At 37.5% G+C, this 72,089-nt stretch overlaps 2 long non-coding RNA genes and 1 pseudogene across 2 annotated transcripts; 2 read left to right on the top strand and 1 right to left on the bottom strand.

Annotated features, from left to right (window-relative positions):
* The first annotated feature begins 16,044 nt into the window (after positions 1–16,044).
* On the top strand, positions 16,045–69,077 carry LOC148784636 (secreted RxLR effector protein 161 pseudogene; annotated as a pseudogene).
* LOC148784638 (uncharacterized) lies at positions 25,795–26,896 on the bottom strand. Its single transcript, XR_016063345.1, has 2 exons — positions 26,849–26,896; positions 25,795–26,080 (listed from the first exon to the last, which is right to left on the bottom strand). It is a non-coding gene; the product is annotated as an uncharacterized LOC148784638 (long non-coding RNA).
* LOC148784637 (uncharacterized) lies at positions 34,809–35,778 on the top strand. Its single transcript, XR_016063361.1, has 3 exons — positions 34,809–34,999; positions 35,146–35,202; positions 35,372–35,778. It is a non-coding gene; the product is annotated as an uncharacterized LOC148784637 (long non-coding RNA).
* Positions 69,078–72,089: the final 3,012 nt, after the last annotated feature.

Here is a 72,089-nt window from a genome sequence, read left to right as displayed (position 1 = left end):
CAAATTAATCCAATTAATTTATCCTTGGGCTTATCCATCCAATGGATCCCTCTCATATATAAGTAATCCAATTGCTTATGAAATTAATTCTCAATTAATCCTCGTCCCTTCTTGGTGATTATTGTGTGACTCTTTAGGTTCACCTTTCAGTTACAGTTGGGCTAGTGTCCAAAACTATTATTAATTAAATTCAATTTAATTCTTGATCAACCTTTGATCTGGAAAGCCTATCAGCATGGGCGGCCGTCTAGCAACGGTCCATGTCACTAGACACTAGGCGAATTTTCATTGAAATTTTAGGTTTCGGAGTCCATACGGGTATGGAACTTCCGTCTATCGTCCCACGGCCTTAGTCTAGGGCATGAAATTGGACGTCGATTTTTATCTTGGACTAGGCATCTATGCTTAATACTTGAGATCTCGTTACACCAAATTGCTTGATATAGGAACCTCTTCTTCCTATTTGATCAATGACTATGGCCACAACTTTATACAGCGTAGACGCATCTCCAAGTGCATAGTAGATACCATTGTCGTTTTGACAAGGACGGATCATCTTCTCGGTACTCACCATCCTCACTAGATACTGTGACTGCACTAGACAAGGCTTATGATAATCATATCTAAGACACAATCACCTCTCGGACAAATCTAAGATATAGTCATCGCATGCCCGTGACTGTTGTGATTCCTCAAGTTTGAGGACTATTCCCGTACTATCAGAGCCACGGACTCAAGTCATACTGACCAAACCTCCAAGACTTTCATATGACGAACCCCGTGAGTTAGTTCAGTCAATTGGACACCTAGTTAATCGATCCATTAAAATTACATAAACGTCCCACGTCTATCGCTGATGAAGCACGATACTCATTAAATGAATGCAACTCTAAATGCAAGTCTCTATAGGGCACTTCGATGCCCATTCTCGTGGTCCTCAACTTGAAATTTTTCAGACCCGACCCTAAACAGTTGGTTTCATAACCGCCATCCAATGTGTAGTCCAACTATTGCACGGTTGTTCAAGGTGGTTTGTGGGCATCTGTTGTGGCGTCCAAGCAGTGCTTGACGTAATTTGGAAAGCTTTGGTCACCCATTCCAATAAGCCGTTCCCCAGACGACATATGAGATATGTCACGACAAACGTACATCCTTCAAGTACTTGAGAGTGTGGAGTAGCCCCGCATATGTCAAGAGGCTAGTGGGAAACAAACTACAATTAAGATCTAGTCTCTGTAGGTTATCAAAAAGAAACTGTGGGGTATTACTTTTATGACCCATCAAAACAAAAGGGTTTTTTCTCGAGGAACGCAATATTCTTGAAAAAGGATTTTCCCGCAGATTGTCGACATGAAGAGGAACTGCTTGAAGAGTAAAATGAGATACCTCATCGAGATAATGCAATACCATCTATTCCTACGGTTCCCAATAATAGTGCTCCAGTTCTCTGTAAGTCAACCAGAATATCCCGACCTCCCGATATATATGGATTCTTAGGTTTGACTAACCAATTAGATGGTGATCCAAGAACGTACGGAGAAGTGATGTCTGACATCGACTCGGATAAGTGGCTTGAGCCCATGAAATCCGAAATGGACTCAATGGGTTGGAATAAAGTTTGGACCATCTGGACCCACCTAAAGGCGTTCAGCCAGTTGGTTGCAAATGGGTCTACAAACGTAAGCTCAGAGCTTACAGGGATCTTACTACCTTCACGGCTAGACTCATGGAAAAACGATATACTCAACGACCCAAGGTCGACTTTGAGGAAATCAATTTGCCCGTGGCAAAGGCCAAGTCCATACTGCTCGTCATAGCAGCAAGGTATAACTATGAAATATGATAGATGGATATGAGAAAGACCTTCCTAAATAGTTTTATTGAGGAACAGATCCACATGGATCAACCGAAAGGTTTCACAACTACTAGAGAAGAACAGAAAGACTGTCGTCTCCAAAGGTCCATCTATGGCCTCAAACAAGCTTCTCGAAGCTGGATCATAAATTTTGGTGAAGTCATACGGGGATATAATTTCATCAAAAATAAATCGGATCCTTGTGCATACAAGAAGATCAGAGGAGCTCGGTTATGTACCTTGTGCTTGATGTTGACGATATCTTGTTTATTGGGAATGATGTCAAGATATTAGGAAACAAAAAGGATGGTTATCCACTTAATTTTCCATGGAGGATATGGGTGAGACTCCTACATCATTGGTATCATGATCTAAGGATATATCAGAAAGGAGGTTAGGATTAACCTACCTCGTACATTGAGAAACTCTTGAGGATATTCAAGATGGTGTTAGAATAGGCAACCTGAAAGCTAATTAAATTTCTATTTATTTTTTATATTTTCGAGAAAATCTAAGAACTCTTTAACCATGATTATGACATCCAAAAGCAATATGATAGGTTGGATGATGTTCCCTCAATAATGCTCTACATTAAGGAAGTTTATGTGGTTTCTGATAGGCATATTCAATATGCCACAACAAAAGCATTTTTCGGGACCAAGATGGCCGAAGGATCTTCTGTACAAAGTCACATGGTTTAGATGTTTTTCCTAGTGGAGAAGCTCGGCTTGACAATGACACATACATTGACGTGATCCTTCAGTCACTTCCTCCATTCTATGGCCCATTAATTATTAACAACAACATGAACGAACTTGAGAAATCTATTCATGAGTTAATTAATATATTGGTCAAATATGAGGCAATGACCCACAAGTCTACACTAATGGTATTGGTAGGAGAGGCTTCAACCTCCAAAGCGAAAGGCAAGAGGGCCAAACGCTGGAAGAGGAAGAAGGGCAAGGGAAAAGCTTCGTAGTCACTACTAGCGCTCTAAGCACCCCTATTACTCCCATGGGAATAGGCGAAGGCAAAGGGAAGGCTGGTAGTTTTCAGCAGTCAAAGGCAAATGATGTTTGCATGCATTGCCAAAGAAAGGAGCATTGGAAGAGAGAGTGCACACAAGTTCTCTCCAACCCAGGTATGTTTGTGATTGAAGTGAATATGAAAACTAATTCTGCTTCTTAGGTGTTAGATACCAATTGTAGAGCTCACATTTACAATAACTTGCAGGTGTTAGAAAGAAGCAGAACACTAAGTAAGGACGAGTTGAATCTAAGGCTAGGCGATAGGAAGGCTGTCGTTGCGGAAGTTATGAGATCTCTCAACTTTTTATTAGTGATCATATTCAGATAGAAATAAAATACTATTATTATGTACTGAGCATGATCAAGAATATTATTTTCATTCCTGTTTTAGACAATAATAGTTATAAATTTGTGATCAATAAAAATAGTTTTTATTTGATGATTGATAATTACCATCATCTTCTTGGTACACTAGTCAATGGTCTTTATATTCTCCAAAAATCTAATTGGATTATTGAAAGCACCGAAAAGTGCAAGTGGATCGGCCTGGAAACACGCAAGCGGAAGCGGTAACAAAAAATTATGTAAATTAAAACGAAACAAATAAAATCATAATTCCAAAGGATGTACCCTTGGTGTTCCTGGGCGTTCTATGTAGTTAATCATAATAACAATAAAATTAAATGGAGCTAATGATTGACTGAAAAGCAAGAGGTACATATATCATAAATCAAAATTACCTCTTTGATTTGATTTACTTCGAACCTTTTTCGTTTGATCTGTTCACATGAGACTTCAACATAGAAACTCTCTAAAGTCGCGCCCACACCACACCGAAATTTTGGATTCCTCAATTCAAATTTCTTGAAAAGAATTGGGGAGAAAAAACACCAAGTGTTCGGAAAGGGAGGGGTGGTCGAATTTTGGAGGCTCTAGTGTAGGAAATTATTTTGTTTCTTGTGTTATGTATTCATTAGTCATTCTAAATAACTAAGTAAGGATGAGTTGATTCTAAGGCTAGGCGATAGGAAGGCCGTCGCTACGGAAGTCATGGGATCTCTCAACTTAGTTATTATTGATCATATTCAGATAGAAATAAAAGACTGTTATTATGTACTGAGCATGATCAAGAATATTTTTCCATTCCTCTTTTAGAGAATAATACTTTTAAATTTGCGATCAATAAAAATAGTTTATAATTGATGATTGATAATTACCATCATCTTCTTGGTACACTAGCAAATGGTCTTTATATTATCCAACAATCTAATTGGATTATCGAAAACACTGAAAAGTGCAAGTGGATTGGCCTAGAAACACGCAAGCGGAAGCGGTAACAAAAAATTACGTAAATTAAAACGAAACATAATAAAATCATAATTCTAAGGGGTGTACCCTTGGTGTTCCTGAGCATTCTATGTAGTTAATCATAATAACAATAAAATTTAACGGGGCTAATGGTTGACTTAAAAGCAGGAGATACATAAATTATAAATCAAAATTACCTCTTTGATTTGATTTACTCCGAACATTCTTCGTTTGATCTATTCACATGAGACTTCAACATAGAAACCCTCTAAATTTCTCAATTCAAATTTCTTGACAAGAATTGGGGAGAAAAAACACCAAGTGTTCGAAAAGGGAGGGATGGTCGAATTTTGGAGGCTCTAGTGTTGGAAATTATTTTGTTTTTTGTGTTATGTATTCATTAGTCATTCCAAATAACTAATATACATATATATACCTTCTACGGATGTATAAGAATATGTCTTAATTTATTCTATCATCCATAAGGTAATAAAATTATTTATTCCAAATAAAAGATGACTAACATGACACTTTCCAAAAGTGAATTTGTTAGTCAATTATTTTCTTTTCTTAGAATTTCCACCATCTTAATCATGGGCTTGCATTGGCCGATTTTGTTAAATAAAAAAAAGGCCAAATAATTTAATTGAATCCAATTTAATTGAAGCGTCACTTAATTGAGTGCATCATATATTTAATCCAATTAAATGTATGAGCCTAATGAGCCTTTCCGATTAATACGTCCAACTTATTAAATATTAATGTCAAGCCCAATATAAATTAATTCTATTAGTTTGTTTTGGGCTTCTCCATCCAATGGATCCCTCTTATTTATAAGTAATCCATTTACTTATGGAATTAATTGGAATAAAGAATTTATTACCTTATAGATTGTAGAATGAACCTAGACACATTCTAATACATCCATACAAGGTATATATATGTGTATTAGTTATTCGAAATGACTAATGAATACATAACACACAAGAAAAAATAATTTCCTACCCTAAGAATTCCATTCGGCCGCCCCCTCCTCTCAAGCACATTTGGTGTATTTTTCTCCCCAATTCTTTTCTAGCAAATTGAATTGCGGGATCTCAAATTCCGGTATGGTGTGGCGCATCATTAGAGGGCTTTTGCATTGAAGTCTCGCGTGAACGCATCAAATGAAGGAGGTACGAAGTAAATCAATCAAAGAGGTAATTCTTGATTTATGATTTTTTGTACCTCTCGTTTTAGTTTTACCATAGCCCCTTTTGTTTTATTATTGCTATTATTAACTACATCAAGCGCCCGGGAACTCCAAGGGTTTACCCCTTGGAATCACGGTATTATTATGTTCGGTTCTTAATTTACGAATTTTTATTTACTGCTTTTACCTGCGCATTTTTGGGCTGATCCACTCGCATATTTCATTACTTTCATTAGATGAACAGGGCTTTGTCATCCCATTGAATTGAAAATTTTAGACTTATTTTCTTCATATAATTATTTGTCGTGATATTGGATATCATAATATTTTCTTGGGATGTTTATTTTCTTATCTAGCATGCTTAAATTGTTATTATGTGCTAGAATGAATGTAAATGGATGATCATGGAGCCCTAGACCACATGTATGTCTTTCAATTTTGTTCGGTGGATCGGGGTTTCTCTTTAAATTTTAAGGAGAGTAGTATAGGATATTTTGGTGAGGTTTTTATTTTAGTAAGCCCATGGAGAAGAAGGTCTACGGAAGAGGAGGCCAATGGAGATATAACAAAGCCCGTGTATATGTTGATAGGTAAAATATTTTGTAATAGCATAGGGCCACGTTAGACAGTCCTTAGACTCACTACGGGCTTAGTGGGGCTCATAGGTTGGCTAGTGATCGTTCAACAAGGGTATGTTAGGCTTCACTGCATGCTATGCGCTTATTTAATGCTTTAGATATTTGATATTTATGCATGCAATGTTAATATATTATGAGGTATTGGTCTAAAACTTAATATTAACTCTCACTTGGTTGGGCCAAGTTAAAGTGTTATGGCACAAAATGGACTTGGATCAAAATAGTTTTTGATCTGTTCAAAGTTTCCATCCCCAATAATGTGGTGAGTAAGATGCCACAACCCAAGTGTGGTCCCACAAGTCCCGGCACATTTGGACTAGAGGCAAGCTACACCATTATTGTGAACAAAGAAACACACTTACGATTTTCCTGTCTCACGAGTCGTGGGGGCGACAGTTAAAGTGTGTTTTGATTGATGATTGAGCCGAATACTAATTTAATGTTAAGCCCATGAATGGACTTGGATCGAAACGGCATTTCGATCTGTCCAGGCCTTGCATCCATAACAATACCATGAGGAAGCTACCACTATCCAAATGTGGTCTCATGAGTCGTGGCACATTTGGAATAGAAGGCAAGCTGCATTATTGTTATGAACAAAGGAATATGCTCATTGTTTCCCTATCTCACGAGTCATGGAGCGCGACAATTGAGTTATGATTTGGTCGACGGGTCATCTTTAACACCGAGTAACATGATTCGCTTGAGTCCTCGGGGATCATGTGAAGAGGTAAGGCAAAATATCTTGTAAATCTCATAAAAATGAAAATGGCATCGGTTGCCTCCCACAAGGCCTTTCCATGTGAATCTTAAAAACGTGGCATGATAAACTAATCTTGTGGATCCCAAACCCACTAGGAAAGAAATTTTCGAAACCCCACTTGAGAGTGGTGGGATTTTACAGAAATAGTGGGAGAAGTTGATGACTTAAAAAACGAGTCTGAATCGAACTTAATATTGCTATAATCTACTTACTATTTCTGCTTTGTGTTTAGAATGCATGCCTAGGACACCGTTTTTTCAATTTTTTCTTTATATTGAGATTTATTTAATCGAGCACAATCGACTAAAATTGACTGCAAAAATCAGCAGATTGTCCTCGATTTCGAACCTAGGCTTATGTCATTAAAAGGCCACTTCCATCGGACTTGCGAAAGAAGTCCTTGCTTAAGAAACGTTTGACGTTCGGAATTAAGGCATAAGGACAATCGCAAGGTGCGCAACATCATACCTGCTTATGTCATTCATGAGCGGCATAACAAGCTAGACATTTTTAGTTCAATGAATGCTCCACATAAATCAATTTATGAATGCATTTTAGATATGCCGCGACGAAAGCATTTTAAATATGCCGCGACGAAAGCATTTTATGAAGCCTAGTTGGCTGAAGGTCCTCTGTAGACAAACATTGGGCTAAGATGGAATCCCTTGTGGAGAATCTTTAAAACCCAAATGTCCGCCTTAAAAGGAGATGTACACTGACGTAATCCTTTAGGTCCCATTATCCCTTCTTCGACCTATTTGTCATAAACTATAAATGGGCTTGAGAAGATCATTTCATGAGTTGATAAAATGGCTGGACCAATACGACACAACAATTGAAGAATCTATGCCGTTAGTATTAGACTTGGAGGCTTCAACCTTAAAAGCAAAAGCCAAGGAAGCCGGACGTTGTATGAGAAAGAAAATGAAGCAAAGTCAGCCACTGCAAGCACCTTGAGCGTTCCTGTCGCCTTAATGAGCGAAGAAAAAATGGAATACTTTCAAAAGGCATTAGAAGAGGGAGTATCGTCAACTCCCCGTCACCAAAACTATAGCATTTATTGAGGACACATGATTACTGTTCTTATTCACAAGTGTTGGACACTTGATCTCAAAATGCATTTTTGCAAATAGTTTGCAGAAATGAAAAGGAATACAACACTAAGTCAAGTAGTCTTACACCTAAGGAATGGCTAGGCCATTACTGAAAATCAATAAGACAAAATAAACTTAGCTATTAGTATTCATGCTGAAATAGTACACGATTATGTAACCCAGTATGATCAAGTCGTTAGTCAACTATTGGACAAATTAGACTACAAGCTTGATCAATGAAAGATTCTTTTGAGTCTACTGAGTTATTAAAACTGTCTTACTACATTAATGGATTATGCATGTTCAAAACAAATGACTAAAACAGATTGTGAAGAACATAACTTACAGAGAATGGCATGCATGAGCTTGACCATACCCTCCAGTTAGGATGAGTAGGTTGGAAGATTAAAAGAGTCTAGCAATAGATGATTTGAGTTTACTAACTTATGAATCCTTTCTGACAAGGAAGAAAGCCATGAAAGCACTTTGTGGGACAAAGAATGCTTGTCAAAAAATAATCTATTGGATAGGATCCAAAACAGACATATGTAAGTTACCAAATACCCAAATATCGGTAGTAGGTACACATATCTAAGGACTTTTGGAAGAACCAAACTGGTTTTGAAGAAAGACCCCTCAATGGGATCTGGGTAGTGTGTATTTAGTGGGAGTTCTTGAAACGTCCGAAAATGAGAATGCAATTCTCATTCAGTCAAATTCCTCCGGAAGAGAGGATGTTGAACGGTCTTTGGTAAGGAAAAATTCGAAACCCTGATTGGACATGGTTCGATTGGTGCTTCACTGAATTAGTTGGCCCATCCAAATGTAGACTTTCGAAAAACCGTCAAGTTGTAAAACATGGTATTTTCTTAGAGTTGTAATTCAGACACCATATTTCGAAATAGATTGGCAAACCTATGTCTTACAAAACTCTTGAATATGAGGAATGGTCCTGCATACATCAAAGGACTAGTGGGAGGAAAATTAGACCTGGAGTTTGATTCGTATAGGTTTGTTATGAAATAATGCAAACATCACTTGTAATCAAAACATAACTGACCATGTCTAAGTTCCCAAAGGACGATCAAAAAAACTCCAGTTACCTGAAAGGTATAAGTTTCTGAAACCAGACAAGAAGAAGCGATGTAAGTCATCAACCCGAATAAATGGCCTAGAGCCATAAAATCCTCTATGGAGTTCAAACTAGGTCTGAACGTCCTGCATACTTTTTTTGACAAGTTCATGAGATACATGACTCAGTCAACAACAAGGTCAGTGGAAGTCCAATTATGTTCCTAGTGTTTTAGGGTGGTTGAAAACATCTTCGATCATTTGGAATCATAGAAAGATGTTGTTGAAATCTAAAACACAAAAAATTATTCATAAAATTCTTTATAATAGAAAATTGGAATCCTATCTAGCGATAAACTATCTAAGATTCAGTCGTGGTAGACTGATGAGGAGCTTAGATGTTTGACATCCCCTATGTCTTTGTTGTAAGTAGTATGAAATGTTGTTAGGTGCACTGAACCCAATGTTGCTTATGCTTTTTTAAGCATAAAAACAAGAATAAAGTGTGCACCAACGAGGCAACAGATAGTTGTGAAGGGCTACTTTTAATACCTGAATAAGGATTAAAGCGAAGCTCTTGATGCAAATTAATGGAGAATTGATTCTGGAAGGCTCTAGGAATAGTAGCTTCCAACATCATATGAATAATATTTAATCTCAAAGTGAACATACATTCGAGGTATATGGTACTGTGGTAATATTGAAAATGGTTAGGATTGAAAACAATGCCCAATTGTTGAATATGCTACCTAACATACCCGCGCCAATAGTCACCTGACTATTGACTCGTGGGGATCATCATATGGAAGCCTTAAAGGCTTGAACAGTATGACTTGAGTCCCTGCCTCCGATAATACATGAGTAGTCCTTAAACTTGAGGAATCACGACAGTCACGTGCATATCATGATTGTATCTTTGGTCTGTGCGAGAGGTGACTGTGTCACAGACACGATCATCATAAGCCTTATCCACTGCAGTCGGCGTATGTTGCCAAGACGGTGAGTTCCAAGAAGAGGATCCATCCTATGCACTTGAAGATGCGTTAACGCTCTATAAAACTGTGGCCACAGTCGTTGATCAAATATGAAAAGGACGTTCTTTTGTCGAGAACTTGGCATAACGCGATCTATAATATTAAGCATAGACACCTAGTCAAGGAGAAGCGATGTAGGACACCGATTTGGATAAATGGCTTGGAGCCATAAAATCCACTATAGAGTTCAAACTCGGTTTGAATGTCCTACATGCTTGTTTTGATAAGTTCATAAGGTACATAACTTGGTCAAGAAAAAGGTGGAAGGTCAGTGGGAGTTTAATTGTGTTCAAACTGTTTTAGATGGTAAAAACATCTCAATCATTTGGAATGATAGAAACATGTCTTCGAAGTCTAAAATATGAACATTGTTCATAAAATTCATCATAATAGGAATTGGATTCCTATCTATGGATAAATTATTCAAATTTAGTCAACGTAGACTAATGAGGAGCTTAGGTGATTGACATCCCCGACGTCTTTGCTGTAAGTAGATGGAATATTGTCCTATGCACTGAGCCCATTGCTTATGCTTTTTAAGTAGAACAACGAATATTGAGTATGTACCGACGAGGCAACAAATAGCTGTTTAAAGGCTATCTTTAATATATGAATAAGGATTAAAGAAGAGCTCTTGACGCACATTAATAGAGAGTTGATTCTGGAAGGCTATAGCGATTGTTGGTTCCAGCATCATATGAATAAAAATTAATCTAAAAATTGAACGTACATTCGAGTTTTAAATGTGGTAATATTGGAAAGGTTCCAAGTGGAATACCAGAAGGAACCTTCTCATGGAAGATGAATGTATGGAAAACTTTAATAGTTATATGAAAAACGTTTAGGACTGAAAAACAATGCAGGATTGTAGGGTATCTTAACTAGCATAGCCGCGCCAGTAGTCACGTTGGAGGATAACAACTAGGCTATGGCACAAGGTAAGAAGGCTTGGGAGATCTCATCATAGGTCCAAGAAAAAATCTTAGACGCCATCATCTGCTTGGAGCTATGATCGGAAGATGAAACATGCGGTTTAACCGCGGGACATCAGTAGAACCGATAGTAAACCATAAGATCTTGCCAATAACGCAGCTTGCTCATTATTAGTTTAATATAAAAACATGAGTTATTAGCTTTAAAGTCAAGTGGAAGATTTTTGAAATAGGTGACCAAAAGCCAATTAGATTGGTTGTTTTGAGAACTATTCAAGCAATACTGTCCCGAAGAATATGGAGAGTATTCATCTTTGGCACATGTATCTGTTGTCTTACAAAATTGCGTCAAGTACTGCTTTGACGTCATAACAGATGGCCACAGACCACTTTAACAATCATATAACAGTTGGACTGTTAATTGGATAGCGGTCATGATATCAACTGTCAATCATTAGGTCTAAAATATTCTAAGTCAAGGACCTCGATATATGGACATCGAGTGTTCTATAGAGACTTGCATTAAGAGTCGCATTCATTTGATGAGTGGCGTATTTTCTTGACGACAAATGTGGGACGCCTACGCGATCTTAGTGGGTCGATTACCTAGGTCTCTAATTTACTAAACTAACTTGCGAATATCGTCATATGGAAGCTTAGGAAGCTTGGTCAGTATGACTCAAATCGCCAGCTCTAATAGTATAGGAGTAGTCCTTAGACTTAAGAAATCACGGCAGTGATATGCATGCGATACCTGTATCTTGGTTCTGTGGGAGAGGTGACTGTGGCAAAGACACGATCATCATTATCCTTATACAGTGCAGTCGGAGTATGTAGCAAGGACGGTGAGTTCCCAGAAGAGAATCCATCCATTATCAGTGAAAGAGGTATCTCCTATGCGCTTGGAGATGCATTCATGCTTTATGAATCTGTGGCTACAGTCCTTGATCGAATAGGAGAAAGAGGTTCCTATGTCGAAAAACTTGGTGTAACACGATTTCAAGTATTAAGCATAGACGCCTAGCCCAGGATGGAAACTGACATCCAATTCCATGCCCTAATTAAAAGTTCGGGTTATGCAGATAGAAGGATCGTACCCGTATGAACTCGAGAATCTAAAAGTTCACATGAATATTGTCTCTAGTACCATGGACCGTTAGTACACGACCATCCATGGTGACGGGCTTTCTTGATGAAAGGCTGATCAAGAATTATTAATCAAATCTAAATAATAGTGTTTGACACTTACCCAAGTCCAATCGAAAGGTGAACCTAAAGAGTCATATATACAAATCACTAAGAAGGGACGAGAAATTAATTGAGAATTAATTCCAGAAGTAAATGGATTACTTATAAATAAGAAGGATACATTGTATGAAGGAGCCCATGAACAAAGTAATAGGACTAATTCATATTGGGCTTGCCCTTATTATGTAATAAATTCGATTTATTAATTAATAAAGACTTATTGGGCTCATATATTTAATTGGATTAAATGGATGATGGGCTTGTGAATTTTAATTAAATTGAATTTAATTAAAATTATTTGATCCTTGTTATTTATTTATTAAAATCGGCCAAATCGCCCCTTAACTAAGTTGTTGGAAAATTCTAGGAAAGAAAATTATTCACTAACAATTTCACTTTTGGAAAGTGCCAGGTTAGTCATCCTTTATTCAGAATAAAGGATTTATTACCTTATGGATTGTGTAATGAACCTAGACACATTCTAATACATTCATACAAGGTATCTATATGCATATTACTTATTTGGAATGACTAATGAATACATAACACACGAAAAAAAATAATTTCCTACCGTAACAATTCCATTCGGCCGCCCCCTCCTATCAAGCACACTCGGTGTGTTTTTCTACCTAATTCTTTTCTAGCAAATTGAATTGAGGGATCCCGTATTTGTGTTTGGTGTGCACGCATCTTTAGAGGGCTTCTATGTTGAAGTCTCGCATGAACGGATCAAACGAAGGAGGTTTGAAGTAAATCAATCAAAGAGGTAATTCTTGATTTACGATTTCTTGTACCTTTCACTTTAATTTTACCATTAGCCTCATTTAGTTTTATTATTTCTATTAATAACTACATCGAATGCTTGGGAACTCGAACGGTACACCCCTTGGAGTCATGGTATTATGATGTTCTATTTTTAATATACGAATTTTTATTTATCGCTTCCGCTTGCGTGTTCCCGGGCTGATCCACTCGCATTTTTTATAGCTTTCAGATGGAAACCGACACCTAATTCCATATTCTAACCTAAGGCCAGGAGATGGTAGATGGAAGGCTTGTACCCATATGGACTCTAGAGCTTAAATGTTCACATGGAAAATTCACCTAGTCTCTAGTATCATGTACCGTTGCTAGACGACCACTAATGGTGATGAGCTTTATAAATTACATTTAATTACAAATAGTATTAGACACTAGCCCAAGCCTAGCTGAAAGATGAACCAAAAGAGTCACACACAAATAACTAGAACAGAACAAGTAATTAATTTTGAATTAATTCCACAAGTAATTGGATTACTTACAAAGAGTGATCCATTGGATGGAAAAAACTCAAGAATAAATTAATGGTATTAATTTATATTGGACTTATCCTTATTATTTAATAAGTTGGATATTATAAATTAATAAAGATAGTTTGGGCTTATGTATTTAAATGGATTAATACAAATTAGGCTTAATTGATTAGATTTTTATTAAAATTGGATTTAATAAAAAGACATGGGCTTGTATTTTAATTCTATAAAAATCAGCCAAGCGCCCTAATTTTGAGTCCATGGAAAATTCCATGGAAGGAAGTAAGTGGCTAGCAAATTGTAATTTCGGCAAGTGCAATTTTAGCCATCACTTGAGATCTCTTTATTTGAAATAAAGAGAAATATACCTTGTAGATAAAACAATGTATCTAGACACATTCTTAATTATCAATACAAGATATATATATATATATATGTATGTGATACATAATTATTTGGGATATAATTATGATCATTACTACATAAGAAAAAAAAAAATTCCCCTCCTTCCAGTCTAGCTCTCAGTATTATGTACCGAGCATGATCAAAAATATTATTTTCATTTGAATTTAAGAAAATGATGGTTATGCGTTTCAATAAAAATACTTTTTAGTTGATTATCGATAATAACCTTCTTCTGCTTGGTACATTAACGAGCGGTCTTTACATTCTCCAACACTGTAATTAGATTATGACTCCGCAATAAAAATGAAAATTAGATAATAATGAAAATTTGCAGATTTGGCATGTGAGGTTAGGTCATATATCTAGAGAAAGGCTGAGGGAGCTGGATAAACTATCAACTTGTGAATGCTATCTAAAAGTGAAAATAACTAAGAAACCTTTCGTTAGACAAAGAACTCTTGCTACTGGTCTGTTGGACTTAATCCACACAGACATCTGTAGACCCTAAAAACTGATGGCTAAAGGAGGATACTCATACATCATAACTTTTATCGATGATCACTGACAGTATGATTATGTTTACCTTATGAGGTACAAGTTTGAGGCCTTTGGAAGGTTTAAAGAATCCAGACTTGAAGTAGAGAGTCAAACTAGCCGTAAGATTGAAGCCATTCGGTCAGACCAAGGTGGGAAATATTTAAGTGGAGAATAATTGCCTAAAAGAGAATGTTATTCTCACGCAATGGATTCCTCTAGAAAGCCGCAGCTTTACGGCGTGGCCGAAAGGAGAAATCGAACTTTGTTAAACATGATTCGATCCATGATGAGTTTTAACAAATTGCCCTTACACTTCTAGGGATACGCTCTTGACACAATGGCCAAGTTGCTCAACATGGCGTCGTCCAATGCCGTGTCCCAGACGCCATATGAGATGTGGCACAGCAAGCCTGCATCATTCAAGTACATGGGAGCGTGGGGTGGCCCCGCATACGTCAAGAGGCTAGTGGGAGACAAACTAGAATCAAGATCTAGCCTGTGCAGGTTTGTCAGTTATATGAAACAAATTGCAGGTACTATTTTATAGCCCATCGGAACAAAAGTTTTTATCTCAAGGAACGCAGTATTCTTGGAAAGGGGTTTTCCTACGGATAGCTGACGTGATGAGGAACTGCTTGAAGAGTCAAGTGAGATACCACATCAAGATAATGCAACACCATTTGTTCCTACGATTCCCTGTAATAGTGCTCAATTCTCCATAGGTCAACCAGAATATCCTATTCTCTAGATATGTATGGATTCTTAGGTTTGACTAACAAATTGGACGGTGATCCAAGAACATACGGAGAACCGATGTTTGACATCGACTCAAATAAGTGGCTTGAGGCCATGAAATCCAAAATGGACTCGATCGGTTAGAATCAAGTTTGGACCCTGGTAGATCCGCCTAATAGAGTTAAGTCAGTTGGTTGCTAATGGGTCTACAAACATAAGTATGGAGTTAACAGGCAGGATGTTGCCATCAAGGCCAGACTCATGGCAAAAGGATACACTCAACAACTTTGAGGAAATCAATTCACCTGTGGCAATAGCCAAGTCCATACTGCTCACCATAGCAGCATGGCATGACTATGAAATATGGTAGGTGGACATGAAAATAGACTTCCTAAATGGTTCTATTTAGGAAGAGATCTACATGAATCAGCCGGAAGGTTTCAACTCCATTGGAGAAGAATAAAATGTCTGTCGTCTCCAAAGGTTCATACATGCCCTCAAACAAGCTTTTCGAAGTTGAAACACGCATTTCGATGAAGTTATACGGGGATATGATTGCATAAAAAAATATATTTAATCCTTGTGTATACAATAAGATTAGTGGTTATGTACCTTGTGTATATTTACGATATCTTGCTCATTGGGAATGATGTCAAAATATTAGGAAACATAAATGGATGGTTATCCATTTAATTCTTCATGAAGGATATAGGTGAGGCTTCCTACATGCTTAGCATCAAGATCTACAGGGATAGATCCGAAAGGATATTAGGATTAACCCAATCGTCGTGCGTTGAGAATGTCTTAAAGAGACTCAAGATGGAAAATTCAAAATGAGGATTCCTTCCAATGAGGAATAGGATTAAGCTATCCAGGAAACAGTCTCCCAAGATTAATGAAGAACTTAAATGGATGCCACACATCCCCTATGCTTCTGTCGTGGGCATTACTTAGTATGTTGTGTAGTGCACTAGGCCCGACGTCGCATATGCTTTGAGCGTAACGAGCAGATATCACCCGTGTGCTGATGAAGAACACTGGAGTGCAGTTAAAACCATACTTAAGTACCTGAAAAGGACTAAAGATATGTTTTTGACCTACGGTGCTGGAGAATTTATATTGGAAGGCTACAACGCTGCTAGCTTCCAATCGGAGGATGATGATGCTATGTCTCAATCAGGTTTTCTATTCAAACTAAATAGTGATACGGTTACATGGAAAAGTTCCAAGCAAGCTACCATAATGAATTCCACCAGGGAAGCTGAATACATAGCAACTTCACAAGTAGCTAAGGAAGCGGTTTGGATGAAAAACTACATCCAAGAGTTAGGTGTAATGCCTAGCATTGATGAACTGATAGTTATCCTTTGCGATAACAATAGGGCAATAGCACAAACAAAGGAACCAAGATCTCATCACCATTCCAAACACATTCTTTAGGCGCTACCATTTGCTTAAGGAGATGATAAGTAGAGGTGACATACGGCTGGACCAAAAACACAGCAGATCTACTGACCAAACTGGTGTCGCAAATTGCTCATACTCAACATCTTGATAAGATGGATTTTAGATTAATGGTCAAGTGGGAGATTGAAAGGATAAATGACCAAAAATCCAATTAGATTGGCCTAGATGTATTTTATTCTGACAATTAATCGATATTATGTAATATTATTTTAAGTGAATAAATGAGTATTCACTTATTTTAGCATCTACTTTGTTGTGTTTATTCTATATGTTTGCATTTATTTGAACATCACAACAAAGTACACTGATCAATTAACAACCGTGCAGTTGGGCCACACATTAGATAGCCAACATGAATATAACTGCCAAAAGGTTGGGTTTGAAACGTTCCATAACGAGGACCTCGAGAATTGGCATCGAGAGTCCTATAAAGACTTGCATTAAGAGTCACATTCAAGTAGTGAGTATTGTGTTTCATCGGTGACAGATGCTGGGTGTCTATGCGACCTTAGTAGGTTGATTGACTAGGTGTCGAATCAACTAAACTGACTCGCGAGGATCGTCACACGAAAGCCTTGGAGGCTGGGTCGGTATGACTCAAATCCCCGACGTGATAGTATGAGAGTAGTCAGACGTGAGGAATCACAACAGTGACATGCATACAATGACTGTATCCTGGACGATAAGTTCCAAGAAGAGGTGATTGTGTTGCTTACATGATCATCATAAGCTTTATCCAGTGTAGTCGATGTATATAGCAAGGATGATTAGTTCCAAGAAGGAGATCCGTCCCTAGTTAGTATGTGACAGAGGTATCTCCTATGCAGTTGGAGACGCGTTCACGCTTTATGAATCAGTGGCCATAGTCATCGATTGAATAGGAAAAAGAGATTCCTATATTGAAAAATTTGGCGTAACACGATCACAAGTATTTAGCATAGATCCCTAGTTTAGGATAAGAACCGACACCTAATTTCATACCCTAGACTAAGGCTGAGAGATGGTAGATGGAAGGACCGTACCCTTAAAGACTCGAGAGCCTAAATGTTCACACGAAAATTCACATAGTCTAGTGCCATGTAACATTGCTAGATGGCCGCCAATAGTCACAAACTTTCTTGATTAAGGATTAATCAAGAATTATTAATTAAATTAAATTTAATTAATAATAGTGCTAGATACTAGCCAAAGTCTAGCAGAAAGGTGATCCTAAAGAGTCACACATAAATCACCGAAAAGAAATAAATAATGGATTTGGAATTAATTCCACAAGTAATTGGATTACTTACAAAAGAGGGATCCATTGGATGGAAAAAACCCAAGAATCAGTTAATGGTATTAATTTATATTGAGCTTGTTCTTATTATTTTATAAGTTAGATCTTATCGATTAATAAAAACAAGTTGGACTTACGTATTTATTTAGATTGAAAACAAGTTGGGCTCAATTAAATGGATATTTTATTAAAATTATATTTAAATAAAAATTTATTGGGCTTGTACTTTTATTCTCTAAAAATCGATCAAGCCCCCTAATTTTCAGCCCATGAAAAATTCCATGGAAGGAAATAAATGGCTAGCAAATTGTAATTTTTTACGGTGCAATTTTAGGCCTTATTGAGGATCTCTTTATTTTGGAATAAAGAGAAATATAACTAGTAGATAAAACAATGTATCTAGACATATTTTTAATTATCAATAGAAGATATATATGTTTTTTCTCTTGTTCTTGTTGCCTTAAAGAGAATGCCGTAGGTTCGGGTGAAGTGTGGACAAATTAGAGGGTTCCTACATTAGAGCCTCAAGTGAAGAACATTTCAACCGAACGATAGAGAACAAAGGTATCGTTTCTCACCATCTTTAATCTTTGATTCTTATGATTTTTACATCAGCCCCATGTTCATTTTGTTATATTATACATTGAACGCCTGAGAATTTCAAGGAAACACCCCTTGAACTCGTTATTTTCTACGCTATAATTTTTGTTATTATGCATTTTTACTCGCCACTTCTGCTAGCACATTCCTGGGCCGTACCACGAGATCTCTCAGAATTGTGTTTGGGATAAGTAGTGTAAGGACCCAAAAGTAAGACCATTACTTTAGGCCCTATTCTCTGGACGCGATCTAACTGAAACCGTGACAACAATGTGCTCATCAAAATTGAACCCGATAACCAGAACGTTCGTGAGTACTAAGAATTCAACCTCTTCCCTAATCACATTGATCTCTTCCTAGGTCAGAATCCTAGCTTGTCAATTTATCACCTGTATTTGGAGGAACAATGTTAAATTACGTTAGCAAAAGCTTAGTTAGGCTATGAGTGGTCGTACGTGAAAGAAAATAGTCAATAATAGAAAACTCAATCATAACACTTAAAATATATTACGTTGACTGGCAACAATAACAATTGAGCCTGTGGAAACTATATCAAGCAAGGACGAAATCTTATGATCACCACCTTATGACTTGTGAAACACTGTTTACCACCTTATCCATGCAAGAACCAGCCCGCGACTGCATAAAATTTGTCATGCCTAGGTACATAGCGGTGCCATTCGCTCTCAAACAACCGCCATTCTGCCCGTGAAGGGACAAGCAAGTGGGAACTGTACGACAAACCTCAATTAGTAGCCCAATACTACCCCAGCGTGCCCCGTGAACCATCCAGCTGTGGGCCCATTTAACATTTAGGAGGAACCACATGATCAAATCTACAAAGCTAGTCGAACAATTATATAGAAAATAAACAAATTAAAAGAACATATCAATATTCAATATTACGACAAACTGTACAATATCAAGATAAAATAACAAAATTTAACTAATCAATCAAATATTATTATAAAATCTAATTACTTGCATTCTATTAAGTAGATAGTTGTTAGTGTTTTATCATCTAGAGAATTAAACGATGAAACTTTACATTTGCATACGTTTAGATTATCAATAGACCACACATATATATATATATATAGGAAAAATGCAAGCAACCCCCTCGTAATATTGTAAATGAGTATATTACCCCTTTATAAAAAACTAAATAGTAATTTACGTTCTAGTATTGTTGAAAATTAAATAATTTACCCCCCTATAATTTATAAAATGAAGCAATTTACCTCCCTGTATAAGGAGGTAAATTTCTTCATATTAAAAAGTATAGGGGTAAATTACTATACTTTTTTCAAAAGGGGTACTGTATTTCAATATCACAGCGGGATAAATTGCTATTTACTCATATATATATATATTTATTTTCAAATTTAATACTCCATTCTATAAGAAAACATTTAGATCGAATAGAAAAGAAGATTGAAGAAACTTTAGAAAAAAAAGAGCCCTCATCCTCTTCCTTAATAACTCCTAAAGATCAAACTCTTCGTATTAATGCTAATAACCTTCCTTTCCAAATTTCTGATTATATACCAAAATTAAATCTAGAAAAATCCATTCTTTTAGGAATACAAGAGAGACTAAGAGATCTAGGTAAAGACAAAGTCATTAATACAATTGAACAAAATCATGAAGATTCTGAACATTTATCAGCTTATAAAAATTACTATAAACCAACCCCCCCTGTCCTAAAAACAAAGAAATCCAAGTTTTAGGTCTTTTAATGAAAATTCAATATATCAAAGGAATTTGGATACATTGTCTGAATATCAAATTCTTAGCCTATGTATACAAATGGTTATGGTATCAAATATTTACAAAGAAAGAGCAGAATTAACAGATGAAGATGCTGCCAAAAATCTTATACTAGGGTTCAATGGCTAATTAAAAGGTTGGTGGGATAATACTATAACTGTTGAAGCCAAAACTCAAATTCTTTCAAGTGTTAAAAGAGATTCAGAAGGAAAATATTATTAATAACAATGAAGGAAGATCCATTTCTAATGCAATATCTTCTCTAATATATACAATTATTATTCATTTTATTGAAAATTCTCAAATATATCAAGAAAGAAATACAAAATTTTTACAAAATTTAAAGTGTAGAAAACTCCATGATTTTAGATGGTATAAAGATGTCTTTTTATCCAAAACTTAGATGGTATAAATCATGTTAATCTAGTAAGATTACAATTATGCAATGATTTTACCTGAAAAGCCCAATTAAAGAAACAAAATCTTACTACTAGAATAGAGTTAGGAAGTTGGTGTGAACAATTTGGATTTCAAAAAATAAGGTCACCATCATCGTCAAAGTCAAAGCACTACAACAATCATAGGTATAGATCATCAAAGAAAACTCCTTTGAAATCCCCTACTAAACCCTCTTCTAAACCTAATTTCCAAAGAAAAACAATTTTTAAAGAAAAATATTCTAGTGTTCCTAATTCCATTATATGTCTTAAATGCAAAAAACCAGGTCATTATGCCAGTAGCTGTAGAATGCGAAACAAAATCTATGAATTAAGTCTAGGAGAAGAGTTAACAAATCAATTATTAAGAATCCTAGATGAAGAAGATTTATAAATATTTGAAAATTGAAAATTCAAGTCAAGAAGAACAACTAGATCAAATCTAAACAGATCAATAATATGTTTAGAAAAATTGCTTCATTTTAAAAAGTATAGGGCGGTAAATTACTATACTTTTTTCAAAAGGGGTAACGTATATTTTCAATATCACAGGGGGATTTTATACCAAATTTCTGACTATATACCAAAATTATATAATTTCTGACTATATACCAATATCACAGGGCGTTTCTAACTTGGTCATTCCTCACTTGACATGCAGTGATACTCTATGACAAATGATCTATAGTTATACAACTTACGAAATTTGTTTCCTGACCCAGTAGGACCCTATTTGAATGGTTGTAGCATCAAGTACTATCATCAACGATTAATGTTAATTCACTATGCTATCCCGACTTATCCATCCACCATCAATATATAATATTTCAAAACTCACTTGTGGATTAGTTCACATTAAATAAAGATTAATTTTTATTACTAATATGATCGAGGAACTCATCTGGGCTTAGTGCTATGGGTATATTAATCAATTATGAATTCAATACAATCCATTGATCAAAATATTTAAACTTTGTCAAATAATTGATGTCACACTTCCACTTGTCATAATAAGTCCTTCTCCAAATATCCTATGAAATTCAAAACCAGCATCCAACCCAAAGTTTTGACACTGAGCAATCCAAAAAATTCCCAAAATAACATAGACTTTTGAACCTATACTCTAATCCAGTAGTTAACTTACATCTTAGGTCCAAAGATCTGATTTTGGTATAGCCAAGACAATAACCCAGGCTCTGATACCATCTTGTAACGCCCCAAAAGTTGGAACTAACATTAGGCACTGTATTTTGGATCCTATCAACTGAAATCATTACTATATACTCACCAGAATTGAACCTGATAACCTGTAGCACCCCCTACTCGCTACATCGAATTATCACTATTTCATACTTTTTTTAATTAAAACTCATTGTATAAATAATTTCCTTTCAACCTTTAAAATAAATTCTAATTTACCAATATAATATATATCACAAAAGATAATAGATACTACCAAAAGTTTATACTACCCACACTAGATGTCTTCATGTACATAACCTCAATAAAATGGTATCACAATTTTAACCACAACCTGATAAAAGATCAGAATATTTAACAACCAAACCGCCCAAAACTCTTGCTTCAAGTATCACGACTGACCCACCTAATAAAGACGACAGCACCGCTCCGTCCAGAATGGCTAGTCAATGTGATCTACCTCCTAAAAAGTACGTGGCAAGGAATGAGTTGCCTACTCAATAAGTATAGCCAATCGGTCTATATGTATACACATGCAATAATTCACGTAGAAGCATTCAGACCGACTAACGGTCATTCGTCATATAGCAACATCAGATATAAGCAGTAATATATAGTCACAACTGTAAATCAATACACGACATAATTAGTTAAGGCCCCACTTACTCTAGTTGGAGTACATCAGTTAATGGTTTCGCCAGCCATCATCATATCATATACAACACAGAATACCCGTTGTATGTGATATCCCCACACTCTTTTACTTCAGTTCTGTTGCAATATCAGCACAGGACATCACAACAGACTTAAAACCCCCACACCACCCCAGTGTGTAGCTAACAGCACAGTATATTCCCCGCTGTCCGGAATACCCCGGTACCCTATGCGCCATGGTACCTAGTTTAATTCATATATTTTTCATATCTCATTATCAATCACATCATCATCAATCATATTTCCATAAACCATTGACTGCATTCCCACTAGGTAAGCATCATCTTTTATTATAATTCACAATCATCCTTCTGTTTTTTATAATAATTACTTCCTCAATAATAACTTCCAATTTGATTTCATTCAACTATCAATTATACGATCATCACATAATCATATCCCACATGCGTTTACATTACCATCACATGTCATATAGTAACAATTTCACCAATACTATGGTAATCTAACAAAGAATCCACAATTAATTATATAAACAATCAATATACGAAATCCACGTATATAAATATAAAGCTAAGTTTACGATCACATCCAAGAAATCAAAATATATAATTTATACAATACTACACACACATATATATATATATCCAATTAGGTATACTTACATTAAATCCCAAAATGCTTCGATTTCACGAGGAACTGCTCAACTCTCTACTTTGTCCTCACGTCCTATAATAGAATATTATACGTATAATCAATATATATATGTAATATCATAAACTCTAAATAAACTATTATATAATGTTCGTACATTTTCTACCAATTTTTTAATATTCTGTTTATATTAAAGTCCAAATTCCTTTTCAATTTTATTTCAGATAACTACACATTCTAAGCTTCTCAATCATATATTTGATTTATCAACTAATTCGTAAGAATTCATTTAATCAAACCCCATATATATTTATAACTATCGTTTTTAATAACATTCGTAAATTATATTACCATTGAAACCTCATTTTCCCTCTTTAATAACATAATATTTCTTAAATTTAACTTTTCGAAGCATTTCTATGAATTTTCTGTCAATTTATCGTTGTTGTTCAATTTAATTAAACAATAATACATAGAATTACATATTTGGTTAATCATTCCAATGAAATTGTGCAAATTAGCTATAATAATAATTAAATATAACAAATCTAATATTTTAATTAACCAATTATATCATTTTTATATCAAATGTGATATTTAATTACCTAGGTTAAATAGTACATCACTCAATATAATCAACATTTAATAAACTGAGTAATTAAAAAAATAATTATACTAATTAATATGAATTAAAATAGAAATTTCGGTACCTCTGTTTTCAGTTTTCCACGACAGGGAGGAGTGCAGCTTTTTTCTTAATTGTGTTTTGTGCGTGTAATGTATTATGTGTGTGTACAAGAAGATGCCAGTCAGATACCTTGGCATTCCACTAACGGCACAGCGGCTTTCGGTCACCAACTATTCACCGCTTGTGGATCAAATTGCCAACTGCATTTCGAAGTGGACGGGCAAATCCCTATCTTATGCAGGCCGAATGGAACTTATTCGCTTAGTTATTCAGGGGGTGGAGTGCTTTTGGCTCCAAGTTTTCCCACTTCCAGCGGCGGTCATAGAGAAAATTCACCGTCTGTGCTGGAATTTTCTATGGAACTCTAGGAGGGCACCGATCGCTTGGGAGGAAATCTGCCATCCCAAGGAAGAAGGTGGACTTGGCATCAGGCACATTCAGTCTTGGAACGTGGCTCTACTTGCTCGGGTACTATGGAACATCCACAGCAAGGCAGACACGTTGTGGGTGCAGTGGGTCAACGGTGTCTACCTTAGAGATGCATCAATCTAGGACTGGCAACCGAAGAAGGGAGATTCACCACTCCTTCAACGGCTTGCCGAAATCCGCAACAGGGTCATCACTGAATTCGGGTCTCCGGAGGCAGCGATCGAGCAGATGACGAGATGGTCCACCCCAAAGGGTCTGCAGACGTCGAAAGCTTATGAGTACTTCAGGCCAAAACTTGTGAGGCAGCCTTGGAAAGCAGCTATTTGGAAGGCCTTTATCCCGCCGAAGTACTCATTTATCTTGTGGCTTGGCTTGCGCGGTAGACTAGCTATGAGGGACAGACTTGGATTCCTCCAAGAGGAGGATTTGTGTTCGCTATGCATCAACACCAAGGAATCGGCCAAGCACCTTTTCTTTGAGTGCCCGTTCAGCAACTTCGTTTGGTCACGCATCCGACACTGGCTTGTTATTAACCGGTCTATGTCAATCCTTCAAAGTGGTCAAGTGGCTCAAGAAGGAGAAAACAGGTTGCTCGGTGCAGAACAAAGCGCGATACCACGCTTTGGCATGCACGGTGTACACACTTTGGAGGTAGCGCAACGAAGTCATCTTCGAGGGGTCAACGGCCTGTCCCGAGAGGCTTATTAATTTAGTCAAGGTTACATTGTATAGGGTCCTTTAGACACTTTTCCCACACGGTTTTGATTGTTCTTAATCTTTAGCGTGGGCTTTTGTATCTCTCCGGGTATGCCTGGAGTACATTGTAAATATTATTCTTGGTTGAATGAAACTTACATTTCACCCAAAAAAAAAGAAGACAAAGAAAGAGGTGGGTGAGGCGGTCGGCTGGTGGGCCCTCCCTCTAATGCATATATACGTATATATAATATATATTTATATAATATTATATTACTACTAACATATATATATATTATTACTTATAAATATATTATTTACATATATATAATATTATTATTATTTTATCTATTTAATTAATTATTTCTCAATACCCATTACGTCCTTCCTAAATTTCTTAATTAATATAATTTGCTCCCAAATATTATAACGAACTACAATTTAATCCGTTCAAGTTTTATTATATCCCAAATTCAATCCGTTCAAGTTTTATTATATCCCAAATTCAATCTATAATTTATTTACTAATTAAATTTAAATTTTTAATAATTACCATTTAGTCTCCTAATTACATGAAAAATTCTGTGGACGTTACATAACTAGAACATTCATTAGTCCTAAGCATTCAGCCTCATCTCTAATCACATTGTTCTCTTCCTAGGTCAGCCAAATTTTGACTTGATCAATTTATCACCTATATCTGGAGGAAGGAATTTAAATTACGTAAGCAAAAGTTTAGTTAGATCATGAGTGGGTGCATGTGGAAAAAAATAGTCAATAATAGAAATACTTAAAATATATCATATTGACTGGCAACATTGACAGTCAAGCCTATGAAAACTGTATTAAGCAAGGACCGAATCCTATGATCACCACCTTGAGACCTCCGAATGACCGTTTACTACGTAATCCTCTATTCAAGGAGCAATTCTGCCTAGGTACATGGCAGCACCAGTCACACGCAGACAACCTCAAGCTTACCCTTGAAAGGACACACAAGTGGGAAACTGGCAGCCCAATGCTACCCCAGCGTTCCCCGGTAACCGTCCAGCCCCGGGCCTATTGACCACTTAGCAGGAACCACATGATCAAATCCACAAAACCAGTCGAACAATTATATAGAAAATAGATGATTTAAAGACCACATGCATATTCAAGATCACGCCGAACTGAACAATATCAAGATAAATAGAACTTTTTGGATACTCATATGGACTCTAGAAGTGGCTCCCGATTGAGGTTCATAATGAATATCAAAATACCACATGACGATAATAATAATCACATTGTAGCACTTAACTCTATAGAGTGTCGAAAGCCCATATTCAAATCCAAGTAGATAGCCAAATATCATACTCATTTTTGTTTATTAATGAACGATTTCAAGAAATATTTTTGTTCAAGTCCATTGTAAGAAAAGACCATTTTTTATACATATATAGCCATGCACAATAATATATAATATTCCTCCAATTTTGCAGATAGCAGTATAATTTTAAATGGCAATGAAGTCCATACGACTAGCTCTGGTTTACAATGAAGCCAAATTGACGGGATCACCTATTATGTATTTATGTATCTAACAATTAAATTTTCATAACAATAAAATAACTAAATTTAATTAATCAATCAAATATTATTATAAAAACTAATTACTTGCATTATGTTAAGTAGATAGTTGATAGTGTTTTATCGTCAAACGAATTAAACAACGAAACTTCACATTTGCCTACGTTTAGATTATTATAATAGTTAATCAATTTTAGATTATAAAAAACTAAACTAATTTAATTAACAGCAAACAAAATAGAAAAGGAGAGAACATACCAAGCGTGAGAAGGGGACTGAAAACTTGCAGCTCTAGTCAAGTACTTTCGAACTCTTAGTATATACGTATCTATAGACGTATTTATATATAAATACATTGATAAATATGTTCACATCTGTCTTTGTAAAATATGTTCACGTGTATCTTTGTGTGGGTGTGTTGGCCAAAGTACAAGGTATATAGAGCCACTTGCTATTTATTTAGAATGGTTGGTGGCAGCCCTTTGCTGCCTCACCAATTTTCATCTCTTTTTCTTTTTTATCTATTTATAAAATTAACCCCTTAATTTCTATACTTATATAATTTGAGGGTCAAATTCATTTTGACCCTATGTGATTTATGAAAATATCAAAAATTCCTTTATGAAAATTTTAATATCAAAAACCACCCATGTGTTATGAATAAATTATCACACTGCCCCCTGGTCAACGATTTTAGTCCCATGGATTTCATAAAATTTTGCACATTTAGTCTTTATTTACCTCTAATTGTGTGCTAAACCCCTAGCCTTTGAAAATGATATCAGAGCGTAGGTCTATTGAAGAAATATATGATTTTATTACATTTTAATATTATTTATCCACTAGTGGAGGGACTCTCCAAAAGAAAATGGAATGGAACGAAAGTTCGAGTTATTCTAAAAACAGGGAATATTTTCAAATTCTGGAAAACAAAGAAGAGAATTTCTAATGGAAATTCTTGACAAGTGTTACAATGGTCCCAAGAGGATTGATCTAAAACATCTCACGCTAGAAGAAGAACAAGAATGGCTGAGAAATTTTGAAATTCGACAAGTACTACCAGGAAATGCAGTGAGGCGTCTACACTCCAGTGAAGTCCATGGTAGAATTCTAGGCAGGAGAAGTGGAACGGGTAAATTCCTGCATTATTTCAATTTTAAAAATTATGACTGATTACAATGAACTTGAGCCGGATACATCAAAGATCTCCCAGATCTGAGGGAGATGCAAAGACGGTTCAAGACTATAAACATAGGTTAATCCATATACCTATGAAAGTAGAATCCTTGAGCCAAAAGTTGGACGAGGTCTTTAAGATCCTTCCCGATCTACACAAGGGCCTTACAGATCTGAAGAGAAATCAAAGGGAGAGCCCTGAGACATGTAGATTCAGACAGGAGCGAATTAGGGAAGCCCTTAGAACAGTACCTCTTCTACACCAGAAGGGGAAGACCATGGAGATTCCAAAGCCAAAGTCCAGAGAAGATCTGATTATTGCATCTATCAGATCTATAAAATAATGGAGGTAACAAGAGCGAATCTATCAGATCTACAAGAATTGGCAGAATCCTTTTCCCAACTTGGGATTGTGGATTTAGTCAATATCCAGACAAATGAAATCGCTCCAGCACTACCACTGCCGGAGGGAAGTACATGTTCAAATGATCCTCCACAGGATCAACCGATGAGAAAAAGTGCTGATTTCCACACTAATGCTACTCCAACATTTGTGGGAACCAGGCTAAAAAGAAAATCCAAGATGGAATCCAAAGAGAGTGCCTGAAAATACACCTTGGGCAAGGCCATGCTCCAGCCCTTACATCCATATGGTGCTATATTGGACCTGGATAATATCGGTTTACGAAATACCGAGAAATTGATAGACGAATGGGCTGCAGCAATCAAGATAGTAGCAACTACTCTAGAGCTCGACAAAGAAAACATCATAAAGCTTGTGGAGTTGAGCTTGGAGGGATCAGTGAAGACCGGATGGGATAATACCCCAAAAGATACCAAAGCCAGCATCCTTGTTGGAGATTCGAAAGGAGCGATAGCAGACTGGCTAGGAAGGCTTATCAAGATACAGTTCATCGGAGATGGATACATCGAAGGAAGTAAGGCAGAAAAGGCTAGAGAATATGCACAAGCTCTCTTCAGCTTTGAATTTAGGAGTATTTGCGTAGTAAATGAATACATTTATTGGTTTCGCAAGTATTTCTTCGAGAGTGGAGTAACAACGGAAGTAGCAGCTCCAATGTTCTTCGCAAAGATATGCAGTCCATGGAGGGAAATGTTGATCCAGTCATACAAAATACCTGAAGAACAACCAGATTCAGTAGCGCGGAGAATGTCTTTCCTTAAATACAGACTGAAAGATTGGTGTTATCAAGCATCCATCCAAAAGAATATGAAAAGACTGAGAGGTTAAATCAAACGAACCCCTCTCTGTTGTGATAACAATGATTTTCCAACTATTATGGGAGAATCAAGTGAGCCAAGAAAAAGGAGGAAGCAGAATAGTGACTCCTACCCCAGAAGTTTCAGAAGAACCTTTTCCCGGCGGAGATCATGACAGTCTAAGTCCAAAGCCAGAACATATAAATCTGGATGGAGAACAGGACCAACAAGGGTTTCATCCCAAGGATCTAGACGAACAGATGGAAGATCCACTGGAAGAACCCCTACAAGAAGAACTTTCAGACGGGCCCATACCCGAGCCAATGAAAGTTTCAAAGACTGCAATTGCTGGACTTGCGGAGCAAAAGAACATATATCTCCCGACTGCCCGCAGAAACATGGTGAATTGAGAAAATTTGAAGCCACGGATGATATCCTAGATGCAGTATACTATGGCGATTTCGTACCCATCTACCAATTCGAAGATCTTCCTTCAAACAAAAGCGTCTATAAAGAGGAAATAGAGACTGATTCAGATGAATCTTCAACCGAGTCAGAATAATTACAACGAGGGAGATAGGCGTCAAACTTTCGAAAGTCTATCAGGATTCTTTTCCGTAATGATGGTGTTAAACAAAACCATGGAAATAATCATGCGGCAAGATTCCAACCTCAGCCCATACTATGGATTTAGGATTGGAGGAATTGGGAAAGTCCTGAACCAGATAGGACTAAACCAAAGGAAGCATCACATAATCTACAAAGTGAGTTCAGGTGAGTTCGCTATACCCATGGAACTTACTGGTAATGTGATGGAGATGCAATTAATTGCTACAGAAGAAATTCTTAAAAAATTAAGTAAGCTTAGAGAAGAAGTAGCTGTTACTATGAAATGGATCCACATAGGAACTATTGAAGTAGTAATAAAAGCAACATTTAAGGAAAGAATTGATTCAGAAATACATTTATCGATAATGGATAAAAGAATCAATAACTTAAGAGATGGCTGTCATAGAACAATGATAGGTAATTTGTATGCAGGAAAATTGACGTTTGACATTCATCCTAGGATTGCATACAACCTAGCAGACCAAGATTTCAGTAGAGTCTTAACCCTTCATCAAGATTTCAAAAAAAAAAGATCTAATGAAAGAAGGTAATAGACCATATTCTATAACTTATAGAATAGCTTATGCCCTTTCCAATACGCATCATTTAGATTTGTTTCTTAGGTAAGAGTATATTGAGATTCCTACAATTTTCAAGGAATTCACCAAGGTAATGGCACTAGACCCTATTAGGATACCTAGAATAGGTGGTATTGATATTGTTATAAAAGATCACCCAGTTTTAGATCGAACACTTAGTGCTAGGGCTGAGTTTAGTAGTCGGATGTCCTTTCGGATGATAGGATTATAGACTACAGAGGAAAGGAGAAAGAGTTTTTAAAAGCTTTAACTCCTCAAGAGATTAGGGTAGACAACGTAAAACTTATATTCCCTGAAGGATGGAAAGAAATACAAGTTATATTTGACATCACTAAGAAAGAAATTTTTTTCCCTTGTGATGACTTATACGATTTACAGCAACCTGTTGTTGGAAAATATGAGGGCATGCTAGAAATAGCAGGCCATAAAATTTTATTTGCAGGTGTTGCAGTACGAGAAAATGGGAGTATGACTTTGGGGTTAAGTTTCGTCGAAGAACATAAACCATGGGGAAGAAAAGGTAACGGAATGGAATTCAGTCTTGATGGTGTTGCCATAAGGATTGTATGACGAGTCTCTTTTCTATATACATATTTGTTGGTATGTTGTATGATCAATATAAGACAGAATATTTTGCAGCTTATATTGATTCAGGATCAGGAATTTGCACGGCAAAGCTTGGCATTTTTCGGACGTGCTCAAAGACAAGAAACATTTGCAGAGTTTCTTGGGAGTTGTTAATTTTGCAAGTATCTTCATTAGGGATCTTGCAAAATACAGAAAGGATTTCCGACCACTCTTGAAAGAAACGGAGAGTTCAAAGTGGAAATGAGAAGAAATCCACACAAAAAGGCTTCGTGAGCTGAAATAGGTTTGCAGTAACCTGCCAAAGCTTGTTATACCGCAAGACGAGGATGAATTGGTAGTCTATACAAACGTCAATGATTACAAATAGACAGCAGTGCTCATGAAGAAGACAACTACAGGGGAAGAACCTTGTAGATATACAGGAGGGTTGTTCTCAGAACAACAAGCCAAAATTTGGCACATCAACGAGAAAGAATTCTTTGCGACTTGAAAGGCATTTAAGAAATGGCCTTTATTTTTACTTGCTAAAGAATTTACTTTAAAAGTTGATAATACTAATGTCAAAACTTTCTTAAAGAATCAATTAGAATAAAAAGTAGAGAAACCTCGAATTATCAGATGGCAAGCTGAATGCCAATATTATTATTATAATATTATTGTTATAAAATCTCATTAAAACATTCTTACAGATTTCCTAACACGAGATGGAGGAATCTGAAGCAAACTCCATCATGTTGAGACTCAAGTACTTTCAGAAAAACCTCGAGGAGCTTGATAGAAAGATCGAACAGCTAGTGGTTAATGCCCAAGTTGCCGGACAAAGTCAAATAGCCGATCTAGACACTGTCCAGGTCACAATAAGGAGTTCCTTATTAGCATCCACCTCGCTATGGAATGACTTACGAGAACCAATTCGGGAGGCGTCACCTTCAGGGATGACTCACGAGTTGAGGGAGCATGACCCAAAACATGCCTTTAGAGTATAGGGCTCTAGACCTGTAGTGTCGAATTCAAGTACTGATTGCACAAGGCCATCACTAGACTCTGGTGAAACGGTAACAATTGAGTCTTAGAAAGTGCAAACTCCTGTTGATTCAAGTCAACCCAGCACCTCTAGGGTTAAGGAGGGAGAGATTAGCCTTAGGCCGATGACAGACACCTCTAAGGTTAATACTAACAAGTTAATATCTTCTTCTACTTGGCAGGACTACCAGCGTATGTGGGAAAAAATAATTTTCCGCAAAGGAGTAAACCCATGCAAGACCATCATCAAAACGTCTGGAAAATATAACAGAGTCTGGATGTTAGAGGGGTCTAAACCAGAAGATGTCCGAGAATGAAATTGCAGGAAAGGGATCTCATCCAACAATCCATTTCATGAAGCGGCAGAGGCTAGATATGGTAGCTTTCAGCAAGACCAAAGCTGCCTCAGGAGAAGCTCCCTTGGTATCGGCCATTAGTGAAGACAGTATCTCTACCAGGAGAGCTTGGGAATGGACAAAGTCAAATATCCATTCAAGATTTTCTCAAACAAGGTGAATGATCCGTTCATATTAAACTCCATGACAGGAAAAAGCATCGAGTTCGCTGAAAGCCTATTTGAAAAGAAGAGGATGTTAATTTGGAAAAATAAACTGTCGGCAACTGAAGCAACAAGGATGAAGACGTGCAATATGTTGCATGTTGGACAATGGCATAATCATTTATGCCCTTACTGTGGGAAAAAAGAGAGGCCCCTGTTCAGGACAAAAATTTGAGTTACGAATAAACCCGAACCATACCAGGACTAGGGAAAGAGAAGAACTTTTACAAAATAAAGTAAAAATTAAAAAATTTTAAAAAGCAAGGATAAAACTATCGGCAGAAAACGACAAGGGCCAACAGTAAGAAAAGCAGAAAAGACAGCTGGAAATCATGTGACCGATAAATCATTATGACCAACAATTGGAATTTATGAGGTAATGACGAATGCAATGACGCCATCAACAAAATAAGTTTGGAGTCTTAATTTGATGTCCGCGGGCGCCTATAAATATAGATGCAATGAAGTAGAAGGGGATTATTAGAAAACTTCGCCTACTCTTCCAAGCACTAGTAATCTGAGTCTTTTTCAATCTTCTGTAATATTTTTTCAGTTTATGGGGTTTTCCCGAACAAGTCTAGTCCTCTACACTATCAGAGGCTAAACAGCTGTCTTCTCCAACGGAGAAATAATATCTATGTAATATTTTTTATATTTTTTCAGTAAAAGTAAGGCTTTTGTTCAACTTGTTTGTCCAAAATTTTGTTAAGTCCCTATATTGGAATCCTTTTACACCCTAAGGTAGGAATCAAAATAGGGATGTGCTATTTTTTTACTGAAGGAGCCAAGTATCTACAAACCATCTGCTGCGGTAGTGTGGTTGGAAGAAGTCCGTAAAAATCGAGGACTTGGAATACTCGAAAGCAATAGATTTCCAAGACATTTGTACTGGTGACTCTAAAGTATCGTTCCAGGTAAATTGGTCATAAACGAGCTTGGAAATCTGTGCATAACTAACTCCCAATAATGTAGGCATATTTGGCAGAGTTTAACCCAACTTAAGTATATCAGCCAATACTTATCCCAATAAAAAATGATTTGTTCCAGATAATAGCCGCCTCAAAGAGCATTGTAATGCCATAAGTACACTATAAAATTATCACATAATAATCATTTAATAATTCATACTAAGTAAATAAGCTACTAAATTATAATCTTTTTAGATATGCTAACATTAATCATGAAATCATCTGTCCTTCCTTAATCCCATCCAAAAATGTAAAGGAGGCTTAAGTAGTTTATACTCCAATTGAGAGAAATCTCCTCAACCACCTCCTGAAAATTTGAGAAGACATCCTTATCATCTACCAAATACACAATAGATTCCAGCAAGCCCCCGAATCTTAGGCGATCCTCCAACTGTCCCTCAATTCCTAGGGGGATCCTCTAACTGCTGGAGACTATATACCAATTCTAAAGGGGATTCAACATTATCCAACTATTTTGAGGTCATATTCCCCAAAATTCATGACCTTCTCCAACACTTGTGGTGGCCTATAAATAGAGGTCTCCCAACAGGAGAAGCGTGACACTTCCACACGTTCTTATGTTATGATAAGTCATACTTTTTGAGCCCACCTACTACAATTTTCACCCATCTGCTCCATAGTATCTTAAAGGAGCATTGTAATTCGTAGTTAAAGCTTTGATTTCATATCAATATCTTTATTGTACACAAAATCGAGAAATAACATTCGCTTCTTCCCTTATTTGGCCGTGTTAATCTTATAGAACTTATTTCACCACTTCCCACCCAAGTGAGCTGTGTACCGTAACTTTTGCTTGCATAACTTATTCCATAAAATAAACATGGTTGAAAATTCCAAATCAATTTCATGTACTTAAATAAAATATTTTAGAAAATATTTTTTTATTGTTTCTAAAACAAATATATTACCAGTTTGAACTAAATGAAGTAAATGAAAAGATTAAAAAAATCTCAAATGTCGCAAAACTAGATTTTGTAAAAAAAAAAAAAAAAACGAAATAGCTACACAAACAAAAAAGGGAATATCGTTTTTTCAAGAATGTTGAAGAATTAAACAGGACATGGAAAAGCAACGAAGTATTATATATTTAACCTTAGAATTTAAATTTAACCTTCTAATCGTATTATATATTTTATTTCATTTCACAAATATATACATATTATATGTATAAGAACCACGTCATCTATTTTATATAAATAATGATTTGTATATAAATAAAATATATATTAAATGAAATAAAAGATGTAATACCACTAAAAATCGAAAATTTAATGCACACAACTACAATTTTTTGGCCACTTACAAAAAACAGAAAAGACGATCATTTTGGCCCATTGTTCTCTACCGCTTTCTTCTCCCTCACTATCTCTCTCCCATAATCACCACACACAGAAAAGCCTAAAAATTGAAAGAAAAACATATATATATAGATGGAATAGGAACAAAAGCAAAACACAAAAAGGAAAGAGAAATAAACCAACCCTTTGAAGATCACACACAAAGGGTGGTATAAGAATTCCAAGAAGGAATTATCCAACGATCAACAAAAGGAATAAAGCAGAAACAATGGGTTCCAAACAATCTTTGTTGCTGGTGTTTCTTTCCTTCCTCATGCTTGGCTTTGTATCTTCACACCACCTTTCGAGTAATTTCCCTTTCAAATATCTCTTCATGCATGCAATTATATATGAAACTTTATGCTTTAAATTTATTTCGTACATAAGTGGCAAGAGATTGACCATTTATTTTTTTTTCTTCTTTTGTTGTGTTTTGTGTTATGGCTGTGAGCAGATGAGGGTCTTGAGCTTCACGGATCCAGCTCGGGTCGATCCCTTCAGCAAGACCAAAGTAAGAGTTGAATGATTTGGATTGTTTTGTAGTATAAAATTATAATTTGTTATTAGGGATTTGAATTCCATAGTTTCGAAACAAATGATCCAAGCATAACATTGGAGTTTGAGACATATCCCCCCCCCCCCCCATCCTAACATCAATCTACGCGTTTGGCAATATGCAGCTTGTCCTGAGGTCGAGAATATGAACTACACGGTGCTGACAAGTCAATGCAAAGGCCCTAACTACACACAAGAACGTTGTTGTGAACCTATGAAGCAATTGCTTTGCCCCATTGCTGCTAAGTTCAATGACCTCAGTTCCCCCTGCGGACGCATATTTTTCTGTAATGTGGATTACCTGGGAAATTACCCACCGAGACTCTTCGCAGGTTTGTGCAAGGAAGGGAAGAAAGGCCTTGACTGTAGGAAATATATCTGATCCTACAATTGGATAGTTTTCTAATGCTTTCATTACAATATAAGGTTTGAAACAAATTGTTCTTTTACCATTGTTCTAAAAAATTTAAATAATTTCATATTACATTGTATTTTTGCATATTGGAATAATAGTTAATTTGTTTTGTTTTAATTTTTGAGTTTCTATAATATTTTAATTGGATCTTGACATTATGTTGTATGTTGCCATAGATTACATATACTTTTGGGAATCGAGTAAATATCAATGATACGAACAAATATTTGATCTTTGGTATTCAAAGTGTGAGTCAAAAAACAAAGGACATGGGAAAAAACTAAAATGCAGAGGAAGACAGAAATTTAAATCAAATTAAATCCGATCAGAAATGATTGTTCGGGTGTTCGGCACTTAAAACGTAACTAATGGGAACATAAATGATTTTTCGGGTGTTCGACGCTTAAAGCTCACTAATGGCAACATAAAAAAGATACTAAATTACATTCTAGATTTTACCTTTAGGATATAATTTCTTGTTGAAGCAAAAATCAATGTAGATCTCTTCTACACACCACACATCAGAAGCCGAATTCTCAAAACTACTACTATGTCGATTGATAAATCACAACAGAAACCCTTTCCGCTGGAAGAAATAAATTCAAATCTCAATATCGATTAGTTAATTGATGTTTAGGTCTTTACTTGAAACTAGTTTAAAAAAAAAAACACCTAGGAGAGAGAGAGAGAGATGTAGGGAGATGAGTTTTTAATTTTTCTAAAATATTAAAACTTTTGACCTACATAATGAAACACCAAGTGTATTTTGCTAGGGAGTTGTCCGAGTTTGGGAGCTCTCTTAGAGTCTCGACCAACACTTTCTAAAGGAGGAGCAGGACTTCTTCCAAAGGAGTGGGGTGAATGGGGCTAAATCAGGTAAAGCAGGCCTGTTGTAATTTTACGATTAAATTATAGGCTAATACATTTTCCATCTTAAAGTGTACTACCCTCATCAATCGACCCCCTAAATTACATAAACCTTCACTTACTCCCCTCTCTTTGTTATAATCAATTAAATTAAATAAGAATGAATAGAATTACCCTTGAACATTAATAAGACAACATATTGATTTAATGAGCTCCATAATAAAATATATCAATCAATTTGACTTTAAATTTTATGAAACTGTGATGTTTACAAATTAATACTTAATTAGTATAAATTAATTAAGTACAAAATAATTATTACATATTTGTGTGGATAAATAGTCGTATTGATTTAGCACAAATTTATAAATTCAATAGTTTTAAATTAATAAATAAAAGTATATTTTTAATATTAAAAATTTACTCATATCGATACTCATACTCATGGATATTTTATTGTATAAACTCACTTCATCCCCAAAAAAATTATTTCAATAGGTATGTGACCGAATCTGGATCTAATGTAAAAATATTAAGCATGAGCCTAGTTACTAACTATTAAAATGATTTGTATCTAGGTATTGCCCACCAATTTACAATCCAAACATGTAGGACCTAGAACTATCATGATGTCCCATAAATTATTGGACCAAGTCTAAAAACTAGCCATACTAGCCCAATCGGCTGAGAGTCCATCTAGTGATCAGCAAGACGGATAAAAGCCCATCAGTAGGGAAAAAAAGACTTTAGGATTACCTCCTACTTTTTTGAGATGGCAAGCCCATGATACAGGTCCATTTTAAGCCAAACACGTCATCCTGAAGCTAGAAGTACACATCATATGGCTTGCCAATATATTTGTACACGCTACCCTAGAATATCTCTTGGTGGTTTGAAGCAAATCAGTAGCAAATGAGCTGAGAAATTTGCAATAACCAACTCTCGAATTCTTAGCGAGACAGGGCAGGGTTCAGTCCAGCCCAGACAAATTGTATCCAAATAAGGAATTACTTATTTTGGATTATATCCAATTCAAGGTCATTCTAATGCCATACTGGACTCAACAACAAACCTCGTATGCTACTTTGTAAACTTCAAGAGGCCTTGTACAGTTATTTGATAACACCATCCCTCACTCTTAAACTCTCACTTATTCTCCCAATTTTTTCTCTGTTTTAAGGCTATTCTAAGCCTATATTTTGCACTCCACATGAATACATACACCTTATAATTATTATACACCATTATTCTCAACTTAATTTAAAATTTTCTTTTATTTCTTCCATAAATCATTACTAATTTAGGCATCAAAGTGCTAACCTTTGTTTTTTAAGGCTATTCCTTTGATAATCTTAGAATTTTCTTAAAGATCCTTAAATCCTCGTGGTGTGGCCAAAATTTGGTATGCATTATTGGCACCATCTATGGGAACACTTCAGATTTGGCATGACAAATGGCGAATTCTGACAGTAGAGGTGACCAAGGATCCTATGAGGAAAACTCTTTCCTCCCTGTTGTAGCTGGACATACTATCCTAAAGGGAGCCGGTCAGCAGAAGAAGCGTGGCGAAAGTAGAAGAGAATTGATGAAATGCAATAAATCAAACAATAAATTCTGATCAAAGGGCGTACGCTTTATCTTTTCTTGGGTGTCCAGTGTACAAAATAAACACAATGGCCATGGAACAAGTACAAGAAAAATGATTAGCATAAATTGAAAAGGACTTACCCTCGTTATCTTGCTAGTTTAACTACAAGCATCAGTTCCTCTCTCTGGTTCCGTCCATAGTAAGATCTCAATCCAAAGACCATCCAAACACTAACACACCACCGTTAATGGATATGGAGATTTTGTGCTAGCAATAACCTCCACAGAGATGATCAACAACTTTATTGATTAACTTTGGCTCCTTTGTTCTTTTATCGACCTCTTAGATCTTGAGAGTCTTTCTGGAGATAAAAGAGAGCAAAATTTCATGGGTGAGGTGTGTGTGCTGATTATTGGAGGGCTAAGGTTGTTTTTTGGTGTTTTACATGTGACCCCTTCACGCCAATCCAAGGAGTCTTGACCTAGTAAGACTCTGACAACCATCTAACACCTTTAAGCCACTTTGTGGCTGATTTTGTTGCACCCAGGGCTCCATTTCGTCCATACCACACCCAAGGACCTCCTTGACCTAGCCATGGTCTAACCAAGGCCTTGGGCTTGAATGTTAATAGATCCGGCTTGATTAATTAAAATTAAATCATGTCCATGACTAATGGACTTTAAATCATACCTAGTTTAATTTATAGGCCAAATTAAAATATTATTTTATCTAATTAAAGGATCCAAGCCTTTAGACATGTACCTTTCATTTTATAAGTTCAATTCATAAATATGACCAAGTAAAATAAAATTAATCCAAATAATTAAATTTTAAGTCACCCATCCATTGCATTGGTCTTAATATATGATTCAATCATTTTTTCTCTCCAAAGATTATATTAATCCAATCAAATCAATTTGATTAACTTGGAATTAATTCCAAATTCGTTCCATTCCATTATAATGGTAAGGTTTGACTCTTTAGGATCACCCTTAGTTAGGTTTCGACGTATGTGACCAATACAATTAATTAAATCTAATTTAATTAATTACTTTTTATTATTGTTTAACCGATAATAGCCCATTACCATGGGTGGTTGTCTAGCGACAATCCACGATAATATAGACTAGGTGAAATATGGAGTAAACTTTTAGGCGTCGAGTCCATACAACTATGTACTGTCAATTGTCTCCCAATCTTAGTCTAGGACATTAAATTAGGCGTCGGCTCCTTCATTAGGTAATACTTAATACTCGAGATGCGTTTGCTCTACTGATCAGATTTAGAAAGTTATCCCTAATTGATCAATCGCTTTGGACGAAAACTTTTAGAGTCTAAACTATCTCTGAGCGCATAGAACCACTCTATATCATATGCTGACAGGGGACAAATCCTCTTGTAGTATCCTCGTGGTGCGGCCAAACATTTGGTATGCATCATTTGCACCATCTATGGGAACACTTGAAATTTGGCATAAGAAATGCGAATTCTAATATTGAGGTGACAATGGATCCTATAAGGAAAACTCTTCCCTCCCTATTGTAGTTGGACCTACTATCCTAAAGGGAGAGGGTCGGCCAAAGAAGCGTGGCGAAAGTGCAAGAGAATCGAAAAAATGTGATAAATCAAACAATAAATACTGATCAAAGGGTGTATTCTTGATCTTTTCCTAGATGTTCGGTGTACAAAATAAACACAATGGCCATAAAATAAATACAAGAAAAATGATAAGCATAAATGTAAAAGGATTTACCCTCGTCGTCTTGCTTGTTTAACTATAAGCATTTGTTCCTCTCTCTGGATCTGTCCATGGTAAGATCTCAATCTAGAGACCCTCCAAACACTAACACAGCACCGCTAATGGATATGGAGATTTTGTGCTAGCAAAAACCTCCGTAGAAATGCAAATAATTAACAATATTATTGATTAACGTTGCCTCCTTTGTTCTTTTCTCGATCTCTTAGATCTTGAGAGTCTCTCTGGAGAGAAAAGAGAGTGAAATTTCGTGGGTGAGGTGTGTGTGCTGATTATTGGAGGGCAAAGGTTGTTTTTAGACTTTTTACATGTGACCCCGTCACGCCACACCAAGGAGTCTTGACCTAGCAAGACTCCGACAACCATCTAACACCTTTAAGACAATTTGTGGCTGATTTTGGTGCGCCCAGGTCTCCATTTCGTCCATGCCACACCCATGGACCTCTTTGACCTAGCTATGGTCTAACCAAGGCCTTGGGCTTGAATTTTAATAGATCGAGCTTGATTAATTAAAATTAAATCAAGTTCATGTCTGATGGACTTTAAAGCATACCTAGTTTAATTTATAAACCCAACAATAAAATATTATTTAATCCAATTAAAGGATCGAAGCCTTTAGACATGTACCTTTCAATTTCTAAATTCAATTTATAAATCGGAGCAAGCCAAATAAAATTAATCCAATTAATTAAATTTAAGTAATCCATCCATTGGATTGGTCTAAATAAATGATCCAATCATTTGTTCTCTCCAAAGATTATATTAATCCAATCAAATTAATTTGACTATCTTGGAATTAATTCCATATTAGTTCTATTCCATTATAGTGGCAAGGTTTGATTCTTTAGGATCACCCTCGGCTAGGCTTCGACGTATGTGACCATACACAATTCATCAAATATAATATAATTAATTATTTTTTACTATTCCATAACTGATAATGACCTATTACCATGGATGGTTGTCTAGTGACAGTTGACGACAATGGAGACTAGGTGAAATATGGCGTCAACTTTTAGCGCCGAGTCTATACAAGTTTAGTCTTACTGTCAACCATCTCCCAATCTTAGTCTAGGGCATTAAATTAGGCGTCGGTTCCTTGATTAGGTAATACTTAATACTCGAGCTGTGTTTGCTCTTTGATCCGATTTAGAAGACCTATCCCTAATCGATCAATCGCTTTGGCCGAAAACTTTTACAGTCTAAACCATCTCAAAGTGCATAGGACAACTCTCTATCATACGCTGACAGGGGACATATCCTCTCTTAGATTCCACCGTTCTTGCTACACACTCCGACTGCACTAGATAAGCTTATGATGACCATGCCTCACGACACAGCCACCGCTCGCCATATCCAAATACTGTCATCATATGGACGTGACTGACATGTTTTCTCAAGTCCGAGGACCAATTTCGTACTATCGAAACTAGGATTCTCAGTCGTACTGACCAAGCCTTAAAAGGCATCCATAGGATGATTCCCATGAGTCAGTTTAGTCAATTGACTACCTTGCCTACTAACCCACTGAAATTGCATTGATGACGTATGTCTCCTAAAGGTATTGCGTGGTACGCCGTGGGAACGCGCTAGCGGAAGCAACAAATAAAAAATGCATAATAACAAAAAATTAAACTCAAATTTAAACGAATAGAAAGGATGTACCATTGGAGTTCCCGGGCGTTCGATGTACTAAAATAAAAATGAACATGGGGCTTATGTAAAATCCATAGAAACTGAAAAACATATTGATACCTTCGTTTTTCACGGTCGCTTGAAATGTTGTTCACTTGAGTCTCGAATGTAGTAGCCCTCTAATTCGTCAGTATCACGCTAGAGTCGGAATCTCTATGTCCTGTTTTTCAGAAGAGAAGAAGAGAAAAATGCACCTTCTGCTAAAGAGAGAAGGGGGAGGCCGAGAGCTCCCTTGGAAGAGGGCACTTTTTTTTGTTTTATGTAATAATGATTATAATTATTTTCCAAATAATTATATTTCATATGTATATACCTTGTTTGATAATTAAGAATGTTTTGAAATATATTCTATTATCCACAAGGCATATTTTTCATTATTCCAAATAAACAAATCCCCAAAATTGCTAGAATTCCATTCTCATTTTCAGATATTTCAAGAATTTCCACTAAATACGCACCATCTCGATCTCATCAAAAGGTTTGTCTCTGTAACCTGTTTGGTTCTCCACCCCAAGTCTAATTTTTTCGTACTTTCCAGAAGTCCTTAGACTTGTGAAGCCTCTATTTGTAATTGTGTATTTAGTGACTTACAGATGTCTATCTTCGATCTTAATCCAATAGATCATTTTTTACAAGCATTCTTTATCCCACAAAGTGCTTTTATGGTTTTCTTCCTTCTTACGAAGAATTCATAAGTTAGTGAACTCAAATCATCTGTCGGTAGACTCTTTGAATCTACCAACCTACTCATCCTAACTAGAGAGATATTTTCCCTAGCTCAAGTATGCCATTCTCTTTAAGTTATGTTCTTAATTATCCTTTTTTAGTCATTTGCTTTGAGCATTCGTAGTTGCCATCCAATGCGCAGCCCAACTACATGCGATATTCAATTGGTCTGTGGGCATTTCTTATGACGTTAAAACACAGTCAACATAAATAGTAGCACAACAAACTCATTATGCCACAAATGAATGCTTACTACATTCATCAAGAATATCACATTCATAAAGATTACTAAATGGTTCCCAAAATCGCCAATTCAATTGGCTTCCTGGTCACCATTTCTAACAATCTCCCACTTGACCTAAAGCCAATGCCCCATACCCCTTAGACTTATCCGAGTGAGCAATTTGTGATACCTGCTTGGTCTAACGAATCTACCATATTTTCTGCCGAAATGACGCAGTCTAACCTCATATCACCTCTTCCTACAATCATTCTAAACTGATGGTGGCGTTAAGAATATTTCTTGGATTTATGATGAGATCTCGACCCTTTTACTTGTGTCATTGCCTCGTTGTTATCCTCTAGTAACTACTGGCTTGGCTATGCTAGGCTCCATATTCAACCATTGGATGTGGTTTTTCATCCAAAATAATTCCAGAGCAACTATTAAAGTCACTATATATTTGACTTTTATGGTGAAAACCATTGTGGCATCCCTCTTGAATTCATTACAAGCCACCGTATCACCATTAAATCTGAATGTACATTCAAATCGTGACTAGTCACCATTCACTTATAACTGGAAGCTAGTATTCGCCATAGCCTTTCAGAATCAACTCTACATTGACTCGCATCAAGAACGCTTCTTTAATCCTTATTCAAGTAGTAAGGAGTAATCTTCACTACTATGTAGTGCGTCTCAATACACTGAAGATATGCATTGTTATACTCAAAGCACACACAACATTCGGTCTGGTGTATCAAACCACATACCCATATTGTCAATGGTAAAAGACATAAGGGATTGCAAATATCTTTCTAAGCTCCTCACCGATCAACAAATACCAAGTCTTGGATAGCTTAATCCTATGATAAGGGAACGAATCTAATTCCTTCATGGAGAATTGTGTGATTGATGCATGTGCTTCAGTATTTGCCAACATCTTTACATCATTCCGAATATGTAAGACTACACTAGGAACACAACTAAGCTTCCACTAACCTTCTAACTCATTCTCAACCTGAGTCATACACTACATGACCTTTTCTAGACGAATATTCCAGATATAGGAAGTTTTAAACCTTGTTTGTACTCCATGTCCAACCTCATGGCTCCAAGTCATTCATCAAACACGATGTCCTACATCGCTTCTGTTGGATCATACTCCAATTGACTGGTCCGACTTGAAAACCTATACCTATTAGGTAACTAAGGTGTTCTAGTCGTCCTACAAGAGGCTGGAATATAGTGAGTTAGTGGAAGAATTTGATTATAGATGATGTTTGCTACATTTGACTGAGGTGTCTCTCCACTTGATTTCTCAATGAGCTACTCCTCACGTCAGTTATCCAATGAAATCCAATTTCCCTTAGGATAACAAATGAACCTGTACAAACCTAGTTTGCCTTCCACTAGTCCCTTAATGTATACAGGACCATCCCATATAGTAAAGTGCGTTATGGAAACAGGCTTGCCATGCCACAAGGACCAAGGTAGTTTAGTGAAAGAACAATCAAATCAAGTCCAACAAAGTTCGATCCCTCCCCTATTAGAAACATCGTTAAATTGTGACACTCTAAGGAAGAACTCCACTGAGTGAGAATTCCATTCTCGTCAGATATTTCAAGAACTCTCACTGAATGCACACTACCTTGATCCAATTGAAGGATTAATTTTGCAACCAGTTTGGTTCTCCACTTCAAGCCTAATTCTCCGAACCTTCCAAATGTCCTTAGACTTGTGAACCCCTTTCTGACTCTGTGTATTGAATGACTCATATATGTCTAATTGGATCCAATCCAATAGACCATTGGCGAGCACACTTTGTCCTACAAAGTGCTTCTCGGTCCTCATCTTATTCAAGAAGACTTGCAAGCTTGTAGACTCAACTCGTCTATTTCTAGACTCGTTGAATTCACCAACTTCCTTATCCTAACTAGAGAATGTGACCTATCTTCGCATGCCAGATCTATGAGTTTATCTGGATTATCCATTTTACGATTTGTTTTGAGCATTCATAATCCAATTATGAGATAGTGTTAAAATAATTACATAAATAACCTAACAGACAAGAATAATCATTCTTTTTGAAATGAAATAACAATCGTTGATCAAATCATGTAATCTAAATTGTCCAACATTGAAAAAATATAATTTGATCATTCTAGGTTACATAATTATATCCTATCAACTTTATAATAACATGATCACTAATAGCTAAGACTATCTAGTCCTTTAACCACAGTAGCAACATCCCTGCCATTGCTAAGTTTCAGAACCGTTTGTCTCAATCTTCTACTCCTTTTCACCACCTGCAAACCATTTGCAGATATGAGCTTTATAGGTGGTATCCAATACCCAAAAACTGAAGTAGTAGTCATGTTAAAGCTCAATAACATATTTTACCTTGATTATAGATGATGAACATTCTCTCTTCTATTGCCCCTTTTCACGACAATTAGTGCAAACATCTTTTTGAATCCATGATTGCTGAACCGCCTTCCTCTTCCCTTTGCCCATGCCCAGTTGGGCAACAGGAGCACTCTGAGCACTTCCAATAGCTGATTCTGTCTTACCCTCTTCCTCATCTAGCGTCCGGCCCCGTTTCCTTTAGCTTCTAAGGTCGAAGCCTCCCCTAAATATTTCTACCGCACAGACTTTTCAATCTTTACCTCGTGCTGGACGAACATGGTGCCACAGATGAATGCTTACTACATTCGTCAAGAAAATATCACATTCATAAGATTGCTAAATGGTTTCCAAAATCAGAAATCCAATTGACATTCTGGTCACGATTTCTAACAATCAGACCAACCCTCAAAAGCTGGTTTCATAGCTGCCATCCATTGCGTAGCCCAACTACATAGGTTATTCAATTGGTCTGTGGGCATTTATTGTGATGTTAAAATAATGTTCAATGTAAACAGTAAGTACAACAAACACATGGTGCCACAGATGAATGCTTACTATATTTATCAAGATAATATCACATTGATAAAGATTGCAAATGGTTCCCAAACCCGCCAATCAAATTGGCTTTCTGGTCACCATTTCTAACAGCATCTCCAAGTGCATAGGAGATACCTCTGTTACATTTTGACAAGAGACGGATCCTCTTCTCGTAACTCATCATCCTCACTACATACTTTGACTATACTAGACAATGCTTATGATGATCATAACTGAGACGCAATTACCTCTCATAGAAATCTAAGATACAGTCATTGGATACACGTGACTGTCGTGATTCCTCAAGTTTGAGGACTACACCCATACTATTGGAGCTGGGGACTCAAGTCATACCAACCAAGCCTTCAAAGCTTCCATATGACGATCCCAGTGAGTCAATTTAGTTGATTCGACACCAAGCCAATTGATCTATTATGATCGTATAGACATCCCACGTCTGTCGCTGATGAAACACAACACTCATCAAATGAAAGCGACTCTTAATGCAAGTCTCAATAAGACTCTCGATGCCCAGTCTCGAGGTCCTTGAATTGGAACATTCCAGACCCAATCCTAAGTAGTTGGTTTCGTAACCGCCATCCAATGGGCAGTCCAATTGTTACACGATTGTTAAAGCGGTCTATGGGCATCTGTCATGATTTTCAAGCAATGTTTGGTGTAATTTGGTAGGCACAACAGATTCGTGTGTTGAAGATAAATTCTTACGATATTCGTCGGGACAACATTTCTTAAATAAAGATTGCTTGAATGATTCTCAAAACCACCAATCCAATTGGCTTTTGGGCACCTATTCCAACATGGTTTCAATGTCCAAATGACATCCAAAAGCAATATGATAGACTAGATGTTGTTCCCTCAATAATTCTCCACATGAATGAAGTTTGTGTGGTACCTGATAGGCATATTAGATATGTCACGACAAAAGCATTCTCCAGGACATGGTCGAAGAATATTTTGTACAAAGTCAGGGGGTTAAGATGCTATACCTAGTGGAGAAGCTCGAAGACCTCAAAGTTGAGCTTGACAATGACACGTACATTGATGTGATCCTTCAGTCACTTCCTCCGTCCTACGACCCGTTTGTTATTAACTACAACACGAACGGACTTAAAAAGTCTATTCATGAGTTAATTAATATGCTGGTCCAATACGAGGCGATGACCCACAAGTCTACACTGGCGGTATTGGTGGGTGAGTCTTCAATCTTCAAAGCAAAAGACAAGAGGGCTGGATGCTGGAAGACAAAGAAAGATAAAGGAAATGCCATTGCAGCCACTGCTAGCACTCCGAGCGCTCCTATTACGCCCATGGGAATGGACAAAGGGAAAGGGAAGGCTGCCGATTATAAGCGATCGAAGGCAATTGATGTCTGCATGCCTTGCTAAAGAAAGGTGGAAGAGAGAGTGCCCACAACTCCTCTTCAACCCAGGTATGTTTGTGATTGAAGTGGATATGATAACTAATTCTGCTTCTTGGGTTTAGATTCCGGCTGCGGAGCTCATATCTCCAATAACTTGCAGGTTCTGCAGAAAAAGCAGAAGTCTAAGTAAGAACGAGATGATTATAAGACTAGGCGATGGGAAGGCCGTCGCTGTGGAAGCCGTAGCATCTCTCAACTCAGTTATTAATGATCTTATTAAGATAGAATTAAAAGACTGCTATTATGTACCGAGAATGATCAAGAATATTATTTCCATTCCTGTTTTAGATAATGATAGTTATAAATTTGCAATCAATAAAAATAGTTTTTATTTATGATTGATAATAACCCTCATCTTCTTGGTAGATTAATCAATGGTCTCTATATTTTTCAATATTCTTATTACTTTATGACTGCTTAACACAAATAAAAATTAGATAATCATGAGAGCGCACAGTTATGGCATGCAAGGTTAGGCTATATCCCAAAAGATATGGTGAGGAAATTGGTAGATTCAAAAAGTCTAGAGGTAGACGATTTGGACAACATATCAACTTGTGAATCTTGTCTGGAAGGAAAACTGACCAAGAAGCCTTTTTTTAGACAAAGTGTGCTTGCCAGCGGCCTTTTGGATTTGGTCCATAAGAACGTATGTGGACCATTAAATACTTCGGCTAGAGGAGGATACTTGTACTTCATAACCTTCACCAATAATCACTCATGGTATGGTTATGTTTACCTAGTGAGGTACAAGTCTGAGATCTTTAGAAGGTTCAAGGAGTATAGACTTTAAAATCGAGAATCAAACTGGCCGTAAAATTAAAACCCTTCGGTCAGACCAAGGTAAAAAGTATGGGAGTGGTGAATTCTTTAATTACTTAAAAGAGAATTCAATTCTATCTGAATGTACTCCCCTTAGAACGCCACAACTTAAAGGCATGGTTAAAAGGAGGAATCAAACCCCATTGGACATGGTTCGATCCATGATGAGTCTTACAGAGTTGCCCCCTCCTTCTCAGCTCATGATCTTGAGACGGCGGCTGAATTTCTCAACATAGCGCCATCGAAGATGGTGCTTCAAATGCCATATGAGATATGGCATCGCAAACCTGTATCCTACAAGTACTTGGTACTGTAGGTTAGTTCAGGGCACACCAAGAGACTGGTGGGAGACAAACTAGATTCAAGGTCTAGTCTATGCAAGTTTGTCAGATATCCAAAAGAAACTGCAGGATACTATCACTACGGTCCATCAGAGTAAAAGGTTTTTTGTCAAGAAACGTAGTGTTCTTGGAAAAAGTTTTCCTATGGATAGCCGACATGATGAAGTGCTATTTCAGTAAACAAGTGAGGCACCTCAACAGAACGAAGGAACAACATTTGAGCCAATAGTTTTCACTGATAGTGTTCCAGTTGTCCGTAGGTCGACTAGGGAATCACGATCGCCAGATAAGTACGAATTCTTAGGATTGACTAGTCAATTGGAAACTGATCCAAAGACATACGGAGAAGCGATGTCATACATCCATTTGGATATGTGGCTTGAGGTCATGAGATCCAAAATGGTACTCGATGGGTTCAAATCAAGTTTGGACACTCGTAGGCCCACCTAAAGGTGTTAAATCTATTGGGCGCAAATGTTAGAAATGGTGACCAGAAAGCCAATAGAAGAACCAATGTAGTTGGGTTGCGCATTGGATGATAGCTATGAAACCATCTTCTCAGGATTGGTCTGAAACGTTTCAAATTGAGGACATTGAGACTGGGCATCGAGTCCTATAAAGAGTTGCACTAAATATTGCATTCATTGGATGAGTGCTATGTTTCATCTGCGACAGACATGGGATATCTATGCAATTTTAGTGGATTTGTTGACAAGGTTGTTAACTGATTGAACTGACTCGTGGGAATTATCATATGGAAGCCTTGGCAACTTCGTCGGTATGACTTGAATTCTCGGCTCCAATTGTATAGGATTAGTCCTTGGACTTTAGGAATCATGGCAGTGACATGAATATGATGGCTATATGTCTGGAGAGAGATGATTATGACTTCAATGTAGTGGCTTGAAAAAATTCCAAACAGGATACCACAGTGGATTCCACCACTGAAGCTGAGTACATATAAGCCTTGTCCAGTGTAGTCAAAATATGTAGTGAGGACGGTGGATTTCAAGATAGAATCCATCCCCTATCAGTATATGATGGATATATCTCCTATGTGGTTTAAGATGGTTTAGACTCTCTAAGTCTATGGCCATAGCGATTGATCGAATATAAAATGGTTTCCTTTGTCGATTAATAGAGTAAACGCATCTCAAGTACTCAGCATAGTTGCCTAGTCTAGGATGGGAATTGACCCCCAATTCAATCCCCTAGACTAAGACAGGGAGATAGCTGACAGAAGGACCATAACTGTATGGAACTCGGGAGCCTAAATGTTCACGCCAACATTCACGTAGTCTCTAGTGCCATGGACCATTGCTAGACGGCCATCCACGGTGACTGGCATTTTGATTAATGGTTAATTTGAAATAATCAATTAAATTAGATTTAATTAATTATTTGTATTGGACACAATGCCCTCTCACAAGGCGCCTTCCGCAATGCAGGGAAAGGGGCACCGTGTGGCTAGCAGCCCGCTGACTACTTCCGTCAATAGCAACACACTCCCGCTCGGCACTAACGCAATGCGCCGACAGGAATCACAATAATGATAGCAACAACAACAATAACAACAAATTGAACACGCGATTTCAGAAATTAGATTGCATTAAATTTAAAATTGTGTATACAGTGGATAATGATGCTAGAGCAAGGATCGCCTTAAAGGGGACTCTAACATGTCACTAAATGAAGCTTCTTGAACTCATTCCCTCCTATGATGAGCTTAAAAAAGTAAATCCTATTTAAAGCAATAGAAACTAAATAGATTGAACAACACACCTCAGGAGGCCTAACATCCCCTGAGCAATCAAAACAAAACAAAGCAAAATAACAAAGTAGAATAAAAGACCAACACCTAAAACTCTAAGATTGCGGAAGTCCAACACTGTCGGAGAAGAATGTCTGGTCGGCCGTGTAGAACGGTTGCGTGGCCGAAATGTGCGTCAAGGGTGCCGTGTGCGCGGACAGCCACTGACACCCTCCCCTCCTGAGATGACGACGTCCTCGGTGCATGGAAAGCATGGTAGGCTTCGAAAAGTGGTAGGAACGCCTTGAGTTTCGTAACCCGCTCCCAAGTGTTCTCCTCGTTGCTACATCCCCTCCATTTGACCAAGTACTCCGTGTGATCGCGCTTTGCTATAGTTGTAATTTGACGATTTAGGATCGCTTCAGCCACCTTCTTCTTAGTCTTCGTCAATTCAAGCTGCGGGCGACTGGTCTAATTGCGGGCATCGTCTTCCTTGTTTGCCAAATATTTCTTCAATTGGCTCAAATGGAAGACGTTGTGGGTTTTCCACCAGGAAGGAAACTCTATCTTGTAGGCCACCATTCCTATATGTTTGATGATATATAAAGGGCCAACATACTTTTGGATAAACCAAGCATCTCTCCCCCTAGATGACTTTGATAATCTCGGGCCTGGGACCTTAACCATCACATGGTCTCCCGCATTGAACTCGATGAAGCGGCGATTTTGATCTACATACTTCTTCCTCCGCTTCTGAGCTTTCTCCAGGCAACTTTTGGGGATATCAACATTTCGCTTCCATTCCTAAGAGAAACTTCGAGCGAGAGGGGATCTCACACTTTGTGGGGTGTCAAGAGTGTGATGGAGGAGCGATTGTTGCCCAGTAACGATTTCAAAAGCATTGTTATTGGTGGAATAGCTCTTTTGAGAATTGAATCACAATTGAACGAAATCCAAGAGCTTCATCCAATCCTTCTGCGTACCTCGCACAAAGTGCCGAAGGTAGTCCTCCAACATAGAATTAAAGCATTCAGTCTAACCATCGGACTGCGGGTGAAAGCTCGAGCTCATACAAAGTTTCGACCCAAAGATTTTGATAGCTCGGTCCAGAAGGCACCAGTAAAATGGGAGTCTCGGTCACTGACGATGTCCTTCGATAGGCATCAATATTTGACAATATGTTTGAAGAAGATATGATACGTCCTTTCTGCCGTAACATATTGTGGGGTTGCAATAAAAGTTGCATATCTTGACAATCGATTCACCATGACGATAATAGAGCTAAGGTCTCCCACCTTAGGCAATCCAGAAATATAATCCATGGAAACACTTTCCCATGGTCTCTTTAGGATGGGAAGTGGTTGCAGCAAAACAACCTTCTTCTGATTCTCTACATTGTCGTGCTGGCATATTTAGTAGGTGCGGACATAAGTCTCCACATCGTCCCACATCTGTTGCCAATAGTAGGCCCTCTACACCAAGGCAATAGTAGCCACCTTCTCCATCCTCAAATCAAAATTGCTGAGCTTTGCCCTGCTCGAAAAGTTGGATCTAGCCCTGCGCTGCGGGATCCTTCGATAATAACTTCCGCGCCCTATCTCTTACGGAGGTGGAAACTGCACTAGAGGAGAGCGCTTCTACCGACACCATACTCACCAAATTCGCTCTACGGCTCAGGGTATCTACCGCATGGTTGCTGGAGCCAGCCCGATACTCCAATATAAAATGAAACTCCGACAACAACTCCTGCCAATGTGCCTGCCTATTGGTCACTACAGTATTGTCCGTCCTAAGCACGAAGGGAGAGCTCAACAAATAGTGCCGCCATAGTCTAAGGCAATGAACTACCGCTAGCAATTCCTTCTCATGAACCGAATAGCGCCGCTCAACATCCTTGAGCTTCCTGTTCTAAAAGGAAACTGGGCGGCCGTCCTACATTAAAACCCCTCCTATTGCAAAGTCTGAAGCGTTTGTCTCCACCACGAACGGTTTTGACGTATCTTGCAAGGCCAACACAGGATCTGTCACCATTGCTTTTTTCAAATTATCGAAGGCGACTTGGCATTGGGGCATCCAATTCCAAGTCTCTATCTTCTTCAGTAAATTTTTCAAGGACCGTGCTATCTCGGAGTAGCCCTTCACAAAGTGCCGATAATAATTCGTCAATCCGAGAAATGAGCGTAAGTCATGAACATCACTCGGCGGCCGCCACTCCACAATAGCCTGCACTTTCTTCGGGTCCATTAGAATGCGTCCTCTGTCCACAAGTGCCCCAAGAGACTAGTGGTCTCCCGAGCAAACGGGCACTTCGAAACCTTCACATATAGCTCGTGCTCACGAAATCTTGTCAGAACCTGCCGCAAATGGTGTACGTGCTCAGCCAAGGTTCTGCTATAGACCACAATATCGTCCAAGTACTCCACGAGGGTCCTGAAGGTTGTGGGAGTGTTAGTTAAGCCGAAAGGCATAACAAGAAACATAAAGCTCCGTATCTCCTGACAATTGTCGTCTTCGCCTCATCGCCTTCCTTGATTCGGACTTGCTAATAGCCCAAACTCAAGTCTATCTTCGTAAAATAGTTGGCCTAGCTTAAACGGTCGAAGCAGTCTGCCACCAACGGTATGGGATACTTGTTCTTCACAATAATCTTATTCAGCGCCCGATAGTCACAACACGTGCGTAGGGATCCATTAACCCTTCTTTTGAAACAAGATCGATGCCCCATACCGCGACTCAGCTGGTTTGATGATTCCCCTCTCCAGCATATCTTTCAACTGCTTCCTGAGCTCCACATGCTCAGGTTGCGACATCCTTCAACTGCTTCCTGGCAGGAGGCTTTGTGCTAGGCACCAACTCAATCTCGTGATCCACTGTCCTCTTCAGCGGTAGCTTCTGAGACAGCTCATCTTGCATCACATCTTCAAATTCCCTCAACAGCTTCTTAATTTCAGCAGGGATGGACCCTGATGTCTCCTTTATCTCCTCAAAATGAAGAGTGCACAAGTAGGATGGCTCGTTCTGCTTGCGCCTTCTCAAACTACAAGACCGACAGATTCTTCTCTCCTGTGCGTCCGGCCAATGTATAGATGATACAAGGTTTTGCTCCCAACATCATAAATGAATCAACGTGTGGCAAAATTGCTGGATGAATGCCCCACAAAAACTCAAGCCCGAGGATGAGCTTTAAGTCATCCATAACCATGAAAAAAAGATTGGTCTTGCCCTCGTAAGGACCAACCTTAATCAACACAGATTTGACCACACCAGCAATGGGTTGTGTGGCCGAGTTAAGCGCCTTACCTCGCCCAACTCCCTTCTCCAGCACGAGCCCAAGTTTTGCCACTTTGGCGCACGCAAGGCAATTGTGAGAAGCTCCAATATCAATCATGGCATGGATGGGCTTACCATGAATCTTCACATCAATAAATATCAACCCTTTCTTCCTAGGATTCCGGGGCTGTACTTCTTCTTCCGGCTGGCTCGCAGTAAGAGCCAGGACAGTCTTTCTCGCAAGAGGTGGCACAACCTTCTTTGTTGCCACCTGGGACAACGTACTACACCATTGGGAGACGGCACCCAAGTTGTCCTGATCCTCCTCCGAGTCATTCTAGCCACTCACAGGTGCTTGTGGCTCTACAACCTTCGCGGGCGATACCTTGTCGGTAAAGGTCGCTAGTGGATTCGGCAATTATTTCTTCGGGCAGTCACGAAATCTATGTGGACCATCGCATAGGAAGCACCCGTTGCTCCTCTGCGGCGCCCCTTGCTTTTTCTCCTAGGGCTTATTCTTGCATGAATTGCCCTGCGAGCTGCTCTGAGCGTGGGGCTTCTCCCCCACCTGTTGGAGTTACTTCTGAATGATCTTGCCCCACTCGGCTTATTTTGTACGGGGCTAGGCATCGTCTGCTATCTCTCTGGATCTCAGGGTTGAAATCTGCCAACCGTTTGGCTGCTGTCATAGCCGAACTTAAATCAGTCACCCGTTGGCGCTGCAGCTCAAGACGCGCCCACGGTCTCAAGCTCTCCATGAAAGTGAACAGCTTATCTTTCTCCGACATGTCTCTTACGGAGCCTGTATGCTCCAATTTCTGCAATGCCCGCCTGGCATTATACTCGACGTTCTCCAGGAAGAACTGCTCTCGGATCGCCTCCCGAAGAAGGGCCCAGGTATCAAGCCGCACTTGATGGGTCTGTAACTCCGCATACTTGGTACGCCACCACAGCTTGGTATCACCAGTCAAATACATGGTTGCAATTGACACCTTCTTTGCCTCGTCCTGCACGTCTGCCGTAAGGAAGTACTGTTTCCTGTCAAAAAGGAAGTTCTTGACTTCCTTTGCATCACGAGCGCCGCTATAGGCCTTCGATTCGGGAATTCAAAGCCTAGAACCGGGGTCATGACGAACAATATGGGCGTTACTCACTGCATGTTGGAGCAAACCTATCTGAATAGACACTTGTTCCATGTCTTGCGGCATATCAGCGAGGCTATCGCCTCTGAAGGCACCAGCTATCTCTTAGACCACCTACCGACATTGGTCCAACTCCAAATTCAGCACCATGATCTCAAATTCCGGGGAAGAGACCTTCTCCTCCAAATTCATCACCAATCAGTCAACTGGGAGTGTCCGCCTTCGGGTTCTCAGCTCGCTCGCTAGGCGATGCTGCATGTCGCGGGATCTTCGCATCTTGCCCCGACATTCTCGTAGCAGGATTTCCTTGGGTCACCGCAACCTGCCTCAAGCCCATGACGACACGAGGCTCTGATACCACTTCTGATGGGCTCCTTTCGCAACGCAGGGAAATGGGCACCCTGTGGCTAGTAGTCCACTAACTACTTCCGCCAATAGCAACACACTCCCGCTCAACACTAACGCAGCGCGTTGACAGGAATCATAATAATGATAGCAACAACAACAACGATAGCAAATTGAACATGCTATTTTAGAAATTGGATTGCATTAAACTGAAAATTGCCTATATAGTGGAGAACGATGCTAGAGCAAGGGGATCGCCTTGAGGGAGACTCTAAAACGTCACTAAACCAAGTTCTTGAACTCATTCCCTCCTATAATAGGCTTAAAAAAGTAAATCCTATTTAAAGCAATATACACTAAAAAGATTGAACAATGCACCTCATGAGGCCTAACGTCCCCTGAGCAATCAAAACAAAACAAAGCAAAATAACAAAGTAAAACAAAAGAGAACACCTTAAACTCTAAGACTACGGAAGTCCAGCGTCTCTCGGCGAAGGTTGTTTGGTCGAGCGTGTAGAACGGTTGCGTGGCCAAAATGTGCGTCAAGGGTGCCGAGTGCATGGGCAGCCCCAACACCAAGTCTAGCTGAGGGTGAACCTAAAGAGTCACACACAAATCACTATGAAATTGGTGGAATGAATTCGAGACAAATTAATTTAATTTGGATTAAATTAAATCAAGGAGAATTTATAAATGACTGGATCATTTTTTAATAATACATTTGATGGATGGCTCAATAATTAATTAATTGAATTAATTTATTAGGTTTGGCTTAATTAATTGATTGTGGCAAAGATATGATCATCATAAACCTTGTCTAGTGCAGTCAGAGTATGTAGCAAGGACGGTGAGTTTCAAGAAGAGGATCCTTCTCCTGTTAGTATTTGATAGAGGGATCTCCTTTGCACATAGATATGCATTCACATTTTTTGAATCTGTGCCCACAGTCATTGATAGTATAGGAAAAGGAGGTTCCTATGGCGAGATACTTGGAGAACGCAATCTCAAGTATTATGTATAGATGCCTAATCCAGGATGGAAACCGATACCTAATTCCATGCCCTAGGCTAAGGCCGGAAGACGGTAGATGGAAGGACCGTACCCGTACGAATTCGAGAGCTTAAATGTTCATACGGTAATTAACTTAGTCTTTAGTGTCATGAACCGTTGTTAAAAGATCACCCATAGTGACGGGCTTACTTGATTAAAGGTTACTCAAGAATTAATAATAAATTGAATTTAATTAGTAAGAGTGTTAGACACTAGCCCAATTCTAGCTGAAAAGTGAACCTAAAGATTTACACATAAATCACTGGAAAAGAACAAGGAATTAATTTAAAATTAATTCCACAACTAATTGGATTACATACAAAGAGAGATACATTGGATAGAAAAAGGCCCAAGAATAAATTAATGGCATTAATTTATATTAGGCTTGTCCTAATAATTTAAAGAATTGGATCTTATTAAATAATAAGGATAATTTAGGCTTATGTATATATAATTATATTAAATAGAAACTATGCTAAATAAAATTGGATTTTTATTAAATTGGGTTTAAGTAAAAATTTATTCGGGCTTGTATTTTTTTAGGGGTAAAAATTCCATTGAAGGAAATAAATGGCTAGCAAATTATAATTTTCGAAAGTGCAACTCAAGCCATTTTCGGGATCTTTTTATTTGGAATGAAGAAAAATATACCTTGTAAATAATAGAATGTATTTAGAAACATTCTTAATTATCAAACGAGGTATATATATATGAAATATAATTATTTAAAAAATAATTATAATCATTATTACACAAAGCAAAAAAAAAATCCCCATGTTCCAAGGTAGCTTTGAGCCGCCCCCGTTTCCCTTTAACACTAGATTCGTTTTTCTCTTCTTTTCTTCGAGTAAAGATGACGTAGAGGTCCTGACTCCGGTGTGTTGTGGACGAATTAGAGGGCTGCTATGTTGGAGCCTCAAGTGAATAGCATTTCAAGCAACCGTGAAAGTTAAAGGTTTCGTTTTTCCCTTTACGTTTTCCGATTTATGTGGATTTTACATGAACCTCATGTTCGTTTATATTTTAGTACATTGAACGTCAGGGAACTCCAAGGGTATATCCTTTGGATTCATTTAATTTTGAGTTTAATTTTTTGTTATTAAGCATTTTTTAGTTATCGCTTCCACTAGCGCATTCCTGGGTCTTCCACGCGATCCCTTCAAGAGGTATCAGAGTCCGGTTCGATGTAGGGGTTGATGAATATGTGATTAACATGATTTTATGGTCTTTTGAAGCATGTTTTATCGCATTGCATTTAATGGTTATATGATGAAAATGGTTCGTTAGTTTTTGCAATTTATGGATGATTAAAGCATATAAAAAAATTTTGAATTTTTCTTGATTTATGCTTTATTTTGTTGTTTCATATGGAATACAAAGAAAAAAGGAAGAAAAATTGCAGAAAAAACTGTTGCAGCCAGCGCAACGTGTTCGCATGATGAGGGGAGCCTGCATGGACGAAGGCTTGCGCGCGCATGCTCTAGAGACCGATAGCCGACGACTAGGCCATTTTTCATTATTTTTTGAAAATTAAATTTTTTGGAATTTTTCTTCATTATTAATCATGTTGTTTTTAATTTTTGGATTAAATTGGATTTTTCTAAAATTAAAATTGCATTATTAATTGGATTTATTGTTTGAATTGGATGCATATATTTTCGATCGTCCTTTAATTGCAAATTAGGAACCTATGTTTTCTTCATATAATTTATTTTGTGATATTAGCAATCATGGATTATCGCATTACATGGGATGTATATTACATGGAATGTATAGATGAATGATCACAAAGTCTACGACTTCTTGTAATTTGAAATAGCGTAGGAACACCTTAGACTGACTATAAACTTACTGCGGGCTCAGTAGGTCGCATAGGTTGGGCTTGTGATCATCCTACAGGGGCGTGCTTAACAACGTGGCATGCAATAATTTATTTATTGCTTTAGCATTTAATGTGATGCATGTAACACAATTTTGTGATGATGTCTCGGTCAAACAACTCAAAATCATCTCTCACTTGGTTGGACCAAGTTAAAGTGTTATGGCCCAAAAAGGACTAAAATGAAAATGATTTGATCTGTCCAAAGTTTCCATCCATAATAATGTGGTGAATAAGCTACCACTACTCAAGTATGATCTCATGAGTCGTGGTACATTTGGACTAGAGGCAAGTTGCACCAACATTGTGAACATAGGAACATGCTTACTGTTTCCTTATCTCACAAGTCGTGGGGGGTGAAAGTTGAGGTGAGAGGGTTGAGCCCAACATTAATTAAATATTAAACCTATAATAGATTTGGATTGAAATGGCATTTCAATTTTTTTAGGCCTTCCATCCATAACAATATTATTGTGAAGCTACCGCCATCCAAATATGGTCTCATGAGCAGTGGCACATTTGGAATAGAAGGCAAGCTGCATTATTGTTATGAATAAAGGAACACGCTCGTTTTTTCTCTATCTCACGAGTTGTGTGGGGCGACAATTGAGTCGTGATTTAGTTGAAGGGTTAGGCTTAACACTAAGTAGCATGATTCACATGGAGTCCTCAGGATCATGTGGAAAGGGAGGCAAAATATCTTAGAAATCTGATGGAATGAAATAACATCAGTTTCCTCCCACAAGGCTTTTTCATGTATATCATAAAAGCGGTGCATGCTAAATTGTTCTTGTGGATCCCAAGCCCACTAGGAAAGGATTTCCCGAAACGCCACTTGAAAGTGGCAAATTTTGTAGAAATAGTGGGAGAAGTTAACGACTGAATAATATATTGAAAACAATATTGCAATAATATACATATTATTTCTGCTCGACGTTTAGAATGCATGTCGTAGATCCGTTTTTCAATTTATTTATTTTTTGAGATTTATTTAATTGAATACAATTAATAAAATTTACTGCAAAAATTGGAGGATTGTCCTCAATTTTTGAACTTAGGCTTATGTCATGGAAAAGGCACTTCTACCGGACTTGTGAAATCAGTCCTTACTTAAAGAACGTTTAACGTTCTAGATTAAAGCATAAGGACAATGGCAAAGTCCACAGCATCATACCTGCTTCTATGATCCGTGAGTAGTATAACTAGTTGGACTACGTTGGCTCAATAATGCTCCGAACTGGCACATTGGATATGTCGTGTCGGAAGCATTTTTGAAGCAAGATGACTGAGATTCATCTGTACACAAACATGGGGTTGAGATGCTATTGTGGAAGAGCTCGATAACCTCAATGTTGATCTTGAAAGGAGATATACATTGACGTAATTCATTCAATCTCTTCATCCCTTCCTTCGAACCTATTTGTCATGAACTCTAAATAGGTTTGAGAAGACCATTCAAGAGTTGATAAAAGTAGTTGGACCAATATGAGGCAATAATTGAAGAATCTAGGCCGTCGGTATTGGATTTGGAGGCTTCGACATCAAGAGTGAAAGGCAAGGGTGTCGGATGCCTAATGAGAAATAAGGATGAAGCAAAGTCATCCGTTGCAAGTGCTTTGAGCGCTCCTATAGCCTTAATGGGCGAGGGTAAAAGGAAAAATTAAATAATGGTTCGATGGTCAAAATTTACATATGATGTTTGCATAAAATTGTCAAAGGGCATTAGAAGAGGGAGTATCGTGAACTCCCCTTCATCAGAGCTATGGCATTAGTTGAGTGAACATGATTACAAATTATATTCCCAATGTTCGAAACTTGCTCTCGATGCACATTTTTTAAAACGGTTTGCAGGAATGAAAAACAATAGAATGCTAAGACATATAGTCTTAAAGCTATGGGATAGCTAGGTCATTACTGTAGAAGCAACAAGACTAAGCAAACAACCATTAGTATTCGTGTTAAAAAATAGTATACAATAATGTAGCCCAGCATGATCAAGTTATTAGTCAATTGTTAGACAAATTAGACTACAAACTTGATTAATGAAAGATTCTTTTGAGTCTAATGAGTTATTGAATCTCGTACTGAGGGTTGGTCTGAAATGTTTCATGTCGAGGACCTCGAAACTGGGCATCGAGAGTCCTATAGAGACTTGCACTAAGTATTGCATTCATAGGACGAGTATTGTGTTTCATGAGCGACAGATATGGGATGTTTGTGCTATTTTAGTGGATTAGTTGATAAGGTTGTTAGCTGATTGAACTGACTCACGGGGGTCGTCATATGGTAGCCTTGCAGGCTTGGTCGATATGACTTGATTTTCTGGCCCCGATAATACCGGATTAGCCCTTGGACTTGAGAAATCATGGTAGTCACATGCATATGATGGCTATATCTTGGATCTGGCAAGATATGAATGTGTCTTCGATATGGTCATTATAAGCCTTGTCCATTGTAGTCGGACTATGTATTGAGGAAGGTGGATTTCAAGATAGAATTCGTCCCCTATCAGTATTTGATGGATATATCTCCTATGCGTTTGAGATGGTTTAGACTCTCTAAGTCTATAGCTGTAACGGTTTGTCGAAAAGGAAATGATTTCTTTGTTGATCAATAGAGTAAACGCATTTCATGTATTCAACATAGTTGCCTGGTCCAGGATGGCAACCGACATCCAATTTCATGCCCTAAACTAAGGCCGGGAAATGGTTGATGGAAGGACCATACCTGTATGGAACTCGAGAGCCTAAATGATGATGCCAACATTCACCTAGTCTCTAATGCCATGGATCATTGCTAGACGACCACCCATGTTGACGGGCATTTCTAATTAATAGTTAATTGGAAATAATTAAAATTTAGATTTAATTAATTATTTTTATTGGACACAATGTCCAAGTTTAGCTAAGGGTGAATCTAAAGAGTCACACACAAATAACAATGGAATTGGTGGAATTAATTTGAAAAGAAACAAATTAAATTAATTGGATTAAATTAACTGAAGGAGAACAAATAAATGATTGGATCATTATTGACTAGTCCATTTGATGGATGGCTCAAGAATTAATTAATTTTTAGGCCTAGCATCTTTAAATTAATTTAATTAGTTTATTTGGTTTGGCTTATTTAATTGATTGGATCATTAATTAAAATTTGAGCTTAAATTTACTTAATTGGATTAAATGAATCTTTGGAGTTAGTTGGGCTAAAAATAATTTAATTAATTATTATTCAATGGACTACGGTTGGGTTTAATTGATTTTGATTAATCAAGCCCGGTCCATACTTGAAGTCCAAGCCCATTTGAGGAAGGATGAATCAAGTTACGAAGGAGTTTAAACTCCTCAGCATTGTGAGAATATAGAGTGGTTATTTCATCATGGTTGAAGGTTATATGCATGTGTGTGTATAGATTGCCTTGGAGGCAAACTTGGTAGTTATTGAATTTTGAATTTAATTGTATGTAATATACAAAACTACACACATATCATGTATAACCAACACCTAAGCCACGAAATTTGCTCTCTTTTCTCTCCAAAAATGTTCTCCATTTTGTTCTATATTAATTGGATCCAATTTAGAATATAAAACCATTCCAAAAAATACTAATCAATAGTGTTAGTTTGGACTAAAAATAATTTAATTAATTATTATCCAATGGACTTTGGTTGGGCATAATTTAGTTTGATTAAATCAAGCCCGGTCCATACTTGAAATCCAAGCCAATTTGCGGGTGGTTGGAGCAAGTTAAGAAGGAGTTGAAACTCCTCACCTTGTGAAAAAAATAGAGTGGTTATGTCATCATGGTTGAAGGTTATATGCATGTGTGTGTATAGGTTTCGTTGGAGGCAAACTTGGTGGTTATTGAATTTTGAATTTAATTCTATGTAATCTTGCTCCTTTTCTCTATCAAAATTCAATATTACAAATGGTAAAGTTTCATCTAAAGAAACAAAAGGTAAAGTTTCATATTACATTTTTGTTCCTTTTGTTTCATCATCTAGCCAAATGTCTAACATGCTTATATATTGATTTTTATGCTTTTGACAATCACCAAGCGACCGAAAATTTAAAAGGGAACACTCTTTTGAACCATTTTAATTTTTTATTTCACGCTTACGATGTCTTCCCAAGCTATACTGATTCTCTCAATGGTATCAGAGCCCGGTTCGGTATTATGCTCTAGGATTAACATGTTATTATGTATTAGAAAATATATACTAATTTTACTTTTAAATTATGGATATCTATGCATTTTTCGAAAATTTGATTTTCTATAAATGCATGGTTTTATTTCAGTTTTTAATTGAAGAAATTTAGAAAAAAAATTTTGAAAAATGGAGCGGTGCGGCCGTTGCTGACTTGATGGCTGGTCACTAGCCAACAAGGTACACTAACGCAGGCAGTAACTGTTGCTGCCTAGTCGGCAGCGTAGTGCACGGGGCGCCCTGCATGCACGCCCAACGCTGGCACGACGCACAGTCAGGGGCATCATGCACTCATAAGCGAGGCTGGTAGCAAACAGTCGTCTGTTGTTTCGAACGATGGGCCGTTTTCTGTCCTTTTTCCCTAAAAATTAGATTTTCCTAATTTCTGTAATTTTTCTGAAATTATTAATTTTGGCGAATTTTAATTTTTAGTTAAATTGAATTTTTCTAAAATTAAATTGTGCCTTAAATTAATTTAGAAATGTTTCCAGACAAACAAAAAAATCATACATTGGATGTATGGATGATATCCACGTTTTTTATTGCATTTTTGGTATATTATTTTTCTGTATTTGATTATGTCTTTGGTATTTGATATTGGATGTCTATTTTTAAATATCTGGATTGTATTTATTTGTTTAACATATTTATATTTGAAACAAATGTGCTAATTATTTCTCATTTGATAAACAATGGGGTTGATCACAAAGACCATTGGCTGTATGCATGGTTTAATTTTATGTTGGGTCTGCATGCATCTTTGTTTTATTTCCTTCTTTCATTTGTACTCCCTCGATGGAACTCAAGATCAAAGAAGAACAAAGAGGAAGGCCCATTAGAATGACAATGGGTTACTATTTGGTAATAGTTAAACCACACCCTAGATGGACCATAGACTCACTGGGGGCTCAATAAGTCACTTAGGATTGGGCTTGTGATCTTCCAATAAGGACATGCTAGGTTTGCTTTAGCATGTGGTGTATTTTTTAATATTTGAAGTATGATGTGTTTGGAATGCATCTGTTTATACTTAGTGATTAAAACTGATACATGCAAAAATTTTATAATGATGAGTTCTCGATTACAACAATCTTAACTCTCACTTGGATGGTCAAAGTCATATGTTAGGCCCATAATGGATTAAATTTCAAATGGTTTATTAAATCCTAGCCTTCCATCAACAACAATGGGTGCTACGTGGTCTCATGAGTCGTGGCACGTTAGAAATGGAAGAAAGCTGCACTATTGTAGTGAACAAATAGAATATACTCATATTCCTTGTCTCACGAGTTGTGGGGTGCAGCAGTTGAGATATTTGTTTGATTGATGGGCCGGGCCTAACGCTGAGTAGCTTGATTCGCTTGGCGTCCTTGGGATTACGTGAAGAAGCGAGCCAAAATAACTTGGGATCTCATTGGATGAGAATGGTATAGGTTACGCCCTATAAAGGCTTTTTCAGTGTGGGGCATGGAGAATTGCGTTTGTGGAATCCAAGCCCACTAAAAATGGTTTCTCAAAAACTCCACTTGAGAGTAGTGGGCTTTTTGAAGAAATAGTGGGATGGGTTAATGACTGAAGACCATGTCTTAAACTTGATATTTAATATTACAATAATCTAATAAGTTTCTGTTTACATTTGATATATTTGTCTAAGAATCCACTCACTGCAATTCTTGAGGCTAATAAATTTCACAGAACGAACACAATGATAAGTTGTGAAATCTTAGGATTGTCCTAGATTTTGAGAACCAGAGCTATGTTCTAGATAGGTCTCTTCCTCGAGCCTTGTCGGAAGGGTCCGCATGTGAACAACAATAGATGTTCGAGAAGTCGCATGAGGACAACCAGAAGGTTCGCATTATCATACTAGCGTCAATGACCAATGACATCCAGAAACAGTAGTATAGGCATGATGGTGCCAATCGAGAATGCTTCGCATGAGCCAGGTTTATGCAGTTTCGGACGGGCATATTAGATATGCTATGACAAAAGCATTTTTCGGTGCTAAGATGATTGAAGGGTCTTCTATACAGGAGCATAGGGTTAAGATCCTATCCCTTGTGGAGAAGCCCAAGGACCTCAAGACTGATCTTAAACAAGAGAAGTACATTAATGCTATCCTTCAGTCTCTTCCTTGATGCTTTGACCCGTTTATCATGAACTATAACATGAATGGACTTGAGAAAGACTTTCATGAGTTGATAAACATATTGGTCCAGTATGAAGTAACGATTAAAAAATCTGCTTTGACGGTATTGGTAGTGAGACTTCGACCTCAGAAGCGAAAGGCAAAGGGACTGTACGCTGGAGGAACAAGGAGGGTAGACAGAATCAGCTACTGCAAGAGCTCAAAGTGCTCCTATTGCCTAGCTGGGCATGAGTAAAGTGAAGAGAAAGCGATTCGACAGTCATAGATTCCAAAAGATATTTGCATTAATTACCGTGAACAGGTGCAATAGAAGATGGAGTTTCCCAAAGTCCTCTATAATTTGTTATTGAGCCTTAACTTGACTTCTAATACACTTCTTGGGTATTGAATACCAGCTATAAAGCTCATATTTTCAAATGGTTTGGAGGTGATGAAAACGAGTAGAAGGCAGAGACAAACAATCCTAAACTTAGCAACAGCAAGGCTGTTGCTACTGTAGTTAAATGACTAGACAGGCTTCTCTATTAGTGATCAAACTATTTTTTTCCATTATTGGACAATTAGGATTACATGAATTTGATCGATGATGGTTATTTCATTTGGCAAAGTATGGTTATTCTTGTCAACTAGGTTGTTTACGTAATTATTTCAACACTATCTCGAAATTTATGTTATTATAGGAGACTTGGAAGCCAATTAGATTGGCATACTTGTAATCCATTATGATAGTAACTTGAATCCATGTAATCTTATTTAGTGAAATAAATGAGCATTCGCTATTGGCATTTCCTTTGAAGTGATCATTGTATATGTTTTCATTTCTTTTGGACATCACAACAAAGTCTACAGACCAGTTTGACAACCGTGTAAAAACTGGATTGCACATTGGATGGCAGTCATGAAATCAACTGCCAAGGGTTAGGTCTAAAATGTTCTTAGTCGAGAACCTCTATGTAAGAATGAGTAACCAAAAGCAAATTGGATTAATGGTTTTGAGAACCATTCAAGCAATCTTTATTTAAGTAATGTTGTCCTAATGAATATGGTGGGAATTCGTTGTCGGCACATGTATATGTTGTGCTTACGAAATTACGTCATGCACTGCTTGGATGTCCACAGACAACATTAATAACTGTGCAACAGTTAGACTGCGTATTGGATGACAGCCATGAAACCAACTGTTCAGAGTTCCATTTGAAATGTTCCAAGTCGAGGACCTCGGGACTAGGCATCGAGAGTCCTACTGTGGCTTACATTAAGAGTCGCATCCATTTGATTAGTGTCGTATTTCATCGGCGACATACGTGGGACGTCTATGTGATTTTAATGGGTCAATTGGCTAGGTGTCGAATCGACTGAACTGATTCGTGGGGAACGTCATATAGAAGCATTGGAGGCTTGATGGGTATGACTTGAGTCCTCAGCTCCGATAGTACGGGAGTATTGCTCAGACTTTAGGAATCAACGCAATCACGTACATGCGATGACTGTATCTTAGATTTGTGCGAGAGGTGATCGTGTCTCATACATGGTCATCATAAACCTTGTCTAGTGTAGTCAAAGTATGTAGCCAGCACGGTGAGTTCGAAGAAGATAATCCTTCCCCTGTCAAAGTATGACCGAGGTATCATCTATACACTTGGAGATGCATCTACGCTTTATAAAGTTGTGCCTAACAGTCAATCGTTGAATAGGAAGAAGAGGTTCCGATGTCGTGCAATTTAGTGTAAAGTGATATCAAGTATTAAGCATACACGCCAAGTCTAGGATGAAACCGACGCCCAATTCCATGCCATAGACTAAGGCCAGAAGATGGTAGACGGAAGGATCGTACCCATATGGACTGGGGAGCCTAAAAGTTCACATGAAAATTCACCTAGTCTCTAGTGATAGACCGTTGCTAGACGGCTACCCATGGTTATGTGCTTTCTTGATCAAAGGTTGAACGAGAATTATTAAGTGGAAATATATGATGGACTTAATTAAGTGGGTTTTAATTAAATTAAATTTAATTAATTGGGTCTTGTATTTTACTTAATTAAAATCGACCCAAGCCCATTAATTAAATTGGTGGAAATCGTAAAAAAAGAAAATTATTGACTAACAAATTCACTTTTGGAAAGTGCCATGTTAGTGATCCTTTATTTGGAATAAAGAATTTTATTACTTTACGGATGGTTAAAACCTTGACCTTTTAATTCATCCAGTCAAGGTACGAGGTGACGACCCACAAGTCTACGCTGGTGGTATTGGTAGGAGAGGCTTCAACCTCCAAAAAAGGCAAGAGGGCTGCACGCTGGCAGAGGAAGATGGGCAAGGGAAATACTGTCGCAGCCACTGCTAGCATTCCGAGCGCCCCTACTACTCTCGTGGGAATGGGAAAAGAGGATGGAAAGGTTGGCGGTTCTCAGCGATCGAACGCAAATGATGTCTGCATGCATTACCAAGGAAAGGGGCATTGCAAGAGACAGTGCCCAGAACTCCTCTCCAACCCAGGTATATTTGTGATTGAAGTGCATATGGTAATTAATTCTGCTTCTTGTGTATTGAATACCGGTTGTGGAACTCACATATGAAACAATTTGTAGATGTTGGAAAGAAGTAGAAGACTAAGTAAGGACGAGATGATTCTAAGGCTAGGCGATGGGAAGCCCGTCACTACAAAAGCCGTGGAATCTCTCAACTTAATTATTAGTGATCATATTTGGATAGAATTAAAAGATTGTTTTAGACAATGATGGTTATAAATTTGTGATATATAAAAATAGTTTTTATTTGATGGTTGATAATAACTCAGATCTGCTGGTATATTAGTCAATGGTCTGTATATTTTCCAATAGTCTAATTAGATTATGGGTGCCCAACACGGACGTCTGTCGAGCATCAAAGACTCTCATACTTCATAATTTTCACAGATGATCACTCACGGTATAGTTATATTTACCTAATAAGGTACAAGTCTGAGGCCTATGGAAGGTTCAAAAGTACAGAGTTGAAATCGAGAATCAAACTAGCCGTAAAATTATAACCCATTAGTCTTACCGAGGTGGAGAGTATTTGAGTGGCGAATTCATTGATTACTTAAAAGAAAAAGAAATTCTCTCTCTCAATGGACTCCTCCTAAAATGCAACAACTTTGTGGTGTGGCTGAAAGGTGGAATCAAACCCTATTGGACATGGTTCGATCCATGATGAGTTTTACAGAATTACGCCTTCGTTTTGGGGCCAAATTTCTTAACATAGCGCCATCTATGAGATATGGCATGGCAAGACTTGAGAGTGTGGGGTAGTCCCGCATACGTCAAGAGGCTAGTGGGAGACAAGCTAGACTCAACGTCTAGTCTGTTTAGGTTTGTCGAATATCCAAAACAAACTGCGGGATACTACTTCTATGATCCATCTAACAAAAGGTTTTTGTATCAAGAAACATAGTATTTTTGGAAAAGGATTTTCCTGCAGATAGCCAACGCGATGAATTGCTACTTGAGGAACCAAGTGAGACGCCTTGACAGAATGAAAGAAGATTATTTGAGCCTATAGTTCCCACTGGTAGTGTTGCAGTCCTCCATAGGTCGGCTAGGGAATCACGACCACCTGATAGGTACGGATTCTTGGGACTGACTAGTCAATTGGAAAATAATCCAATTATATCCAAAAAGCAATGTCATACATCGATTTGGATAAGTGGCTTCATTCCATTAGGTTCGGTATGGACTGGATGGATTAAAATGAAGTTTGAACCTTCGTAAACCCACCTAAAGGTGTAAAACCTGTTGGGTTCAAATGGATCTACAAACGTAAGCTTGGAGCTAACGAGGAGGTTACGCACTTCAAGGCTAGCCTCGTGGCAAAAGGATACACCTGACGACTCGGGGTGAATTTTGAGAAAACTTATTCGCCCGAAGCCCTAGCCAAGTCCATTTGGATTCTGCTTGGTATAGCAGTATAGTATGACTATGATGTATGGTAGATCAATGTAAAACCGACATTTCTCAACGATTTCATTGAGAAAGAGATCTACATGGATCAACCGAAGAATTTCACTTACGTTGGAGAAGAACAAAGGGTCTGTCGTCTCCAAAGGTCCATCTATGGCGTCAAACAAGCTTTCCGAAGTTGGAACATACGTTTCAATGAAGTTATAAGGGTTATGATTTCATCAAAAACCAATTTGATCCTTTTGTATACAAGAAGATCAGTGGGAGCGCAGTTGCGTACCTTGTGCTTTATGTAGACGGCATCGTTCTCACTGAGAATGATGTCAAGATGTTGGGTGACACTAAAGCATGGTTGTCCACACAATTTTCCATGAAGGATATGGGTGAGGCCTCTTAAATCCTTGGCATCAAGATCAATAAGGATAGGTCTAGAAGGATGTTAGGACTAACCCAATCCTTATATATTGAGAAAGTCATGAAGAGATTCAAGATGGAGAAATCAAAATGAGGATTCCTTCCCATGAGGCATTGGATTAAGATGTCCAAGAATCAGTCTCTCCAAAAACTGATGAGGAACTTAAAAGGATGTTGGACATCCCCTATGCTTTAGCCATAGAAAGCAGTTAGTATGTTGTCCAGTGCATCAGGCTTGGTGTCCCATACGCTTTGAGCATGACGAGCAGATATCAGGCATGCGTCGGAGAGGCATACTGCAACGTAGCCAAGAGAATACTTAGGTGCCTGAAAAGGACTAAAGATAAGCTCTTGATTTACAGTGGTGGAGAATTGATACTGGGAGGTTATAGCGATGCTAGCTTCCAGCCGGAAGATGAGGATACAAAGTCTCAATCAGGTTTTATATTGAAACTAAATGGTGGTGTGGTTGCTTTGAAAGTTCCAAGGAGGAAATCACACCGGATCCCACCACGAAAGCTAAATAGATAGCAACTTCAGAAGCGGCTATGGAAGCGGTTTGGATGAAAAACTACATTGAAGAGTTGGGTGTGGTACCTAGCATTGCTGAGCCTGTAGTTATATTCTGCGATAACAATGAGGCGATTACACAAGAACCAAGGTCTCATCATCATTCCAAACATATTCTTAGACGCTACCATCTGCCTTGAGAGATGGTGAGCAGAAGTGATGTTGGGATGGACCGAGTAAGCTCAGAAGAAAACACACCGGATCCACTTACTAAGTCGATGTCACAAATTGCCCATACTCGGCATCTAGATAAGATGGATTTGAGGTCGATGGGTGATTGGCTCTACGTCAAGTAGGAGATTATTCGAATTGGTGAACCAAAAGACAATTAGATTGGCATACTTGTAATCTATTCTAACAGTGACTTAATTTTATGTAATATTATTCAGTAAATAAATGGAGTATTCGCTATTGGCATTTCTTTTTTTGTGCTCATTACACGTATGTTTGCATTTCTTTCAAACATCATAACAAAGCCCAACTACCACTTTGACAACCATGTAATAGTTGGATTGCGCATTGGAAGTCCATATTGAAACTAACTGTCAAGGGTTGGATCTTAAACCTTTCAAGTTGACGGCATTGGGAATGAGCATCTAGTGTCCTATAGAGACTTGCATTAAGAGTCACATTCATTTGATGAGTGTCGTGTTTTATTGGAGATAGACTTGGGATGTCTATGCGATATTAGTGGATCAATTGGATAGGTGTTGAATCAACTGAACTGACTCGCGGGAATCGTCATATGCAAGCCATGGAGGTTCGGTCAGTATGACTCGTACCCCCGACTCTGATAGTACGGGAGTAGTCTTTCGACTTGAGCAATCACGACAGTCGCGTGCATGCGATAACTATATATTGGATTTGTGGGAGAGGTGTTCGTGTCCCTAATATAGTTATCATGAGCCTTGTCGAGTGTAGTCAAAGCATGCAGCAAGGACAATGAGTTCAAAGCAGAGAATCCATCCCCTATCAAAATGTGACAGAGGTACTCCTATGCACTTGGAGATGCATTTGCGCTCTATAAACATGTGCCACAGTCATTGATCTACTGGGATAAAGAGGTTTCTATGTCGTGCAATTTGGGGTAACGTGATTTCAAGTATTAAGTAAAGATGCCTAGTCTAGGATGGGAACCGACACCCAATTCCATTCCCTAGACTAAGGCTGGGATAGACTGGACGGAAGGGCCGTACCCGTACGGACTCGAGAGCCTAAAAGTTCACATCAAAATTCGCCTAGTCTCTAGTGCCATAGACCGTTGCTTGATGGCCACCCATCATGCCGGAATTTCTTGATCAAGGGTTGATCGAGAATTATTATTTAAATTAGATTTAATTAATAATAGCGTTTGACACTAGCCTAAGTCTAGTTGAAAGGTGAACCTAAAGAGTTACACACAAATCACTTAGAAGGGACGAGGAATTAATTGGGAATTAATTCCATAAGTAATTGGATTACTTGTAAAAAAGAGCGACCATTGGATGGAGGAGCCTAAAATTAAATGAATAGGATTAACTTATATTCGGCTTACCTTTATTATTTAATAAGTTGGACTTATTAATTAATAGCGCTTATGGGGCTCATATATTTAATTAGGTTAAATATATGTTGAGATTATTTAGGTGGGCTTTAATTAAATTGGATTTTGTTAAAATAATTTGGGCCTTATATTTTATCATAAAAATTGGCCAAATCACCCCCTAAATTATGTTGTTGGAAAATTCTAGGAAAGACAATTATTGACTAATAATTTCACTTTTGGAAAGTGCCATGTTAGATATCCTCCATTAGGAATAAAGGGTTTATTACCTTATGGATTGAAGAATGAACCTAGACAGATTATAATACATCCAAAAGGTATATATATGTATATTAGTTATTTGGAATGAATAATGAGTACATCACACATAGCATAAGATAATTTCCAATCCCTAATTCTCTAATTCGGCCACCCCTCTCCAATAACACTTGGTGTGTTTTTTTTCTCTCTAATTCTTTTTCAGCAAATGGATACGAAATTTCAGTGTGGTGTGTACGCAAATTTAGAGGGCTTCTACATTGAAGCCTTGTGTGGACGGATAAAAGAAAGGAGGTTCAAAATAAATCAAATCAAAGAGGTGTCCTCGATTTACGATTTATGTACATCTCGTGTTTCTTTTTACTGAAAGAATCAGTATGGCTCGGGAATGCGGCGGAAGCGCGAAATCAAAAAAATATTTAAAACGGTTCAAAGGGGTATTTCCTTTGAAATTTTCGGGCGTTCGGTATTTGTTAAAAGTATAATAATAATGTATAAACATGCTAGACAAGTGGTTAGAAGATGAAACAAAAAGCATAGAAACTAAATATTGAATTTTACCTTTTGTTTCTATAGTTGAGCAGCAACGTGCATTGTTCCATTTACGTTTCTCTTTCATTCACTTTAGGATCCAAATTAGATTCCCTCTAATTTATCCATACCACACTAAGCAATGGATATAGTTCTTTTTCTATTGCTAGATAGAACAAAAAACAAGAACAAAAATAACTTCAGACTAACACTATTGTTTAGTTCTTTTGGAAGATTTTATATTCTTACTTGAATCCAATTCAATGTTGAACAAAAAGGAGAATATTTTGAGAGAGAAAAGGAGCGAAAAATCATGTGATAGGTTATGTTGGATATGTGTGTAGTTTTGTATTATACATACAATTGAATTCAAAATTCAATAACTACCAAGCTTGCCTACAAAGCAACCTATACACACATATGAAATAACCACTCCATTATCTTCACCATGGTGAGGAGTATCAATATTTATTAACTTGCTCCAACCTCCCTCAAATAGGCTTGGACTTCAAGTATAGATCAGGCTTGATTTAATAAAATTTAATTAAGTCCAACCAAAGTCCATTGGATAATAATTAAGTAAACTTATTTTAGCCCAACTAAGTCCAAAGATTTATTTAATCGAATTAAATATATCGAAGCCTAAATTCTAATTAATTGATCCAATCAATTAATCAAGCAAAACCAAATAAAAGAATTCAATTAATTTGAATGTCTTAAGTCCAAAATTAATTAATCCAATTAATTAATTCTTGTGTCTTCCATCAAATGCATTATTAAATAAATGATCCAATCATTTATACATTCTCCTTGAATTCATTTAAGCTAATTAAATTAATTCGTTTCTTCTCGAATTAATTCCACCAATTCTAGGGTGATTTGTGTGTGACTCTTTAAGTTTGCCCTCACCTAGACTTGGGTATTGTGTCCAGCGCAAAATAATTAATTAAATTTAATTTAATCAATTATTTCCATT

The sequence above is a fragment of the Sesamum indicum genome, linkage group LG12, assembly GCF_026168435.1.
Source record: "Sesamum indicum cultivar Baizhima isolate 11 linkage group LG12, ASM2616843v1, whole genome shotgun sequence".
Taxonomy (NCBI): Eukaryota; Viridiplantae; Streptophyta; class Magnoliopsida; order Lamiales; family Pedaliaceae; genus Sesamum; species Sesamum indicum.
This window is presented reverse-complemented; position numbering and strand designations above follow the sequence as displayed.